The 72,089-nt window shown below is 45.6% G+C and overlaps 2 protein-coding genes across 2 annotated transcripts; one reads left to right on the plus strand and one right to left on the minus strand.

The window, feature by feature from the left end:
- Positions 1 to 3,898: 3,898 nt before the first annotated feature.
- Positions 3,899 to 6,547, minus strand: LOC123395229 (pentatricopeptide repeat-containing protein At4g02750-like). The gene has a single exon (XM_045090184.1). The coding sequence runs from the start codon at positions 6,495 to 6,497 to the stop codon at positions 4,395 to 4,397; it is 2,103 nt and encodes a 700-aa protein (XP_044946119.1). The 5' UTR covers positions 6,498 to 6,547; the 3' UTR covers positions 3,899 to 4,394.
- Positions 6,548 to 28,151: 21,604 nt separating this feature from the next.
- On the plus strand, positions 28,152 to 28,854 carry LOC123396530. The gene has a single exon (XM_045091444.1). It carries the CDS (start codon positions 28,243 to 28,245, stop codon positions 28,642 to 28,644), a length of 402 nt encoding a protein of 133 aa, XP_044947379.1. The 5' UTR covers positions 28,152 to 28,242; the 3' UTR covers positions 28,645 to 28,854.
- The last annotated feature ends 43,235 nt before the right edge of the window (positions 28,855 to 72,089 follow it).

Genomic DNA, 72,089 nt, shown 5'->3' on the forward strand with positions numbered 1-72,089 from the left:
TCATGCCGCCGTGCACCCGGAATAGCTCTGTCTAGCGTGAGTGGAAGGCACTGCGACCTGGGGCAAGCGTCGACCTGGGATGAAAATGACCCTTGGTTGGATGATGCGTTTCTGTCGTCAGACAACACCATCAAGGAGAGCGAGAAGTACTTTTATCTAGTTTGTCATCGAGGTGTTTTATCTACTATATTTGCATTGTACTATCATTTTCATTTGTATCGTATGGACTACATGCGATGTTGGGTTTAAGCTATACTATAAATGAAAATAAAAATATATGCATTACTCATATTTTTTTATAAATGTTGCTTCGTAGTACTAACCGTTCTCTTAACTGAAATTTGCAGCGTGTGATGAAAATACCGTGGCGCTTCATATGTTGGAGCGTTTGTTGAAGCAAAGACCTTTGCTAAATGACGCTATTTTGATGTTGTATACTTTTTTAATGCGTGTGTTAGAGATACTGTAGTACGGACAGAGATCAGGTGACATGTACGTTTGCATGTCACCGTGTGCCTTGCGGTCTAAATTCAAATTTAAACATTGCGAAAAAATTTAAAAAAAATCATGCATGTTCACAGCACATATTAAGATAATCCCTAAAAAATTCAGATCAAAATTCGAAACATACATCGAGAAACAAAAAAGAGAAACTTAGATATGAATAGTCTACAGAGAACCATTTTTATAATGTTTAAATTTAAATTTAAGCCGTCAGTCACACGGTGACATTTATAACACGGAAGTGGCGCTGTACGGAGGTAGAACTCTCCACGTAAATCCATAAGCTGATTGTGATGTGCATGCTTGTCCTCACTTGAGGTGTTAAAAATATCAACACGCAATCTTCCTTTCCGTGCATGAATAGTGGCTATCCTAATTGGTCACTGTTCTAGATTTCTAGTAGCTAGTAGGCTTTTTTTGTGTGTGCTCAAAAAGAAAACTAGTAGACTTTTTTTGGCAAATGCTAGTAGCTACTAGACTAACTTAATGTTCAAGTAGGAGAGCTTTATGCATGGGCAGGGGCAGCGCTTTAGGCTGTTCATAGTGGAAAGTAATACTCTCTCCGTTCCTAAATATAAGTCTTTTAAGAGATTTCATTAGAAGTCTACATATGGAGCAAAAATGAATGAATCTACACTCTAAAGTATGTCTATATACATCTGTATGTAGTCTATTAGTGGAATCTATAGAAAGACTTATATTTAGGAACGGAGGGAGTATATAGTAGTATCATGCATATGTTACTATTGTATGATACTATCTTCATAGTACATAGTATCATAGGTGATCTCATTTATTGACATGCATGACATATAGTAGCATAGCATTTAACATGTTACGGTTTCTACCTATGTTACTCTAATCCTCTCTCTCTTCTTTAATTACTTGCCACATCACCATGTTTGCTAGTCCCAAGACTATGTTACTAGCTATGATACCCCCACTATGGCCAGCCTTACGCGGTCACAGCGGCCGAAAATTTCGGCCGGTCTTGCCGGCCATTCGTGTTGTCGCGCTCGTTCAGATCCCCAAAACGGTTAGGACGACGGGTATTATGCAAATTAGATCTATCACGGTGATTAATGTGCTCGAGTGCATATTCTCTAAAGTATGCGCGACACGGTTGTCCCTTGTGGTGGAGAGGCTTGACCACCCCCTTCAGACTACTTTTCTAAAGGGCCGCCCGATCCATGACGGGATCCTGGCCCTCCACGAGATTGCACATAAGGTTCACTTGCGTAACCATAAGGGTGTGTTTCCCAAGTTGGATTTCCAGAAGGCCTATGATCGTCTAGATTGATCCTTCTTGAGGATGGTGCTAATACACCGGGGCTTTGACAACAGATGGTGCTCCTAGATTATGCAGATGGTTTAGTCTAGCAAGAAGACCATTAACATTAACGGCAAGGTGGGACCTTATTTCTCCTCCTCGGTTGGAGTGAAACAGGGGCTGATTTTGCCCCTTCTCTTCAAACTTGTTGTTGATGCCTTGGCCAGTATTCTAGACAAAGCACGGATGGCCGGTCATCTTACAGGGGTGGTCGGTCACTTGTTTCCTGGAGGAGGGGTCACCCATCTCCAATATGCGAAGGATACCATGATCATGGTTGAGGGGTCGAACCTTGACATAGTTAATATGAAATACCTCCTCATGTGCTTCGAAACGATGTTTGGCTTGGAGATCAATTTTGAAAAAAAAAACGAGGTTTTAATCCTCGGATACTCACTAGAGGACCAACTCCAGATTGCTGATAACCTAAATTGCAAGCTATTGGCATTCCTCACAACTTATCTCGGGATGCCTTTGGCGAAGTCGAAGATCATGGCGACTGCATTTGACCCCCTAGTTGCTCGGGTTGCTTCGCAGGCCGAGCCGTGGCGAGGCTTGTTTACCTCCAAGGGGGGTAAAACGGTTCTTTTTAGTGATAACCTGGCGAGTCTCCCCATGTTTATGATGGGGATGTATATCCTCCCGAAGAGCGTTCATAGATCGTTCGATAAGGAGCTCGCCAGGTTCTTCTCGAAGGCATCTGAAGGTCGCCAGAAGTACCACATGGTCAAGTGGGAAGAGATCTACTTGCCCAAGGACCATGGCGGGTTGGGGATCACGGCCTCCTGTTCTACAAATACCGTCCTCATGCTACGGCGGGTATGGCGGATCCTTTGAAACGACGGTGGATTGTGGCTAAAACTCCTTCAGGCAAGTACCTAAGGGGTGAACTGTTCCTCGTGTGCTTCCGCACGGCAAATCCTAATTCTGGAGCGCTATCCAAAAGATCAAGGAGGAAATCCTCCTAGGAATCTCCTTTAATATAGGCAATGGAGAAGGGACCCAATTCTGCCTGGACCCATGGGTTAGGGATGAGCCACTCGAGTGGGGTTCCATGTCCTGTTTTCAATATGTGCAAACCCTTCCCTTCTCATTTGTACGATTGTTCGCCAAGGGCAATAGGATATTAGGTTCAGGCGATCATTCAGCCAGATAGAAACGGTCGAGTGGATTCGCCTGCTAGACGCCTTGCCTCAGGCGCTGCTGGATTATCCAAACACGGTAGCCTGGCGTCCATCCCCATCTAGGGAATTTCTGGTTAGTTCAGCATATGAGGCCCTCTGCCGCTCCCCATCATCCCTTGGCTTTGCCTTTATGGAAGGCTCCCCTTCCCTTGAAGATTAATTTTTTTGTGTGGAAGCTGCTCCGTGATCACATACCTTCGGAGATGAAGGTGCTTAAGCGGCACGGCCCTGGAGACAGCATGTGCCCCTTGTGCGCGGTCCCGGAGATGGCAACACACATAATTTTCACTTGCATGGCGGTGAGGGCCATGTGGGAATTCATACGCGAGGTTCTTGGGTTCGACTGGGAGGCCCAGCACATCGTGGAATCTCCAAACCAGGGCCACCCATCCTGGACGGCGCCACCGCTTATTTTGGCTGATCTTTGGCGCTATGTTGTGGACCCTCTGGAAAACCCACAATAAAATGATGATTTAGCGGATCTTCCCGAGGCAGGCGTTTGACTCCTTGAAATTCCATGCTTCTATGAAGCACTGACACCCGCTTTCTAGGCCGTGAGACCGAAATTGTCTTGATGGCATGCTGGATGCGCTTCAGGCTACGTCGCGACGACTTGCCTCCTTCTAGGACCAATGCTCTCCCGTCACTAGGTGGTTGCCTCACTCTAGGACCAATGCCCTTCCTTCACTAGGTGGTTTTTTTCTTATTTCTTTTATTTTCTTTGGGTTAGAGTATACCGTTGCCCAGGCTGCTATATGTCGTTGAATTTGTATGATAGTTGTATGTGGATCGTTGTTTTATCTATAAAGCGAGGCGAAAGCCTTTCGCCTATTTCGTGGGTGTTGCGATCGGTCATCCTATGCTTTTGCAGGAGATGACAGATTTAAACACGGTGTCAACCCTGCATCGCCAGAATGGAATACGGGTGTGAGTCTGTATGGCTACAATTGTGAACTCGGTGATGATATCCCGGAATCGCCAGCTGGCACTGAACCATGCAACCCATTCTGCATTTCTGGTGAAATTGGGTACCAACTGCTGCCTACTAAGCAGACTGGTATAGAGCTCAAGACTTCTCTACTCCGACAGAAGCATCGTAATCGCGGCCGTCGAGTAGTAACACAGAGCTTTGGCGGGAATTCAGTAGAGAAGAAGAATCAAGCTCAGAGTTAAATTGTGCAAAACCCTACTGTCCTCACTCCACAGTTGTGCTACATTACTGCCTCAAGCACATGCGTTGCATTAACGCTGTAATGCCAAATCTTGGCGTTCGACCAGGATTTAGCAGGCAAGAGTCTGACTCGGGTAACATCCGCTTCAGCACGTCCGCACTCATTTATGCAATTCATGACAAGAGACGGTGCCGGCCTTATTCTCTACGTCGATCCAGATAAACCAGGCGGCTTACGCACTCCTCTTTCTTTAATCAAGGTCCTCATGTTTTCAGCTGCATCCCACTTGCCTGCCTCCGCGCTGATGTTAGACAGCAGAACAAAGTTCGAAGTCTTGCGAGGTTCCAGTTCAAATAACTTATCGGCTGCAAACTGCGCGAGCTCGTCATTCTTGTGTACCCGACATGCTCCAAGCAATGCACCCCATACACCAGCATTAGGCTGGATCTGCATTCCCTGAATAAGTTTAAAGGCTTCACTCAATCTCCCAGCCCTTCCAAGTAGATCCACCATGCAAGCATAGTGTTCTGCCACAGGCTGTAATGAGTATTCTTTTGTCATCGAGTTGAAGAAACCCAGCCCTTCGTCAATCAATCCTGCATGACTACAGGCTGATAAGACACCCACAAATGTGACCTCGTCGGGTCGGACATCATTGGCTTCCATTTCTCGGAAAACGGAGATCGCCTCGGTCCCACGGCCATTAGAAGCATAGCCATCAATGAGCGCATTCCATGAAACAATGTCCTGACCTGCCATCTCATCAAATATTTGTCTTGCTTCTAAGATCCGTCCACACTTGGCATATGCAGAAATCAGGGAATTTCCAGCACAGGAATCACTGATGTACCCACTCCTGACAAGTAGACTGTGGAATTGCCTCCCGACTTGCAAAGCAGCCAAGTCCGCGCATGCGCTGAGACAACACGCATATGTGGACCAGTCAGCCATCTTTGCGTCCCTTCTCATGAGCACGAAATATTGGAGTGCTTCGAAACAGAGCCCATTCTGAACAAACCCGGAGATAACTGAATTCCACGATACTGCATTCCTCTGATTCATCTTCCTGAATATACTTACTGCCTTGCGCATTTGACCATCATGGGCATAGCCAGAAATCATGGTGTTCCAAGAAACCATATCCTTGTTTGGCATTTGCTGGAACAACACCATGGCCTCGTCAAGCATTCCACAATGGACATAGCCAGATATCATCGTATTCCAGCACACAGCATCTCGGACTTCAAGTGCATCAAAGATGTGGCGTGCGTCATCGATCATCTTGCTCTGCAGATAGCCATGCATCAGTGCAGTCTTTGCTGCAAAACTGTCGAAAGGCATCTTGTTCAGCACATCCTTTGCTTCTTGGAGCTTACCAGCACGCACTAATGCACTTATCATTGTCGTCCATGAAATTGAGTTCTTATCTGGCATCTCTGCAAACAATCTATAGGCCTCATCCATGCGCGAAAGCCGCAAATACCCACCAAGCATCACATTCCAAGACACCACATTCCGTTCAGGCATTCCGTCGAACAATTCTCTCGCCTCACCTATCCTCCCTGCCCGGCAATAACCATTGAGCAAGGTGACCCAAGAAACGACATTAGGTGACGGAACTCTCTCAAAGAAGACAGCAGCCGCATTGAGATCTCCAGCGCGCACATAACCCTCCAGCATCAAGTTCCAGGACACCATGTCCCTTTGCGGCATCTCGTCAAAGAACTGGACCGCCCGAACTATTTTCTCATTGCGGGTCAACCCGACCAGCACCGAGTTCCAAGAAACTATGTCAGGGGATGGCATTTCCCGCAGCAACGTCACCGCGTCATCAAACCTGCCATTCTTCGCGTATCCAGAGATCATGGCATTGTAGCACGCCGTGCACTTCTTCCCAGGTATTCGATCGATCGTCTCCCTAGCAAGCTTGAGCTCCCCTGCGCGTGCATAACAGGAGACCATGAGCGTCCAGGAGAAGTCGTCCCGGACGGGCATTGCGTCAAACAGCTCCCGGGCGTCCGCGACACGGCCGTGGTCAGAGCAGGCCGCGATCATAGCGTTCCAGGAGACGAGATTGCGGCGGGGCATCTCGTTGAACAGGCGCCGCGCGTCGGCGAGGTGGCCGTGGCGCGCGAGCGCGGAGAGCATGGCGTTGTAGGAGACGGTGTTGCGGTGGGGCATCTCATCGAACAAGCGGCGTGCCTCGGCCAGCTGTCCCGAACGCGCCAGTCGTGTGAGCTCCTGGTTGCTACGGAACACTGCGGAGGTCGCCGCCGCGGCGAAGCCGGTGGCCTTCGCCGCGGCCATGAGGTGGCTAGCCAGCGGTGGCGGGCGAAGGTGTGCGACTGACTGCACTGAGGAAGGGAGCAGCGGGTTCAGACTTCAGACTTGGAACATAAACTGGGCCGGCAAGCCGAATAGAAACGTAAACTATTGAAGCCCAACCGATCTGACGTTAATAGGCCTGTGCAAATTTTCTTTTAAAGAAATCGATTGTACAGCCCAAGTTAAACTCTTAGAGTCATAGGAGGAAAATCAAGATTATGCCTAGAAATCGAATAACCAACAAAATTCCAAGGTTTCTACCTTAGAAAATGATTTACTCCATGTAATCTTCAAAGAACAAAGACACCACATGCATGATAATCCTAGAATTATGTATATTAGATCACAGAATTACATAGGCGACCAAATAGTTCCAATCCATAGTTATTTTTTTGGACTAGGTTAGGAAGGACAATACTCACTATAGGATTCCTTGCAAATGGCTAGTCCTCACAATACTTTCATCTTCCTTTATTTGTCTCACATGCACCTTCTATTTATTCAAATTTGATGAGTAGCTGCGTTTGTACTATGTTAAGGAAAATCAAATTCATGTACAAAATTATGTGAAGCGTCCAAATGGACATGTATGTAAATCCATGCGTTCATGTTTCCTGTAGGATTCATTAAGTACTGATATCCAATCTTATCTTACTTGTATTTATGTGTAGCAGCCGCTTTGGCGTCTATGAATTATAAGCACAAAAAATGAGAATGGGGAAGAAACTACCGTTGAAAATAAAGAAAAATAAATGAATATATGTTTGGTTAGAATGTGGGGTAAAAGCTAAAACACGAAAAGATGACTCGAGTAAAAAGGTGGTTTGTTCAAATTTTCAAAAAGTACTACTATTTTAAAACTTTCTTTATAAATTACGTAAGTTGTTCAGAAATTCCAAAAAATTATAAATCAAAAAATTGTTCGCTTCTTTTCAAGGTTTTGAATTTATAAAAATAGAATTTCAAATAAAATCAAAGTATTTCCTGGAATTAAAAAATTCGTAAAAAAATATTCAGAAATTCAAAAAAATAATGTTTTCATATTTTCAAAAAAAAAATGTTTAGTAAACATTAAAAAATGTTCATGTTTAGTTATTTCAAAAATGTTTTTTTATTCCACTACTGCTTTCCAAAAACAACTGTTTACAAATTCAAAAAATATTCATGTATTCAATTTTATTCCCCTTTTTTCCAAAAATGTTTGAGATTAGCCAAACAAAATCGCGTTACAAAAAATATCACGGCTTATAGTTCATATTGACCCGGAGGCCTATTTAGACACAATGATGTAGGTAGTACAGTGGCTAGGGGCGTCGTTAGGTCCTTGGTTCGATCCCCCACGCGTACTTCAGTTTTTTGGATTTTTTGCATTTGTTCCGTCGTAGTTCGCTCTCATCTGGCCGACCCAGTCGGGGTCCCCCCCCCCCCCGGCACGATGCGCCTCGCATATGAGGTCCCGACATATCCTATCAATGTGTTATGGTATTTTTGCATTTTGTTCGGTCGCGCTTCATCCTCAATTGGACCGACCCAATGAGGTGCACCCCCTACGCGATAGAACGATATAAAAGCATCTACAACGAGACTTGACAAATTTATTCCCTTAAACATTCACGAACCACATGACCACATTTCTCATATCAAAACACTCAAATACATGCCTATCCATGCATGTCGATCATATAGCACAAATTCATCATCAATTTAATAATTCAAAGGTGCAATGATAAAATATAAATCACAAGTCAACAAGTCAACACATGCCAAAATGAAATTCAATGTCCGGATCACATTTGACCAACTTGATGAATCACTTGCGTCCCGTGTTGCGTACAGTCGTCCAGAATTCCTCCCCATTCAATCGGCGGAACATTGTTGACCGATGACGAGGGGGTGGTGGGTACCTTGTCACCGTTGTTGAAAATATGCCCTAGAGGCAACAATAAAATAGTTATTATTATATTTCCTATTTCAAGATAATCGTTTATTATCCATGCTATAGTTGTATTGAATGGAAACATAGATGCATGTGTGGATATATAGACAAAACAATGTCTCTAAATGAGCCTCTAGTTGACTAGCTCGTTGATCAAAGGTGGTTAAGGTTTCATAGCCATAGACAAGTGTTGTCATTTGATGACGGGATCACATCATTAGTAGAATAATGTGATTGACAAGACCCAAACTATAAACGTAGCATATGATCATATTATTTTGTTGCTATTGTTTTCTGCATGTCAAGTATAGATTCCTATGAACATGAGATCATGTAACTCACTTACACCGGAGGAATACCTTGTGTGTATCAAACATCGCAATGTTACTGCGTGACTATAAAGGTGCTCTACAGGTATCTTCGAAGGTGTTCTTGAGTTAGCATGGATCAAGACTAGGATTTGTCACTCCGTGTGACTGAGAGGTATCTCGGGGCCCACTCGGTAATACAACATCACAAACAAGCCTTGCAAGCAATGTGACTAAAGAGTTAGCCACGGGATCTTGTATTACGAACACGTAAAGAGATTTGTCGGTAATGAGATTGAAATAGGATGTCAATACCGACGATCGAATCTCGGGCAAGTAACATACCGAAGGACAAAGGGAATGGTATACGGGATTGTGTGAATCCTTGACATAGAGGTTCAACCGATAAGATCTTCGTAGAATATGTAGAATCCAATATGGACGTCTAGGTCCCGCTATTGGATATTGACCGGAGAGTGTCTTGGTCATGTCTGCATAGTTCTCGGACCCGTAGGGTCTGCACACTTAAGGTTCGATGATGTTTCAGTATAGTTGAGTTATTGGTGTTGGTGACCGAAGGTTGTTCGGAGTCCCGGATGAGATCCTGGACATCACGAGGAGCTCCGGAGTGGTCCGGAGGTAAAGATTGATATATAAGAAATCCTGTTTTGGTCACGGAAAAAGTTTCGGGCTCGTCGGTAGTGTAGCGCGAGTGCCGGGAAGGTGCCGGGGGACCACCGGGAGGGGTGTGATGACCCAAGAGCCTTGTGGGCTGTGACAAGAGGTGGACCAACCCCTGGTGGGCTGGCCAAAGCCTTTCTCAAAGGCCCATGCACCTAGGATAAGAGATAAAAGGGTAAAGGACTTTTAAAAGGAAGGGAAGGAGGAGTCCTCACAAAGTAGTCCACCTTCCCACAAGGGAAGATGGACTCTTCCTTGGTTCGGCCGACCCCTCTCCTTGGAGGAGGGGCCAAGGCTGCCTCCTCTCCTCTCCTCCTATATATACTAGAGGTTTTGAGGGGTTTTGAGACACAACAATCACCCACGTGCTACCCTCTCTCTAGATCTGTTTCTCCTCTAGTCTAGTTTTCAGCGGTGCTTAGGCGAAGCCCTATTGGACTAGCTCCACCACCATCGCCGGCACACCATCGCGCTGTCAGAGAACTCATCTACCTCTCCGCCCCTTCTTGCTAGATCAAGAAGGCGGAGATCATCGTCGAGCTGTACGTGTACTGAACGCGGAGGTGCCATCCGTTCGGCGCTAGATCGGGACGGATCATGGGACGGCGGTGATTTGGATCGCGAAGACATTCCACTAAATCAGCTGCGTTTCTTAACACTTCACGCTTAGCGATCTACAAGGGTATGTGGATCCGATCTTCCTCTCGTAGATGATCATCACCATGATAGGTCTTCGTGTGCGTAGGAATTTTTTTTGTATCCCATGCAACGTTCCCCTAAAACCACAGCACAGATGTAGTGAAGGGACACATTCACGTTGACATCGACCACCTCCTTGGATGCAAATTCCTTCGCTGCCACTTACCGCTCATGCTGGTGGACGCACCGCTCCTCCGGGACAACGTTCTCCGTCTTGCAACTCATTGCCACGGACGGTATGAAAACTTTCTCCACCGAGGAACCATCCATGCTTGTTGTGACAGACATGGGTACTCGGCGATGACATCTAAGGCGACAGACGAGGATGGCGGTGAGGGTGGGGGAGCAAGGGTGGAGGACGGCAATGGCTCAGACGAGGAAAACGAAGGAGGCACGTGGGAGGACAGGAGTCGATTTGGTGGACTTGATCAAATTGGTGGAATTTGGGGTGGGTCTGGTTTGTGTGGTCCGATGTGACGGATGCGTTCGGGCCTCCCCGTATCCAACCTAAGTACGTGTTGGATATTTTTTCGAAAAGGTGGATGACCCTCGGCCTCTGAATTAGTCCATGCAGACATGCATCTTTATTATTATTCAACACTCTCACAACATGAATAAACTAACCGCATTAACGCGCACAATCTAATCCGGTGGCCTCACACATTTGCTCCACATCGGTCCGAAAGCCTCACCTGGTCTGGCCGACCGGCAATGCGCACCGCATGCGCATGCTCTGGATCTATCGCCACCATCTTCCATCGTCCCATCTTCATGAGTGCTCAATGCATTCAACTTTCTAGTCCATAGTGTCGTCGATGCCACCTCGATGCCATACATCACCACCGCATTGCACTCGCCCATCAAGATGCATCCATCACTGAGACTTTGTTGCACCATGCCGCCAAGACCCGTCGCCGTCGACGTTGTAGACACGGTGCCGCACCACCTCCAGATCCGGATCACCGCCAACACCAACCCAATGGTATTCACCATCAACACGGCTCCCAAGACGACACCTTCAAGGAGGGAATGACACAAAGGCGTCGTCGCCGCTCACTACGGTTAGGGCTTTCACCTGGGAAACAAATGGTGTGGTAGAAGTAGAAGCAGATCTGACTAGCGTCTCCATGAAGAAAAAAACGGCGCCCACGGGCGTCGCTGCCGTGGCGGCCATAAGGCCAGTTAGGGATTTCTCCTGATCTAAATCCTCACCTCCAGCTCAAATCGAATCTCAAATCGACAAGTCTTGTGACCTAGATCCGCACGGAGAGGCACACCGAGCATGGGACGTAGGCTACCCGATCAACCTCCGAGTGAACCTGACCGCGAGGCCAGATACTAGTTGTTATTTATTCTTGTGGGTAGTTCCGAGTGATGTGACTGAGTTCGAGGGTCCTGGCGAGAACGTTTCCAAAGAGCGAGAGTATTATGCCACTAAAGAACCTCCACGCTACATGATCTTTGACCTTGATATCATTTCTAATTTTGTTATGCTTAATTGTCTCATTTCTGTCGTTAAATATCACTGCCTATGTGACATCTCTGGATTATGCTACAGTAATCATTGTAATTAAGGTACAACGATGGCCAAGATTAAGCTAATGTTTTTGCTAATCCAGTTATGATTACGGTTGGAATCAAACTCTCATCCAAATTCTTTTACAATTCAAATTCATTTTTAACAAGTGGATATAAAAGTTTTGCAAACTTAAAATTAAAAATCATGCTTAGGTTGCAAATATTGCCTAAGCTTTTATAAAATATAAACCAACATTTTTGTAAGTATTTAAAAGCTCTAAAACAACTAAAACAGAAGCCAAAAGAATAAATAGGAGGCCTTTTGACTTATGGACATATCCAAACCTATTTCAGTTGCCCCAAACTTTTTGGTGGCATTACCTAATATACAACATGAATAATGAACCAAGTTACAAAAATTACAAAGGTATTGTTATATTAAAAATAAAACAGAAAAGTTTTATAAAAGAAGAAGGGAATTTTTTTTTTAAAAAGAGAAAGGAAAACCCAACCTCCCCCTTGGCCGGCCCATTCAGCCACCTAAAGGGCAGCCCCCCTCCCACCTCCGAGACGAACTGGCCCACCCCCACCACGGGTATAAAACCCCTGCCTTAACCTAATCTACTCCACCCACCCTCACTTCTCCCACCTCCCCCCACCGAGCCACCATGTGGCGGCTGGCTCCCCTCCTCCCCCATGCCGACCAATCCGGTGCCCCGCCGGACCACCTCGTCGTTGGCCACCTCCCTTCCCCGCCGGACTGTCCCGCCGGCCTCCTCGCCTCCTCCCCAAGACGTTGTTCCCACTACAGCCGCGGTGAGCCCCCGGGCTCCTCCCCTCCTCCCTCTTCCTCCCCCTCCGACGAGCTCTGGCTGCCTCACACCGCCCTCGCGCCGACCACCCCGGCGAGCCGTCGGCCCCCGTCGGCCCCGTCGATCAGGCACCCCTCTCTCCCCTCACACCAACACAATCGTGTGCCCTGCCCCGTCGTGTTGTGCCTACGCGCCGCCCTGACCGTGCGCTCACATGCCCACAACCGCATACGCCACTCCCTAGGTGCCTACCACAACCATCATTGCCGCGCACCTTGCCCTCACCCCCGACCGTGCCCACACGCATGGCCTGACGTTCCGACCACCGCATTTACCCTGCATCGGCGCTTGCCTCGTCGGGGGCTGCTGGCCACAGTTCGACCTGAGGTCCCCGTGGCGAACGGGATTGTTGACTGCTGATGTCAGCATGACATCATGCTAATGTCATAACTAATTAGTGAACTTAACTAAATCTCTTTAATTCTTAAATAATAAATAAAACTTTAAAATTAATAGAAATTAATTCGTAACCCGGATGAAAATAATTTTTGCATGAAAGTTGATTAGAAAAACGAGACGAACCCGGGTGCGCTGTTCGTTCGTTTGTCACGCATCCCTATCATAGCGAACATGGAACTTTTTCATTGTTTTAGCTTGTCCGGTAGTAGCGAGAGAACCGGGAAATATCGTTAGATATTTTCCCGATCCGTCCACAACATATAATACTGCGTTAGTGCATGCCTAGCCCTGCATATTGCCATGTCATGCGTCGTGTTGCATATGTGCTTTATATTTATTATTTCTTCCCTCTCTTCTCTCTGGTAGACCCGGAGACTGAGACTGTTGCCGGGTACGACTACCCTCCTGACAACCAGCCCTTTTCCGCAGAGCAATAAGGCAAGCAAACCCACCCTTGATCATTCCTATATTGCCTATTCTTTCTCCCTCATGCTTGCATTAGATTTTGCTACCGTTTTAGACAGCTCCTATTCTGAGGCATAGCCTTTTTTGATGAACTGCTACTTTACTCTACCACACTTTAAATTACTTAGTATAGGTGGTGCAATGATCTCCTTTGACCCACCCCCCTTAGTCCAGCTGCCCCTCCTTTTTGATCAAGTCTCGATCATCTGATCGACAAGCCATGATCTGTCATAGCACTCACACCTCCTTAGTTGTACGATGATGTAGAGATACTTGACCTTGTTATTGGGAACTTGATGAATGGTGTGTTGCGGGTGGATTCCCGCGACAATGTGACGAAGCGTGTCCGGGCATTCTGGCCCTTGCCACACATCCTCGAGATTAATTAAAATGCTAATGGATTTGGGTATTTGATCTGAGCTGGTCGGGAGACCTTTTCGCACTAACCTTCGCATGGGAGAAGTTATGGGTACTCGACATCATGGTATGAGCTGAAGCTCTTTAGACGTCAGCAATGGAGCGGTGCACGCCCGAGTGGCCCGCATAAGCATTGTTCTTGTATAAGAGGGGCCAGGACTGTCATCGGCCACCCTTGCATCGTGCAGGAGAGCAAAGGGTGATGGGCCCATGACCCCTATGCGCTTAGGATTTAGATCGCCGGGTTGGGCTCTCTGTTGAGCTTAGGTAGGGCCGCAACGTGTTGATGTTCCGAGGCCGGGCATGTCCGAGGAAAGTGTGCCTAGCCAGAATTTATCAAGCGTGTTGGGTACTGTGGTGCACCCTGATATGTCTCTGTCGTATCTATAATTTTTGATTATTTCATGCCAATATTCTACAACTTTCATATACTTTTGGCAACTTTTTATACTATTTTTGGGACTAACATATTGATCCAGTGCCCAGTGTCAGTTCTTGTTTGTTGCATGTTTTTTGTTTCGCGGATTATCCATACCAAACGAAGTCCAAACGCAATAAAAAACCTACCGGGATTTTTTTTTGGAATATCTATGATTTTTGGGAAGAAGAATCAATGCGAAACGATGCCCGAGGGGGTCACAAGCCCCCTAGCTGCGACCTGGGGGTGGGGTCGCGCCTGGCAGGCTTGTGACCAATACCTAAAGCAGTTGGGGCCCTTATTTCGCCGCAAGAAAGATAATATTCGGAAGAAAATCGTGTTAAAATTTCAGCCCAATCGGAGTTATGGATCTCCGGAAATTTAAGAAACGCTGAAAGGCTAGAATTTGGGAGCGCAAAAATAGAAGGACACACAGAGAGAGAGAGAGAGAGATCCAATCTCGGAGGGGCTCTCGCCTCTCCGCCGCCATGGAGACCATGGACCAGAGGGGAAACCCTTCTCCCATCTAGGCAGGAGGTCAAGGAAGAAGAAGAATAAGAAGGGGGGGTCTCTCCCCCTCTCTCCCGGCGGCGCCGGTACGTCGCCCGGGACATCATCGTGTGACGGCGATCTACATCAACACCTCCGTCATCTTCACCAACACCTGCATCACCTTCCCCCATCTATATTCAGCGGTCCACTCTCCCGCAACCCGCTGTACCCTCTACTTGAACATGGTTCTTTATGCTTCATATTATTATCCAATGATGTGTTGCCATCCTATGATGTCTGAGTAGATTTTCGTTGTCCTATCGGTGATTGATGAATTGCTATGATTGGTTTAATTTGCTTGTGGTTATGTTGCTGTCCTTTGGTGCCCATCATATGAGCGCGCGCATGGATCACACCATAGGGTTAGTAGTATGTTGATAGGACTATGTATTGGAGGGCAAGGGTGACAGAAGCTTCAACCTAGCATAGAAATTGAAAAATTGATGCATATGGGATTGAAGGGAGACCAATATATCCTATTGCTATGGTTGGGTTTTACCTTAATGAACGTTAGTAGTTGCGGATGCTTGCTAAAAGTTCCAATCATAAGTGCATATAATTCCAAGTAAGGGATGACATGCTAGCAGTGGCCTCTCCCACATAAAACTTGCTATCGGTCTAGTAACGTAGTCAATTGCTTAGGGACAATTCTGCAACTCCTACCACCACTTTTCCACACTCGCTAAACTAACGTAATTGTTTCTTTATCTAACCAGCCCCTAGTTTTTATTTACGTGTTCTTTATTTTCTCGCAAACCTATTCTATCACACCTACAAAGTACTTCTAGTTTCATACTTGTTCTAGGTAAAGCGAACGTAAAGTGTGCGTAGAGTTGTATCGGTGGTCGATAGAACTTGAGGGAATATTTGTCCTACCTTTAGCTCCTCGTTGGGTTCGACACTCTTACTTATCGAGAAAGGCTACAATTGATCCCTTATACTTGTGGGTTATCAAGACCTTTTTCTCGCTCCGTTGCTGGGGAGAGATAGCGTGGGGTGAACATTCTCGTGTGTGCTTGTTTGCTTTATCACTAAGTAGATTTATTTGTTGTTCTAAGTTGTTCTCTGCTACAGCAACAAAAGACCTTCCAATGGTGCCAGAAATAGGTGTGTCGACGGCACCAGGAATCCTTCTGCTACGGCTACGCCTTAAGGGACTTCCTAGGCAAATATGCAAAGGATTTCCCCCGTGGCCTTGGAGCCTTGCGTTGGTGTTCCCTCGAAGCGGAAAGGGTGATGTAGCGTAGCGGTGGTAAGTATTTCCCTCAGTTTGAGAACCAAGGTATCGATCCAGTGAAGGAGTATCACAAGAGCCTGCACAAACACAAAAAGCTTGCTCCCAACGCTATGAAGGGGTTGTCAATCCCTTATAGATTGTTTCCCAAGTGAGAACTGAAAGCAACAAAGTAACAAAGCAAAGTAAAAGCGAAAGTGGAAATGATAGATGTGAATAGACCCGGGGGTCGTAGTGTTTACTAGTGGCTTCTCTCATGAAAGCAAGTAGACGGTGGGTGAACAAATTACTGTCGAGCAATTGATAGAACCGCGCAAAGTCGTGACATCATCTATGGCAATGATTATGTCTATAGGCATCACGTCCAAAACAAGTAGACCGATACTTTCTCCATCTACTACTATTACTCCACACGTCGACTGCTATCCGGCATGCATCTAGTGTATTAAGTCCAAAAGAACAGAGTAACGCCTTAAGCACGATGACATGATGTAGATGGACAATCTCATATCTACGACAGAGCCCACCTTGTTACCCTTGATGGAAACTACACAATGTGTGCCTTGCTGCCCCTACTGTCACTGGGAAAGGTCACCACACGGTAAGAACCCAAAAACAAGCACTTCTCCCATTGCAAGAATCATATATCTAGTTGGCCAAACAAAACCCAAGACTCAGAGAGACTTACAAGGATATAAAATCATGCATATAAGAAATCAGCAAAGACTCAAATATATATCATAGATAATCTGATCACAAATCCACAATTCATTGGATCTCCACAAACACACCGCCAAAGAAGATTAAATCAGATAGATCTCCATGAAGATCATAGAGAACTTTGTATTGAAGATCCAAGAGAGAGAAGAAGCCATCTAGCTACTAACTACGGACCCGTAGGTCTGAAGTGAACTACTCACGAGTCATTGGATGGGCGATGATGATGATGAAGAAGCCCTCCAACTCCAAAGTCCCCTCCGGCAGGGCACCGGGAAGGGTCTCCAGATGAGATCTCGCGGACACGGAAGCTTGCGGCGGCGGAAAAGTATTTTCGTGGATCCCTTGTTTTTTTCCTGATTTTTAGGGAATACATAGGCGCAAGATCTAGGTCAGGGGGGCGCCAGGGAGGCCACTAGCCTGCCCACCGCCGCCCCCTGGTGGCGGAGTGGGGGCTTGTGGGCTCCCTGGAGCCCTCCTGGCTTGGCCCACAAGCCCCCCGATCTTCTTTCGTTCGGGAAAAAATCATTTCGGGGATTTTATTCCGTTTGGACTCCGTTCCAAAATCAGATCTGAAAAGAGCCAAAAATACAGAAAAAATAGGAACTGGCACTTGGCACTGAATTAATAAGTTAGTCCCAAAAAAAGATATAAAAGGTACATAAAACACCCAAAGATGACAAGATAACAACATGAAACCATCAAAAATTATATGTACGTTTGAGACGTATCAAGCATCCCCAAGCTTAACTCCTGCTCGTCCTCGAGTAGGGAAGTGATAAAGAATGAATTTTTGATGCTTTCATGCTACCTAGCATAGATGTCCTTTGTAACTCCTCTTATGTGACGTGAATGTTCAGATCCATTAGATTCAAAACAATAGTTTTCTATTGACGTGGAAACAATAATAACTCAAGCAAACTAGCAAGGTAATCATGAACTTTCAAAATAACAAGGCCAAAAGAAAGTTATCCCTACAAAAGCATATAGTTTGGCTATGCTCTATCATCATTGCACAACGAATTTAAATCATGCACAACCTCGGTATTGGCCAAGTAATTGTTTCACACCTTTACTTTCTCAAACCTTTTCAACTCTCACGCAATACATGAGCGTGAGCCATGGTTATAACACTATAGATGGTGTGGAGTGTGGTGGAGGTTGCAAGACAAAAAAGGAGAAGATGGTCACATTAACTAGGCATATCAATGAGCTGTGGAGATGCTCATCAATAGATATCAATGTGAATGAGTAGGGATTGCCATACAAATGATGCACTAGAGCTAAGAGTATGTGAAAGCTCTTAAAGAAAACTAGTGGGTGTGCATCCAACTTGCTTGCCCACGAAGACCTAAGGCAATTTTGAGGAAGTCTATCATTGGAATATACAAGCCAAGTTATATAATGAAAATTTCCCACTAGCTATATGGTGGTGACAAAATGAGAGACTCTCAATCATTAAGATCATGGTGCTTAATATCCACAAGTGTGGAAAAAGTGGTAGCATTGTCCCTTCTCTCTTTTTCTATCATTTTTTTGGTGGGCTCTTTGGCCTCTTTTTTTATTTTTTTCTATTTTGGTGGGCTTCTTTGGCCTCTTTTATTTCCTCACATGGGACAATGCTCCATTAATGATGATCATCACACTTTCAACTCAAAACTTAGAGCAACTATGACTCTATATGGAATGCCTTAGGTAGTGTACCGTGGCAATGATCTAGCATGGCATAGACATTTAATGGAAACATCATGCTAGCTAGCTTACGATCATGCAATGGCAATGTAGACGTGATGGCACATGTCATGGTGGTGGTTGCATGGCAATATATCTCAGAATGACTTTGAAAAAAGCCATAGTAGGTAGGTATGGTGGCTGTTTTGAGGGAGGTAATGGTGGGTTTTGTGCACCGGCGAAAGTTGCACGACACTAATAAGATAGTGATGGTGGAAGGTGAAAGTGCATCTAAACCATGGACTCAACATTAGTCATGAAGAACTCATATACTTGTTGCAAAAGTTTTATTAGTAATCGAAACAAAGCATTCAACGCATACTCCTAGGGGAAGGGTTGGTAGGTATAAACCATCGCGCGATCCCAACCGCCACGCAAAGGATGACAATCAATAGACTAATCATGCTCAGATTTCATCACATAGCGGTTCACCATACGTGCATGCTACGGGAATCACTAACTTCAACACAAGTATTTTTAGATCCACAACACCTTACTAGCATAACTTCAATACTACCATAACCACAACTCAAAACTAATTGAGATGAATCAAACTTCTCTAACTATTCAATGCACATGCAGGTGGAAGTTTTCATATCCCTTTGGATAACTACCCCTTTTGTTACTACTTTCAAAGCATAGATCAACTACCAAGCCACGCACCGCTGCGCTCTAAAAGATATAAGTGAAGCACATAGAGCAAAAGTATCTAGCTCAAAAGATATAAGTGAAGCACATGTGAGCTGAATTGTCTACCAAAAGATATAAGTGAAGCTTGACAAAATCACGGTGAGTGCATGTCTCTTTCTATAGGTGTGAAGCAAGGATGATTGTGACACAACAAAAATAAAAGACTCCTACGATACAAGACGCTCCAAGCAAAAACACATAACATGTGGTGAATAAAAATATAGCCCCAAGTAACGTTACCGATGGATTGAAGACGAGAGAGGGGATGCCTTCCCAGGGGAGCCCCAAGCTTAGGCTTTTACGGCATCCTTGAATCTCTTGGGGTGCCTTGGGCATCCCCAAGCTTGAGCTCTTGCCACTCTTTATCTCTTTGTCCATAAGAACTTCACCCAAAACTTGAAAACTTCACAACACGAAACTTAAACAGAAACTCATGATAACATTAGTATGAGAAAGCAAACCACCACTTCCTTAGGTACTGTAGAAAACTTAAATTCTACTTATGCTGATGTTGGGTTACTGTATTTTTAATCTTCCATGGCTAATACCCCCCGAAACTATCCATAGTTTCATCAAAATAAGCAACCAACACAACAAAAACAGAATCTATTAACATCAGACCAGTGTGTAGAAATCTGTATATTTCGTATACTTCTGGTACTCCAAAAATTCTGAAACATTATGACATTCTGAAGAATTTGCGTAGAAATCAGCAGCAAAAAGAATAAACTCAAAATCTCTTACAGAAAAAATGAAAATTCTTTTCGTGAGCAGAAAGTTTCTGTCATTTCCAGCATGACCAAACGATCATCCCCAAGACTAATCATAACGGTTTTTCTTGGCACAAACGCAAAAAGAAACACAAAAGACACAATCATAACAGAATTATGAAAGTGTGGAAAACACAAAACAGAAAGAAAAAGGATAGATTCGTTGGGTTGCCTCCCAACAAGCGCTATTGTTTAAAGCCCTTAGCTAGGCATAGATTTCAATGATGCTCACATAAAAGGTAAGGATTGAAACACAACGAGAGCATCATGGAGCATATGGATAGCACATTTAAGTCTAACCCACTTCCTATGCATAGGGATTTTGTGAACAAACAACTTGTTGGAGAAAGACTCAACTAGCATAGGAAGGCAAAACAAGCATAGCTTCAAAAAATTCAACGCATGGGGAGGAAGGTTGATACTATTGCAATAAGTAGAAGCATATGATCCTCTCTCATAGTAATTTTCAGTAGCATCATGAATGAATTCAACAATGTAACTATCACATAGGATATTCTTTTCATGATCCACATGCATGCAAAGTTGACGCTCTTCAAAAATAGTGGGATTATCATCAACCAAAGTCATGACTTCTCCAACCCACTTTCAGTATTATTGCAAATATCATATTCATCATGAGGTTTAAACAAATTTTCAATATCATAAGAAAGATCATCACCCCAATCATGATTATTGCAATAAGTAGTGGACATAGCAGAACTAGCATCCCCACGCTTAGGGTTTTGCATATTTTTAGCATGATTGTCACTAATAGGATTTATAGTGAAACCATTGCAATCATGCTATTCATCCAAGGAGCCCTCGTGAATCACTTCATGAATTTCTTCATCACGATTTTTAGATTCACGCATCTGAAGCAAAAATCCATAAAGAGAGTCAAGTGCCCTCAACTCACTAGCAATTCGTTCCACATAAGTGGGTCTCTTAAAGAGATTAGCTAGTGGATGAGGATCCATATCACTAGATTTTCAGCAAGCGAAGATGCAAGCATATTGAAGGCACATGGCACACAAGCGAACAGAAAGCAAGAAAACCGGCAAACGGAAACGACAAAGGCAAAAGAAAACGGCAAAGGAGAAAGGCAAATGAAAACGACAAATGTGAAGTGGGGGAGAGGAAAACGAGAGGCAACTGGCAAAAAAGTAAATGCAGGAGATGAGTTCGTGAGACCTACTTGGATAGATCTGTCCTTCCCCGGCAACGGCACCAGAAATACTTCTGCTACTGCAACAAAAGACCTTCCAATGGCGCCCGAAATAGGTGTGTCGACGGCATCAGGAATCCTTCTGCTACGGCTACGCCTTAAGGGACTTCCTAGGCAAATATGCAAAGGATTTCCCCCGTGGCCTTGGAGCCTTACGTTGGTGTTCCCTCGAAGCGGAAAGGGTGATGTAGCATAGCGGTGGTAAGTATTTCCCTCAGTTTGAGAACCAAGGTATCGATCCAGTGAAGGAGTATCACAAGAGCCTGCACAAACACAAAAAGCTTGCTCCCAACGCTATGAAGGGGTTGTCAATCCCTTATAGATTGTTTCCCAAGTGAGAACTGAAAGCAACAAAGTAACAAAGCAAAGTAAAAGCAAAAGTGGAAACGATAGATGTGAATAGACCCGGGGGCCGTAGTCTTTACTAGTGGCTTCTCTCATGAAAGCAACTAGACGGTGGGTGAACAAATTACTGTCGAGCAATTGATAGAACTGCGCAAAGTCGTGACATCATCTATGGCAATGATTATATCTATAGGCATCATGTCCAAAACAAGTAGACGGATACTTTCTGCATCTACTACTATTACTCCACACGTCGACCGCTATCCAGCATGCATCTAGTGTAAAGTCCAAAAGAACAGAGTAACGCCTTAAGCAAGATGACGTGATGTAGATGGACAATCTCATATCTACGACAGAGCCCACCTTGTTACCCTTGATGGCAACTACACAATGTGTGCCTTGCTGCCCCTACTGTCACTGGGAAAGGTCACCACACGGTAAGAACCCAAAACCAGGCACTTCTCCCATTGCAAGAATCATATATCTAGTTGGCCAAACAAAACCCAAGACTCGGAGAGACTTACAAGGATATCAAATCATGCATATAAGAAATCAGCAAAGACTCAAATATATATCATAGATAATCTAATCACAAATCCACAATTCATCGGATCTCGACAAACACACCGCCAAAGAATATTACATCGGATAGATCTCCTTGAAGATCATGGAGAACTTTGTATTGAAGGTCCAAGAGAGAGAAGAAGCCATCTAGCTACTAACTACGGACCCGTAGGTCTGAAGTGAACTACTCACGAGTCATTGGAGGGCGATGATGATGATGAAGAAGCCCTCCAACTCCAAAGTCCCCTGCGGCAGGGCACCGGGAAGGGTCTCCAGATGAGATCTCACGGAAACGGAAGCTTGCGGCGGCGGAAAAGTATTTTCGTCAAGAACCCTTCCTTGGACTATTCCATTTTGAACTTCTTCAAAACTTTATCAAGGTATGTGCTCTATGAAAGTCCTATTAAGCGTCTTGATTTATCTCTATAGATCTTGATGCCTAATATGTAAGCAGCTTCTCCTAGGTCCTTCATTGAAAAACTTTTATTCAAATAATATTTTACGCTTCCCAAAGTTTCTATATCATTTCCAATCAGCAATATGTCATCCACATATAATATTAGAAATCCTATAGAGCTTTCACTCACTTTCTTGTAAATACAAGCTTCTCCATAAACTTGTATAAACCCAAACGTCTTGATTACCTCATCAAAGCGTTGATTCCAACTCTGACATGCTTGCACCAGTCCATAAATGGATCGCTGGAGTTTGCATACTTTGTCAGCATTCTCTGGATCGACAAAACCTTCGGGTTGCATCATATACAAATCTTCCTTAAGGAAACCGTTAAGGAACGCTGTTTTGACATCCATCTGCCAAATTTCATAATCAAAAAATGTAGCTATTTCTAACATGATTCTAGCGGATTTAAGCATCGCTACGGGTGAGAACGTCTCATTGTAGTCAACTCCTTGAACTTGTGAAAAACCCTTCTGCCACAACTCAAGCTTTATAGGCGGTAATATTATCGTCCGCGTCCGCCTTCTTCTTAAAGATCCATTTATTCTGAATGGACTTTTGCCCTTCAGGTAATACTTCCAAAGTCCACACTTTATTTTCATACATGGATACTATCTCGGATTTCATGGCCTCTAACCATTTGTTGGAATCCTGGCCCACCATCGCTTCTCCATAGCTCGTAGGTTCATCGTTGTCCAACAACATGACTGATAAGACAGGGTTATCGTACCACTGAGGAGCAGTACGTGCCCTTGTCGACCTATGAGGTTCGATAGCAACTTGATCTGAAGCTATATGATCATTATCAACAACTTCCTCTTCAACTGATGCAGGCTCCACAGAAACCTCTTTCTGCGCTGCGCTACTTTCTGGTTGAAGTAAAGGTTCTATAACCTCATCAAGTTCTATCTTCCCCCCACTCAATTCTTTCGAGAGAAACTCTTTCTCAATAAAAGTTCCATTTTTAGCAACAAACACTTTGCCTTCGGATCTGAGATAGAAGGTATATATAACTGCCTCTTTTGGGTATCCTATGAAGACACATTTCTCCGCTTTGGGTTCCAGCTTTTCAGGCTGAAGCTTTTTGACATAAGCATCGCATCCCCAAACTTTAAGAAACGACAACTTTGGTTTATTGCCAAACCACAGTTCATATGGCGTCGTCTCAACGGATTTTGATGGTGCCCTATTTAAAGTGAATGCAGCTGTCTCTAATGCATAACCCCAAAACAATAATCGCAAATTGGTAAGAGACATCATAGAACGCACCATATCCAACAAAGTACGATTACGATGTTCGGACACACCATTACACTATGGCGTTCCAGGCGGAGTGAACTTTGAAACAATTCCACATTGTCTTAAGTGAGTGCCAAACTCATAACTCAGATATACTCATCCTCGATTAGATCGTAGGAAATTAATCTTCTTGTTGCGATGATTCTCAACTTCACTCTGAAATTGCTTGAACTTTTCAAACATTTCAGACTTGTGTTTCATTAAGTAAATATATCCATATCTACTTAAGTCATCTGTAAAAGTGAGAAAATAACGATAACCACCGCGCGCCTCTATGCTCATTGGTCCGCACACATCAGTATGTATGATCTCCAATAAGTCACTTGCGCGCTTCATTGTTCCAGAGAACGGAGTCTTAGTCATCTTGCCCATGAGGCATGGTTCACATGTGTCAAGTGATTCAAAATCAAGTGACTCCAAAATTCCATCAGCATGGAATTTTTTCATGCGTTTTCTACCAATATGACCTAAGCGGCAGTGCCACAAGAAATTGGCACTATCATCATCAGCTCTACATCTTTTGGCATCAATGTTATGAATGTTTGTGTCATCACTATCGAGATTCAATAAGAACAAACCCCTCACATTGGGTGCACGACCATAAACGATATTACTCATATAAATAGAACAACCATTATTCTCTCATTTAAATGAGTAACCGTCTCACAATAAACAAGATCCAGATATAATGTTCATGTTTAACGGAAGCACTAAATAACAATTATTCAGGTTCATCACTAATCCCGGTGGTAATTGAAGTGAGAGCGTGCCGATGGCGATCGCATCAACCTTGGAACCATTTCCCACGCGCATTGTCACTTTGTCCTTCGCCAACCTCCATCTATTCCATAGTTCCTGCTTTGAGTTGTAAATGTGAGCAATCCAACCGGTATCAAACACCCAAGCACTACTACGAGAGTTGGTGAGGTACACATCAATAACATCTATATCATATATACCTTGTTTGGCGTTGGCCGTCTTCTTGTCTGTGAGGTACTTAGGGCAGTTCCGCTTCCAGTGGCCACTCCCCTTGCAATGATAGCACTCAGTTTCTCGTTTGGGCCCAACCTTGGGTTTCTTCACAGGAGGGGCTGATACGTCCATTTTGCATCATGCTTTTATGTTGATATTTATCGCTTTATGGGCTGTTATTACACTTCATGGTACAATACTTATGCCTTTTCTCTCTTATTTTGCAAGGTTTACATGAAGAGGGAGAATGTCGGCAGCTGGAATTCTGGCCTGAAAAAGGAGCAAGTTTGAGATACCTATTCTGCGCAACTCCAAAATCCATGAAAATCAACGAGGATTTATTTTGAAATTTATAAAAAATACCGGGCGTAAGAAGTACCAGAGGGGAGCCACCAGGAGGCCACAAGCCTCCTAGGCGCGACCTACCCCCTGGCCGCGCCTAGGGGGCTTGTGGGCTCCCAGTTGGCCCTCTGGCCCTCCTCTTTTGCGATAAGGAGGGTTTCATTCCAGAAAAAATCAGGAGGAGGCTTTTGGGAGGAATCGCCGCCATCACGAGGCGGAACTTCAACAGAACCAATCTAGAGCTCCGGCAGGGCCGTCCTGCCGGGGAAACTTCCCTCCCGGAGAGGGAAATGGTCGCCATCGTCATCACCAACACTCCTCTCATCGGAGGGGACTCATCACCATCAACATATTCATCAGCACTATCTCATCTCCAAACCCTAGTTCATCTCTTGTAACCAATCTCCATCTCACGACTCCGATTGGTACTTGTAAGGTTGCTAGTAGTGTTAATTACTCTTTGTAGTTGATGCTAGTTGGATTACTCGGTGGAAGATTATATGTTCAGGTCCTTTATGCTATTCAATACCTCTCTGGTCATGAATATTATTATGCTTTGTGAGTAGTCACTTTTGTTCATGAGGACATGGGATAAGTCTTGCTATAAGTAGTCATGTGAATTTGGTATTCGTTCGATATTTTGATGTGATGTATGTTGTTTTTCCTCTAGTGGTGTTATGTGAACGTCGACTACATAACACTTCACCATTATTTGGGCCTAGAGGAAGGCATTGGGAAGTAGTAAGTAGATATGGGTTGCTAGAGTGACAGAAGCTTAAACCCTAGTTTATGATTTGGATCCACTAGGTTAATGCTATGGTTAGACTTTGTCTTAATTCTTCTTTCACAGTTGCAGATGCTTGCGAGATGGGTTAATCATAAGTGGGAGGTTTGTCCAAGTAAGGGAAACACCCGAGCACCGGTCCACCCACATATCAAACTATCAAAGTAGAGAACGCGAATCATATGAACATGATGAAAACTAGCTTGACAGAAATTCCCGTGTGTCCTCGGGAGCGCTTTACCTCCTATAAGAGTTTGTCCAGGCTTGTCCCTTTCTACAAAAGGGATTGGGCCACTTTGCTGCACCTTTGTTACTATTGCTACTTGCTACGAATCATCTTACCACACAACTATCTGTTACCGATAATTTCAGTGCTTGCAGAGAATGCCTTGTTGAAAACCAATTGTCAGATCCTTCTGCTCCTCGTTGGGTTCGGCACTCTTACTTATCGAAAGGACTATGATAGACCCCCTACACTTGTGGGTCATCAGGGGCAACTATTTTTTCACTCTTCTTGGAGTTACCCTTCTTGCCCTTGCCATTTTTCTTGAAACTGGTGGTTTTATTAACCATCAACACTTGATGTTCTTTCTGTATTTCTCACTCAGCGACTTTCAGCATCACAAACAGCTCGGCGTCTGATTTGTTCATCCCTTGCATGTTGTAGTTCAACACAAAGCTTTTATAGCTAGATGGAAGTGATTGAAGAACTCTGTCAGTGATCACCTTTTGCGGGAGAACAATTCCCAATTCAGCCAGACGGTTTGAGTATCCAGACATTCTGAGTACATGCTCACTGACAGATCCGTTCTCCTCCATTTTGCAAGCATAGAACTTATCGGAGGTTTCATACCTCTTGATCCGGGCATTCTTTTCAAAGATAAACTTCAACTCCTTGAACATCTCATATGCTCCATGACGTTCAAAACGTCTTTGTAGTCCCGGTTCTAAGCCACACAAAATTGCACATTGAACTACTGAGTAGTCATCCAGACGTGATTGCCAGATGTTCATACCATCTTGGGTCGCCTGTTGGGGTCGCATGTCACCTAGTGGTGCATCAAGGACATAAGTCTTTTGGAAAACTGTGAGAATAATTCTCAGATTTCGAGCCCAGTCTACAAACTGACTTACATCATCTTTCAACTTGGCTTTCTCTAGGAACGCATTAAAATTCAAGGATGCTATTGTGCGAGCCATTGATCTACAACATAAATTTGCAAAGATTACTTAGACTATTGTTCAAGATAATGAGTTTAGTTAATCATATTACTAAAAACTCCCACTAAAATTGACATCCCTCTAGTCATTCGAGTGACACATGATCCAAATTTACCAACCCACGTCCGATCATCACGTGAGATGAGTTGGTTTCAATGGTGAACATCTCTTTGTTGATCATATCTACTATATGACTCATGTTCAACATTTCGGTCTCTTGTGTTCCGAGGCCATGTCTGTTGGATCGCAGGACGGATCATGATTGGATCGTGAAGACGTTCGACTACGTCAACCACGTATCTCAACGCTTTCGCTTAGCGATTTACAAGGGTATGTAAATGCACTCCCCCTCTCGTAGTTATTGATCTTCATAGATAGATCTTGGTGAGCGTACGGAATTTTTTGTTTCCCTGCGACGTTCTTCAACAAGTACTCCAATCGTCCGAAAGGATCAGATCCATGCCCCTCCGCCAGTGGAGGAGCACATGCGCCCCGCTACCATAATCCCAGGTGGTGCCACAGGCTTTCCCGACGACGCCACGGGCTTTCCCGGGGACGGCCTCATGCAATGGCGAGGTGGAGGGGAGCAGATGGGGGCTCCAACGGCGGTACGGGCAGATCGCCCCCGAGTTGCCCTAGACGGGCGATGCGGGATAAGGGGGGAGGGGCGGTATAACACATGTGACAAGTTCTAAAATAACTGTTTATTAATATGGATTGAATATGAGGGGTGTTTGCTAACATAGCTGATTTGAGAGGGTCCCAATTTTATAACCGGTCACTCACCGGACCGTCGTCTATGTAGTGGACATTTGAGGAGCCCTTATCTTTTCTAGTAATATTTTAACTTAACTGGGTATGACCCGGCGAATTTGCATATGGACCGTGGGGGGAGAATCTCCAACCCTTCACCGCTAAGGAGCATCTTCCTTTACAACCAACCTTCCCTGCAGCTCATATTCCCTTTGAGCTTGAGCTACAAGCTCGGCGCTCGTACACAGCTGCAGACTGGGTTGGCTCTGCCTATATACCACCCACCTCTGCGCAAGTGCTAAAGAGATATCTCACTCACAGATAAACGCATCGCGTTGTATGTCTCCACGGTAGCAATGGAGATGGAAAGGTCACTATGGCTTGCGCTGCTGATCCCTGCGATCATGGTGTCCTTCTACGGCGAGGCTGCCACGGCCGACGGCCAGGTACCGACGGCGGGAGGCTCGCCGCCAGACACAAACGTGCTATGCGTCAGCAAGTGCGGGACGTGCCCGACGGTATGTACCACGCCGCCGCCGCCGGCGGCAGGCAGCGACGGCACTGGCTACTCCTCGCCGTCGCCTCCGCTCTCTACGGCTCAGCCATCTCCACCGGCCGGGCAGCAGACGCAGGCGAAGGGAGGGAAGCCCAGCGGCTACTACTACTTCTTCACCGCTGGGAGCGGCCGGACCTGCGCCGCCTCGAGCGTTCGTTACACGCTCCTGCTCCTGGCGCTTCTTCCCATCGTCGCTGTTTAGAACTTTACAGATTGCTAAATCTTGGTGTGGCGCTCGCTCGATCGGCTCCTGCGTGTGGTCCGTTAGTGACTAATTTATCTGGTTAAGTTTCCGATGTACTCCGTACTTCGCTTCGATCAATACGATTTTCTCCAGTCACTGGTGTAAGCTGGAACTTTTGGTGCCAACCTGAATTTGGCTGATCATCATCCCTGTGTTTTCTCTGCTTATTTATTTTTTTATTCAGAAAGGTACCAGAAGCACACCCGCGTTTTGCTGAGCCGTATACCTTCAATGTCAAGTGTGCAATAAAGTGATGTAAACAAGTTATAAAGTTTGAATATTACGGTTTCAAAGAGAAAAGAAGAGAGTGAAAGCAGGTTGTAAGAGCATCTATAACCGGACCCTTCAAACCCTCATCAAACGTCCGAGCAGGCCGTCCGGTCACTGTTCGATCATAAAAATTCGACCCAGACGGGTCTCTCAACCTACCTCAAACGCCCGGGCTGACATGCACCATCCATTTCCAGCATAAATATAGAAAGGATATGGGAGAGCCCGAGCGTGCCCGGGCACGCCGGCCGTGCCGGACCCGACAACCCGACCTTACCGCAAATTGCGTCAAATTCATCCCAGCGAACTGCCGGATCCATTTCCTGTTTTCCTCTCTTCTTCCTCCACGCGTCGTCCGTCTTGTAGCTCCGCAGCCGCGTGCCCTCCGTTGCCTAGTAGTCTCTGCCATCCCGACCGCTCGGTCAAAGGGATCAGCTCCCCTGACCTCTCCACGCAGGACGTCGTCACTGGTCGGGAAGACCCCGCGGTACGTCAGACAACTCTCTGGATGTGTCTTGCGCCGAATGTGTTCGACAGAATGTCTGACCGGATCTGTTGGTCAATTTTTTAGGGGAAATGATGGATTCTGATGCTTCGTCCGGCGAGGAGTATGGACAAACGGAGCTTGATCAACTGATTCAAGATGAGTTCTTCGATTCATCGGATTCGGACGAAGAAGTGGACATGATGATGCTCGTGAGCATGAAAGAGGAAATGGACCCGGAAATGAAGGACATTCTCAATTTCAAGGGCTCAATCAAAGGGAGAAGATTCATCAATCGGGATAGGGTATTCAGAGCAAAGCTATTGCAGAAGGATTGCTTTGATCCGGAACCAACTTTCGCGGATCATACTTTTTTTCATCATCGTTTTTCGCATGCAAAAACCATTATTTTTGCGCATGAGGAGGGAGTGGAGGCACACGATGACTACTTCAAGCTCACAAGGGATTGTTGCGGTCAACTCTCTTTCTCTGGCAAACAGAAGTGCACGGCTGCTATGAGGATGCTTGCACTTGGTACTGCGGCAGATGCCATTGGTGAGATGGTCAGGATCGGGGAGAGCACATGCCTATAAACTACTGTCAAGTTTGCACGTGCTGTGGTGGAGGTGTTTGGAGCAGAGTATGTGAGAGAGCCAAATGCACAGGACACGAAGAAGTTGTTGGCTATTGGAGAGGCCAGAGGGTTTTCAGGAATGCTTGGATCAATAGATTGCATGCATTAGCAATGGAAGAACTGCCCCAAATGTTTGCGAGAAATGTACCAAGGTCACACAAAAGAGGACATCATCATACTAGAGGCGGTGGCATCACATGACTTATGAATTTGGCATGCTTTCTTTGGAATGTCAGGTTCTCACAATGACATCAACGTGTTTCAACGATCTCTGGTTTTCAAGAGGCTTTGCAACGGGGAATCACCTCCGTGCAACTACACTGTTAACGATCAAGACTGCAACATGGGATACTATCTTGCCGATAGCATATATCCTCAGTGAGCTGCATTTGTGAAGACCATATCCGAACCACATGACAAAAAACAAAAGCACTTCACAACAATGCAGGAAGCAGCTTTAAGGATGTGGACAGGGCTTTTGGAGTGTTGCAAGCGCATTGGGGGATTATTCGTGGGGCTGCAATGATGTGGGAACAAGAAACTTTGTGGCAGTTGATGACATGTTGTGTTATTTTGCACAATATGATCATCGAGGATGAGGGTGAAGGTGTAGCCCAAATCAATAATTTTGAAGCACGTGGAGAACAAGTTGATATCCCTAAAGATCAACATGCAATGCAGCTTATGAAATTTCTGCAGATGCATCAGAATCTCCGAGATCATCACGTGCACATGCAACTACTCAGTGATGTAGTGCATCATATCTGGATCCACAATGGAAAACAAAGAGCAGATGATTGATTGTGCACTTCAAATTAAATTGATGTAAACACTTTTATGTTCGGTACCAACATTTCTTTTATGTGTGATGTTTATTATCGGACGATCAACGTGCATGGCTTTGTATGGATTTGAGAGTCCGGATATGAGGTATGTGGATGCACGGAGCGAAATATGAAGGATTGTTCGGATGCGTCCGCGGGCATGCCCGGACTCGTCCGCGAGCGTATAGGGGGTCGGATTTTCTGAATCCGGGTGTAGATGCTCTAACTCTCCAAGATTCTATGTGAGATGGCTCATATATGTTGAAAACGAATCTTAGAGTAACTACAATCACACACCCCAAACCGGCCGACCCGTCGAGTCAATAACTGGTCATGAAAATATAACTCAAACGGACGCCTCAAACGGGATTCAAACACCCAAACTGACCGGGACCCCTCATATCTAGCCCACATATGGGGCGGATATGGGCGCCCGGGCACGCCCGCCACGTAGGACTGGTGATGGAATCCCACGCGAAATGGCCCGGGAACCCGACGGTCCGACGGGCGCCTTTTCCGTCACCATGGTGTAAACGTTGTGAGGCGCCACTCCAGCTCGCTGCCCGAGGTCAAATCCGGTTGTTTAAGACGGCCATCATTCCCCAGCCCTAGCCCATTCACCTCCTCTCTCTCTGCGCCACCACCCAAGCCCGTCCGCCTCCTCTCCCTCTCTCTTCACGCTCTTCCATGCTCTCCGGCATCGCCATGGTTCGACGAAAGGTTACCACCTACGCGATGCTCACGTCGGAGCGTCGGGGGCAGATCGAGGAGCGGATCTAAGGTAGGTGTGCCGCCCGCAGCGCTATCGGGCTACCTCCGGACTCGCCGGAGGAGGAGGACGAGTGGCAGCCGAAGGAGGAGAATGAAGAGCAACTGCCGGAGCCAATGGATGTGGTGGATCAGGAGGAGGACGAGGCGGAGCAGCCTGCTCCGGGGTTCAATATGGCAGAGGCGGAGGCGGAGTTTGTCGTTGCCCAAGCCGAGAAGATGGCGGAGCAGCACACCATCGTGAAGTCCATCTATGATGAGGGCTATGTTACCCCTCACTATCGCTTCGTCGCTCCGTTACCGCATTGAGAAGCATGCAGTTGAATGCACAATGGCAGTTCCTCTTGCAGATGTAGGCGGAGTCTAATGGGCTCTTCGCCGAATTCGAGGTGGACATAGAGAAGGAGGAGGCCGGAGCGGAGCAGCTGTAGAAGCCGAAGCTGCAGCTGCCACCCATGTACCCGGAGCCGGGCACAAAGATATTACACATTAATATTTATCAAGATGTATCCAGAGTATATCAAACTTACTGGAGAGATATCTTCTTTAAGCTTGCTATGCCCAAAATCATAATAAAGTTTCAGAAATTAAGAAAAGGTGGGTAGATTTCCTCATATGGTCAGTAAATAATGTAAACAATACCAATTGATAATTTTAGTATCCCTGGTTACTTCCAAACACTAAATTAACAACTATGACACCTAATGACCAAGAATTTGCATGGAACGTCAATAATTATTTCATCATATAGTGAAGTAGCAATGAAGACAGCACCTAATGAGTAATGGTCAAGGGTCTTTTCAGAACACATTGTATCCAAACAACATTTTTTGTATCAAACTGTATTAGAGAGATCAAAGATAAACATTGAATTACAAACTTATCCGCTACATATTGTAAAAAAAACTTATTCACTATTCGTCAAATTGTTCTCAAAGACAGTATGTCATAAAGTCAACGGAACATTAGCATGTGGGCACAGGCCAAAAGCTGCAATAATTTTGTACACTAATATCCATAAAAAGAAATTCAACATCACAAGAACTTACAGCATACTATCTAGTATTATGTGTTAGAAGGGCAAACCATGAATCTGAAGGGAAGAATACAAATTGTGAAACTCGGAACTAAAAGTTTCAGATTAATAGTTTTGATAGGCCACCAGCGCATAATTATTTGGAGGCTCCTACGCGTCCATCGACGGATGTTTAGTAAACATCCGCCACCTCAACGACCGTTGGATGTATCGGTGCAGCCGTCCGATCTACGTTCCCGCATCCAATAGTTCCTTAAACAGAGGTCGAGTTGCACAAACAATAGCCGCGTTGCGAGAACAATAGATGCGGGGACAGATTTCGCGATGTCTCGTCCTCCTCGCGCTGGCGGGGCTGCTGCTGCTGGCGTTCCTCCCGCCTCCGGCCGCTGCCGTCGACGTCCAGGCGGTCCTTGCTCACGTTGCTCGCCGTGCTCAACACCGACCTTCCGCAGTCGCCCTCGGTGTTTGCGGCAGCCACGGGTCCGACCTCGCCGACGTGCTCCGCTACCACGTCCTCCTCGAGTACCTCTCCCCCGCCCACATCCGTCGCCTCCCGGCCTCTGGGAAGCTGTTCACCACGTTGTTCTAGATTCTGAAACAATTGTCCAGTTTCTAAAACAACGATCCAGTTTCAGGAAACAGTTCGCGATTAGACGTTGTTCCAGTTTCTGAAACAACTGCCTAGTTTCTGAAACAACGGTCCAATTTCAGGAAACGGTTATTAGATCGAGGTGAGATCCAACGGACGAGCGGCCGACTGATGGATCGCGCGGATCAGCCGGTGGAAGGTAAGACTTTCCCTAATTATTTGTTATATTCACGGGAAAAGATTGCGTTCAACCGGCCGATCGCACTGGCTCGTCCGCCGGCTCGGTGACCGTCCGATTTGTCCTTTATCAGACGGACCAGACCGGACCAGCTTCCGCGTGAGTTGTGACCGTTTTCCTGAAACGATGTCATTGTTTCAGAAACCGTTTCCTGCAGCTGAGTGTCCGCGAGAGGTGCTGCTCCTGCCGGACGACAACGGGGGAGCTGACCCGCGCCATGGATGTGGAGCTGGACCTGTCGGACATGCCGGTGGGGCTCGGCCTGCCTGCCGCCCTGCTTGCGGCCCGTCGCCCCTGCTCGCCCGCAGCCCCGCGCGCCCTCCGCCGCCGCGCCCGCCCACGGCCCCATCGGCCTGCCCGTCGCCCTGGCTGCCATGGTTGTGCGTCCTCCACAGCTCCATACCTTCTCTGTTTTTCTTCCGAAGGAAGAAGATGGAGGAGACGTGCCCTCCGGCTAGCTGCCCGTGGAGAAAGGGCGGGTTCGTGTGAGCAAGATCCGCAGGTGAGTTTCTGCAACATGAACTTTATTGCAAAAATTTCTTTCGCAGCAGTATTTATGTTGCAGAAAGACGAAGAATTTTTTTTTTCAACAAAGCGATTGTTTCAGAAACTCAAGCGTTGTTTCGGGAATTACCGGGTGTCCAACCGAAACGTGCGCGAAGAAAAAAACTGCAATAAAACGATTGTTTCAGAAACTCGAGCGTTGTCTCAGCAATTACCGGGTGCCCAGCCGAAACGCGCGTGAAGAAAGAAAAACTGCAACAAAGCGATTGTTTCAGAAACTCGAGTGTTGTCTCAGGAATTACCGCATGCCCAGCCGAAAGCGCCGCGCAGATCAGACGGCTATGCATGTATATCAAACGGCTATCGAGGTGGATGATGTTTTGTAAACATCATCCGACAAGATGCGTAGCAGCTCCCCCATATAACAGCATTATCCATGCCGAATCTGATTCGCCAACAATGCATGCCGAGTTCTCTTCCTCTCCTGAATTTGACAGTACCTCCTCAACAAAGCAAGCCGTGGCACGCACAGCCTGCCGGCAGCCGCATGCACGTACCTCACACACGTCGGCAAGCTGGGCGCGCCTCTGCCGCACAACACTAATGCACAACACGTCGACAGCATCACGCACGCAACATGTCGGGCGGCTGGGGCGCTGCCCCAAATCCTTCGGTCGCCGAGCGGCCTAGCTGGCTCTGGCCCTTCACGCCCTGGTTGGCCTCGCCGTTGAGCGCCCTAGTTGTCGCTCCCGCACGGCCCTGCGCTACAACTAGCCAACCACAATGCGAACGCCTAGCTACCGCACGCCTCTTTGAGCCTGTTGTCGATGCTCTGGTTGTCGCGCGCATGGCATTCCATGCTGCCACCATGAGGCGAACGCCCAGGCCGTCGCACGCATCATATGGCCACCCGTCGACGCATTGGCTGGATGTGACCGCCGATGCGCCGGGGAGGAGTCAATGCATTTGTTTTGTTTTTTGTTTTGGCTGGCATATATTAAAACGAAGCATGTAGAAAGCGGGAATACAACCAGGTGGTGGCGATCCATAACGGATCAAAGGAAAAAAATCAGAAGAAGAAAGAAAAAAGAAAAAAAGGATAAGATACATCCGTCCCCGTAGGGAAAAAACCCACTATGTGACTACTCCCGTTGGCTCCCCGAAGGGGTGCACGAGGCAGGCCACTCCTGCCTGCCTCCAAAGCTCCATGGTATCCTGTATGGAATTTGTTATGTTTCTGACGGCGGGGGTCTTCAGTCTGAAGGTGCAGTCGTTCCTTTCCTTCCAGATTTGTGATAAAATAAGCAGAATCATAGTCCTAATCCCTTTCTTGTGCTCTGGCCTGGCTTTGCTTATCATGTCCATTATGATATCGTGTGGTGTGGTCCTGTCTTTCCATACCGCTGGGTTAAGCGAGACACATCCGTGTCTGGCCGACGATAGTGTCCATACCTCAAGCGCCTTCGTACATTGCCAGAACAAGTGATCTGTCGTTTCCAGATTTCGGAGGCAGAGCTGGCAAAAGTACCCGTTTGGCCATCCCCTCCTCTGCAGGCGGTCGTTGCACCATAGCCTGTTTCGCAATAGCAGCCAGTAAAAGATTTTTAGTCTAGCCGATGCCCAAAAAGCCCAGATCAGCTTTCTAAAGGGGGATCTTGTGTGCCCCTGGAACTGGGCCTTGTACGCTGAGCTAGCGGAGTATAGCCCTGACGCCTCGTGAATCCAAGAGATGCTGTCCCTGGAGTTTTCCTCGAGGTGAGGCCCTGAAGTTTGTAACCATGTATTCAGCCGAAGCGTCTCTACCCAAATGTGAGCATTGTCGCCGTGGGCAAGGTCCTTTATCCATGTGTCGTTATGGAGAGCCTCTCTCGCTGAACGGTTCTTCTTTCTAGAGTGTTGGTGCAGCGTTGGGAATTCCGATCTAAGGTTTCCCGCTCCCGTCCAGGAGTAGTGCCAGAAAGAGGCCGTTGCCCCGTCTCCTAGTGAAACCGCCGTAGAGGCATAGAAAAGGTTCCTATCGCCGTTATTGCATGGTAGTTGCGAGCCAATCCATGGTCTGTCTGGGCTAGTCCAAGACAGCCAAAGCCATCTCAGCCTGAGAGCCCTGCAGAATCTATGTAACTCTAAAATCCCCAGGCCTCCGTTGTCGATTGGCGAGCAAACCATAGGTCGGTTGACCTTGCATTTACCCCCGGTGATTGGGTCATCTTGTGCCCAAAGGAAGCGCCTTCTCGCCTTATCTATGTCGTCTAGGAATTTCTTCGGTCCTCGGAGCACAGCGAGGGCAAAAGTTGGCAGAGCGGTGAGGACGCTGCGAACTAGGACCCGTCTGCCTGCGATGCTCATAAGCTTCCCCTTCCAGCCAGCGAGTCTGGCCCTAATCCTATCAAGGATGTATTGTATGTGCACTAAGAGGAGTCTAGCTATCGTCAAGGGCAGACCTAGGTACCGCACTAGGAAGCCTACTGTCTGTCCCCCGAAGTTTGCAAGGACGTCACCGAGGTTGATGTCGCTGTAGCGAATGGCGGATATTGTCGACTTGGCGGGGTTTACGTGCAGGCCCGTGGCATGACCGAAGTCCCGCAGTAACTGTAACAGGGCGTCGATCTCCCCCTTGTCAGGGTTGACGAAGATGACCGCGTCATCCGCATAGAACCTAACTCTCAACGTGATATCTCTTCCTGGCAGCGGCGCTAGGATCTCTAGCTGCGTTGCTGCCTGCAGTAGCCTATGCAGTGTGTCGATGGCTATGATAAATAGTAGGGGCGATAGAGGATCCCCCTGCCTGAGCCCTCTTTTATGTCTGTCAATGCATTTGTGTCCTGCCTTGATCTGGTGCGCCCTTTGCTCATCCTCGAACTCCCTCATCTCTGCGTGCCATGGCCAGCGGTCTCTCTCCGACAAGCCGTCGCATCCGAGAGAACCACCACGCCCTCTTTGATCCTCCATGCCGAACGAATCGAGTATCTCAAGTTGGCACGCCCTGCACAGAGAACACGGACGCCGTCTTCTCCGATACCATCCATAAGCCGTCGTCGTCGATTCATCGTGCTCCGGCCGTCTCCGGTCCTACCGACAGCACGAACCTCCTCGTGGTTATCCATGCCTCATTTCCCCTCTCTCTTAGTCCTCATCCTCGACCTGTAGCCGCCGCCCTGCAAGCTCCGGCTCTGTTTGCCGCCATGTCCGACGAACTCGGTTATGTCAAGCCTCCCCTGCCCCTTGCTTTAGCATAACATGTTCCTGGGGCTAGGTAGACACCGGCTATCCACTCCATGAGCTCGCTCGTGGCTCGTATCGACGCCTCCTCCCTCATGTCTGACAGAGCTATCATGCGGGACCGCAGAGGTGCGACAGACGATGACTCGTGATAAACAGCCAACGGCTGGAGGTGTGTGGCGACGTCGTGTAGGAGGAGCGGCTGGGCAGTGGGGATGGCATGCGTCAGATGGGGAGGCGGTAGCGTCGGGTTGTGCAGCGTTCGCGAGAGGTGCGGGCTACATGCCCGTAGTACTTCTTTTTGAATAATGCTACACCTACAAAGGCTTACGTAAAGATTTTACGTACAAACTGATGTGTAAGATTGTGATTGGTAATTGAGAAATGAGGGGCCCCACCCCCACTGAAAATCAGGGGGGAGAGAAGAGTTAGTTTGGAAGGTTAAGTAAGGCCCTGTTTGGAACCACAATAGATTATGATAATCTGGATTATGAAGATAGATTATATAATCTCGTTTATAAAAATTAATCTACGTGGGCATGTTTGGAGACCAAATTATATAAACTATAATCCAGGTTTTACATTGCATAATGACATGTCCGCCCTCTGTTTCTTTTTTAAAAGAGGAGGGTGGCGGTGGTAGGAATGTAATTATCTCCAACTTTACAAGGGTAATGGATCATTAGCAATCCATAATCTGATTTTAGCTGGGGTAAATTAGATTATGAGTTTTTAATAATCTGTCCATCTAGTTTTTATAATCTACAACATAAACTGTTCTGTTTGGAGACATAATAAATTATAAAAACTGAATTATATAATCTGAATGGTTCCAAACAGGGCCTAAAACTTTGTAAGTTTTTATAGGTCTAGCATTTTTGCTTTTTTTTTTCCGGGAGAAGGAGGTGGGGAGAAGGCCCGTAATTTTAGCCATGAATGAACACGGTCTGAGGACGTCGGATGACAGAGTTTTCCGTCCGCGGAAACAAAATGCTAAACACACTTTGGACGGACGTGAGTTGGTGTAATATCGATGGTTGGATTAAATCAACTTGCCTGATAATTCATCTATGTTGTTATGTGTAACTTAGGCTGCGCTTGATTGGGCTGTGGATTTGTGAAATCAGCTACGGAAAATCTGCTGTGAAAAAAAAGTTGTGGAAAATCTCTTGTGAGAAAGTTGGAGGCCATTTGGAAAACTAATTCTATAAGCTGTGGTTGTGGAGATAAATATCTGAAATACCCCTGACGACTAAAAGATTGGTTGCATCTCACCCCAATAATAATAAAGCACGGAGTGCTTCTGTCATCCGCCGTGGTTGTTTTGCAGAAAATCCCTTAGAGTTTTTTGAAATCAACCCGCAGTCCGGATTTAAGTTAAAAACGAATCGTTTTTTGTATTTTTACTGGAAAACCCCCAGTGATTTCCCAAAATCAACCCGCAGTACATAATTTAGTGAGAGAACGAATCGTTTTTTAGAATTTTTGTAAAATCTCCTTCAGTTTTTATAAAATAAACCCGCAGTACATACTTGAGTAAAAAAAACAATCGTTTTCCGTATATTTTCCAAAACACCCCTACAGTTTTTAATTAATTAATCTGTAGTTCAATTATAAATGCAAAATACTTCAAAAATCATATCTTTTAAACGATCACTTCAATTTTACATTATTATATATGAACTTTTATTAGAAAAATATGTAGAATCTGAATATAATGTTAGTTTATCTATTTAATTTTCAAAATTCTGTTTATAATGTAGTTTTAATCAATAGTGATGCGCATAATCTAAATATAATGTTATTTTATCTATTTAACAATTTTAAAATTATATTTATGTTGTAATTTTAATCAATAGCGTATAATCCATTTTTTCATAACGAGGCCGATCCATGTTGTTAATTAATCCATCGTTCAATTATAATTAACAAATACTTTAAAAATATATATCTTTTAAACTGTAACTCTAATTTAAATTACATATAAACTTTCATTCAAAAATGTGTTGAATCAAAATATAATGTATCTTACCTATTTATTTTTTTAAATTTCTAATTATAATGTAATTTGAATCTACAGTGATGCGTACAATCTAAATATGATGTTATTTTACTTATTTAACAATTTTTAAATTTTATTTATGCAGTAAGTTTAAATAAAGGTCTTAAGTCATAATTATTAGGTTAAGACATGTTGTATGGTTTGCTCCCGTTGCAACGCACGGGCTCTTTTATTAGTGTTGTTTAAAGATAACTAGCAAAATGGTTCGTGTGTTGCCACGGAAGAAAAATAACATAATCTCCAATCATGGTGACCATATAATGTTCACATATCATCGCTTGATTTAGAAATTTTGTACACAAATGTAAGAAAATGTTTCTTCTTTTAAATTTATTCACAAGTTAAAGCAATCTTTACATTTTCAAAAAATATAGATCATGGTTGTCAAAAATCTTGGTAACTCAAAGATTTATTCTGAATTTTTAAAAAAAAATAGAAAACATACAATAATAGTCCGATCCATCCAACAGTTAATTCTTTAAAATTCACACTGGTATATTGTCACAAAGACTTAGAAGCATTAATGTTTAACTACATACATTAGATCTTTCGTGAATAATTTTACAAATATGGGAATAATTTTAAAATCAAGAACATTTTTTACAATTTACAAACATTTACTAAAAAAGGTGAATATTTTTTATATTTCGAACGGGTTTAAATATTTTCTTTTGAATTGGCGACCAATTCAAGAAAAGACGAACATAATTTTTTATGTTGGAGGATTTTATTTTAAATTCTCAAACATTTGTTGAAACGCATGAAGTTTTTATGAATAAACAAACATTTTTATAAATCGGTAATATATTTATTAAATTCATGGACGTTGTTTTGGAGTTTGCAAAAAAAATATAAAAATCCGGCGCTTTTTTTAATCCTATTTTTATGTCAAAATAAAAATTCGTCAGCATTTTAATTCAAAATTACTATTTTTTGATATGCAAAAGTTTTTGTAATTCTAAATTATTTAAAATATAAATAAACAAAATGGAACGGAAAATTTTAAATAAAAAAAACTATCAAAACAAGCATTAGCTATGTTAAAATTTTAGGACATTTTTTTAAATGCATTAACATATTTTAAATTAGAAAGCATTTTGTTAAATGGCTTTAATAATTTTTAATACATGGAATTATATTTGAGATGATGGACTATTCTTATTGTACAAACATTTTTTCTAAAACTGGAAACATTTTATTGTATATGCGAGCATTTTTTACAAACCTCCGAGCAGTTTTTGAAGTCACAAACATTTTAATTTTTTAAGTATGTTGGTTTATAACTTTCAGTTTATGAAAATTTTAAAGATTATTTGAAGTTCTAAATTATTTAAAATAAAAAAGTACTCCCTCTGTTCCTAAATATAAGTCTTTTAAGCAATTTTCTTAAGGGTCTACATACGAAACAAAATGATTGAATATACACTCTAAAGTATGTCTACATACATCCGTATGTAGTCTATTAGTAAAACCTCTAAAAAGACTTATATTTGGGAACGGAGGGAGTAAAACGGAACTGAAAATAAATAAATAAACGGAACTAAAAGCAGGCGCCTGTGCATGGGCCGGCCCATACGGTGTGCTGGATATTCTTCCAGCATGCACAGCGTAATATAGGAGGTTTTTACATGGGCCGGCCCAGTCTAAAAAAATTCGCTTTGTAAAATGTTTTCTATTACTTACCGGTGGCATGGTGGGTAATTTATGCAAACTTTAGAGGTAATTTCTAAGACGGACAACCAGAAACCTTATTTGCTTTATTATTAGGGAGAGATAAAACGGAACTGAAAATAAATAAATAAACGGAACTAAAAGCAGGCGCCTGTGCATGGGCCGACCCATACGGTGTGCTAGATATTCTCCCAGCATGCACAGCATAATATAGGAGGTTTTTACATGGGCCGGCCTAGTCCAAAAAAATTCGCTTTGTGAAACGTTTTCTATTACTTACCGGTGGCATGGTGGGTAATTTATGCAAACTTTAGAGGTAATTTCCAAGACGGACAACCAGAAACCTTATTTGCTTTATTATTATTAGTGAGAGATTTCCAAGACGGACGACCAGAAACCTTATTTGCTTCATTGTTAGGGAGAGATAACATCAGTGGCATGCCGACCGGGACGACGGACCACGCCGGTGGTCAACCCCTCGCGGCGGAGTGGAGAACCTGTTCTGGCGGATTGGGGGGCGAAGGAGTATGAGGATGAAGGCGTCTAGCGGCACGCCGATCGGGGCGACGGACCACGCCCCTTGCGGGCGGGGGCGTGGGGGCAATCCATCCAGTGGCAAAGATCGGGGCGACGGACCACGCCGATCGCGAGAGAGAAGAAGACGAGCGGCGAGATGAGTTCTTTCATGGTCTCCCAAACGAAGCCAAAAGCGCCATTGCTGGAAGTCCAAGCCACGACCACCGATTCACTACGAACTCCCTCCACCTTGCGTGAGCGAGAGCCAGCCCACCCCTCCACCCGCGCCGCGGGCCACTCCGGCCGCGACGGACACCGCCCCTCCATTCATGGCAAGCTCCGGCAGATCCACCAGTCCCTCGCGGGGGTCGCCTCCTGTTGACCGGCGCGGCTGCTTGCCCCGCGGACTGACCAGAGGCGCGCGGTCACCATCCCCCCTCGGTCTGCGTCAGATCCAGACCCGACGCCGCGAATCCTGCGGCACGGCGGGTGCTCGGCATCCCCTGCCGGACCGTCGGTGGAGCTCGCGCCATTACTACAGCTGCGGGATCCACGACACTTGATTTCATCGTCAGGTTCGGAGGAGACTGCGCGCGTCCTGTCGTCGACCGCTGAGGGGACAGTGGCAACACCCCAACCTGCACCGCGCATCAAATCGATAGTCGTCGCGCCTTCCCCGGTGGAGAGGCTTTCCTCTTCGGGGACGGACCCAGGCTGGACCGAGGTCAGCGCGCGGAAGGGAGGCCGTCCACCCTTCGACCCCTCGGTCCGTCGGGAGCGTCGGGCGCTGCAGCGGCCCGTCCGCCTATAGGCTTTGAATGCCGGTACGTCACCGCCCCTATATCTTTTTCCGCGGCCATTGCTTCCGATGCCTGAGCAAGCGCCATCGTCTTGTCGACTGCCGAGATCCGATACATTGCATCACTTGTAGGAGGGCCGGCCACATAGCGAAGCGCTGCCCTCAGAACCACCCTGTCCGAGGTCGAGGAGGCCCTGTGAGAGATAGGCTAGGTCCGCCCCCCGGCTCAATCTCTGCATCACCACATACGCTTCCCACCACCGGCGACCTCCACTATGTCGCAGCTCTCCCCGGCCATGCTTCGCCACCTTGACCACGCGCGCCGGCCCAGGGCCACCCACTCCGTCACCATCCCCTCCCCGGCCATTGAACAGGCGGTCTTCTTCCTCCGTAGCCACGCTGTCACACTCACGGCGGCAGGCGGGGTCAACGCTACATCGCCGATGGCAGTAGACAGAGCACTCGAGGGGATCCTGTCGGTGCCAGTGCATTCTCTTCGCGTCACAGCACACCACCCAGAGCATTTCTTGGTCCTCTTCACACAGCCTGCGCACCAAGTCAAAGCGGTGCGCCGCGGCTCCATCCGTGTCGAGGGTGCCTCCTTCAACATCGCATCCTGGCATGAGCATGACCACGCCGTCTTCGACTCCCTGGTCTTGCATGTCCGCGTCGTCGTGGAGATGATGCCAATGCAGTTTTGGTCAGTTGAGGGGGCGGAGGAGATTCTGGGGAAGAGAGTTCGAGTGGATCGGCTCGACAGCCGGACCCTCGAACGCGGCATCGCAAATATCCCTACCTCGCATACCTTGGCGGTGCTACCGCGCGGTGCGGGTAAGGTCGAAGAGATGGAGGGGTTCTCCCCTCCCGACAGGCGCGTCGTGCCACCGCCAGCCACGGCGGACTACACCATGTTGATCCATGTCGATAGGATCGAAGATTTGACGCCGTCGTCTCCACGTTCATCTCACTCGGGCCAGAGCGGCCTCCCTTCGTCAGGCAGCGACGATGAATCCACCTCTTTCCCGGTGGTGGCCCCTGCATCCTGGAAGATGGGGGTTGAGGATGGGCATGCGTCGGGACGCAGCCAGCGCCCGGCTCGTGCGCCGGTGGCAGACTTGGGCTGCTGCGGCAGGCCGTCGGGTGGCCGCATCAGAGATCAAGACGGGGAAGGGGCTCGGGGGGAGGTGGACACAGGTCCTGGAGAGATGTCCTCCTCCGCCGTGGACGCTCCCAGGCCCCTCCCAGGGCTGCCCCTGCACCGCACCACCGTAGCCGCTCCCCGCAGTCCCGTCGCAGGTCCAAGGACGTGACTGGGAGGCGACAGGGGGCAGGGAGGGACCGCTCGAGGGCACGGCTGCAGCCTCAACAGCAGCGGCCGCGTCCCCCTCCTCCGCCTCCCTCTGTCGGGAGGGACGCCCACGAGACCCTTGGCAGCAGGGGAGTGACTGCCGCCGACCTGGGGTGCACAGCAGAGGACCCTGTCGAAGATTTTTTCAAGTCGGCGTCGAAACCATCCATCGCCTCAGCTGCCGTTGACAGCATGGAGGCCGACGTCCATGCGGCTGCAGAGGCAGCGATCAGCTCGCCGCTGGAGTTCGACGCGGCATTGCTGCTCAACGACCCCAATGAGGTGGTGCAGCTGGACGCTTTCAGCCCCACGCTGTCCGCCGCTGCGTCAGACATGGGCCAGTACAATAGGACGACACCAACGCCGGCATGTACGATGCAGCTGCAGCTGGGAGCAGTCACAGGTAGAGTCAGCAAGCTGCAGCTGGGTGCATCCGCCGCCGATCGGCAGGATACGCAAGGCCTGTTCCACGCGAGCAAACAACCTCTCATCGCGGCTGCCCCGGCACCGGCACCCGCTAGACGCCCAGCTGCACCACCAAAGACTAGAGCTTCCTCGACACCGACTAGACACAGCGCCAGACAGGCGGCAAGCGGCTCGACGGTGCCGGTAGCACAGCGCGCCTCACTGCGTCTCGTGAAGGAGCTGGGACTGCTGGGCCCCCGTGACAAGATGACTGACGAGGTGGCGAGAGCACTCCTGCAGCGTTTCGACGAACCGCTGTCTGACAGTGATTTAGCGGTGATAGCCAAGCTGACTCGCCTCGATAGCGACGCACTACGGGTCATGGCTAGTATGATTGGGCCCGAAGGAGCTGCCGAGGAGGCCATGGTCTGATCATGTTAGTCTACCTTTCGTTTCCACTCCGGAGGCAACCGAGCGTACCTCGGTTTAAGTTTAAGTTTAAGTTTAAGTTAGGATTGTGTAAGGTTCTTTCGGGTAGAGGGATGACAGCTATTAGCCGGCGCGTCTTGGGGCCTGTTGGTGGACGCCGGTTCTCCAGTAGTAAGATGGCAGTGTGTGTCATGGGCCTGAGGCCGTTTAGTTTTCTGCCTTCGGAGTTTAACAAGTGTTCCAAATGAGTGTCAACTTCCCACCTATTATGTGCTGGAATGTCCGCGGTTTAAATTGCCCGGCTAAGAGGGTAGCTGTTCGGGGAGATGGCAAACGCACACCGAGCTGCCATTCTTTGTCTTCAAGGGACCAAGATCTCAGCATGGTCGCCAGAGCTAGTTAGAGAGATTGGGGGAGCGAACCTCAGCGGATGCATAGCGCTACCGACAATCGGCACTTGTGGGGGGGGGGCATCTATCCTATGGGATAAAGAACTCGCCACCGTCACCTCCCACGCAATAGGAATTTTTGCCATCACGGCCAAGGTCACCTTAGCTGGGCAGAACCATAGTTTTTGGCTATCTTCTGTCTACGGCCCGACGGATGATGCTATAAAGGAAGATTTCCTACGGGAAATTACCTCCTCTACACCGCCGATGTCTGAACCATGGCTCATCAACGGGGATTTTAATCTCATCTACGAAGCACGAGACAAGAACAATCTAATCCTCAATCGCAGGCTGATGGGTAGGTTTAGATCGGCAATCGACTCGGCGAGACTGAAAGAGATTAGATGCACAAATCGCAGATACACTTGGAGTAATGAACGCCGGGATCCCACCTTAGATAGTATTGACAAGTTCTTCTGCAACATCCCCTGGGAAAGCTGCTTCCCCTTGGTATCCCTGCATGCCGCATCAACGGCAACGTCGGACCACTGCCCGCTAGTTCTGCTGGATACCACAGCTGCTCATCGCCCGGCTAGTTTCAAATTTGAAAATTTCTGGCCGAGTTTCCCACGCTTCCACGTCACGGTACAGAGAGCCTAGAATAGACCAGTACAATCCACTTGTGCTTTCCATAGACTTAGTATAAAGCTGTTAAGGACGGCACGCGATTTGAAGACATGGAGTAAGGGTTTTTTCAGCCAGGCAAAACTGCAATTTCATCTGGCAGCGGAAGTAGTGCTCCTCCTAGATGTAGCACAGGAGAATCGCACACTCTCAGACGCAGAATTCCGCCTGCGCAAACTACTCAAGCTACGGCTACTAGGGCTGGCAGCACTAGAACGAGCGCGCCAACGACATGCATCACACCTTATTTGGATCAGACTAGGAGATGCGGGGACGAAGTTCTTTCATGCCAAGGCGTCAGCTAGAAAACAAAAAAATTTCATCCACTGCCTGCAAGTAGGTACTGAAGTAGCATCCTCACACGAACAAAAGGAAGAAGCCATTTTTAGCCACTTCCAGCAGAATTGGGGTACTAGAGTGAATAGACCACTATCGATTGACTGGACGAGTCTCGAGCTTCCATCAGTACATAATAGGGGTTTAGATAACCCTTTCTCAGAGGAGGAGGTGTGGGAAGCGATAAAGGAAACACCGGCAGAAAAAGCACTAGGACCAGACGGCTTCACAGGGACCTTCCTCAGGTCTTGCTGGTCGATAATAAAAGAGGACATCATGAATGTTTTCAGTAGTTGCTACAACTTAGCAAGGGGAGATTTTGGCACGCTCAACACAGCTAGGGTAATCCTTCTTCCAAAAAAAGATGGCGCCACAAGGGTAGAGGATTTCCGACCGATCAGCCTAATCCACTCAGTAGCGAAACTGATCACCAAGGTTCTTTCCAGACGTCTAGCCATGCAGATTAGCACCATCATCTCCCCGGCTCAATCATCTTTCTTGCGCTCCAAGTCTACTCAATACAGCTTCCTCTATGTGCAAAATGTAGTAAGATCACTTCACAAGAAGAAAATTCCGGCTCTGCTACTTAAACTAGATATAGCGAGGGCTTTCGACAATGGCTCATGGGAATATTTGTTAAAAGTGCTGCAAAAACTAGGGTTCCCAGCACGTTGGCGCGACTGGATGGCACTCCTCTTTAGCACGGCATCGTCCTCAATAATGTTGAATGGCTCCGTCGGCCGCTCTTTCAGCCATCAAAGAGGACTCAGACAAGGGGACTCCCTTTCACCGCTACTTTTCATCATCGCAATAGATACGCTCCACCGCCTGCTCGAGAAAGCAACGGAAATGCGCCTGCTAGCCCCGCTGCTGGGAAGGAACATCCCCCTCTGGATCAGCCTATATGCCGACGACGCCATAATTTTCGCTAACCCAAGCAAAACAGAGATCGACACCTTGATGATGATCCTCCGAGATTTTGGACACGCCTCGGGCCTTCGCATCAACCTGGCAAAGTCAACCGCCTCGGCCATCCGCTGCGACGGATTTAACCTACAAGAGATCCTGGTCAACTTCGGGGGGGGGGGGGAAACTAAGGGTTTCCCGTTAAAATATTTAGGGTTGCCGATCACCCTAGCAAGACATCGTCTAGTCCACATACAATTCATTCTGGACAGAATTAGGGCTAGACTAGCAGGATGGAAGGGTAGACTCCTAACCATCGCCGGCAGACGCGTCCTCATCCGCAGCGTCCTAACCGCCCTACCATCATTCGCGTTATTAGTCCTTAGGATGCCAAAAAAATTCCTTGCCGAGGTAGACAAAGTTAGGCGTCACTTCCTATGGGCGCAGGATGATGAACCTAATGGAGGAAAATGCAAAGTAAACTGGCCGACAATTTGCTCCCCTGTGGAAAACGGAGGTTTAGGAATCCTCGAGTTAAATCGCTTCAGTAGAGCTCTTAGGCTACGATGGCTATGGCTATCCTGGACTAGCCAAGAGAGACCATGGCATGACATGGTTCTACCATGCGACGAGGCCGATAGGGCCCTCTTCCATGCATCTACGACGGTCACCCTAGGAGACGGCACAACGACATCATTCTAGCATTGCTCCTGGACGGGCTCCGGAAACCTAAAGACGTCCTTTCCAAACCTCTTTGCACACTCCAGGCGTAAGAACAGATCAGTTCGCGATGCACTTGCTAACAACACTTGGATAGCAGACCTCGCCCATGGGAACACGGTGCAGCTGTGGGAAGAGGCAATTAGGTTACACAGATGGATCCGAGACAGGCAAGTTCATTTGCAAGAAGGGAGACATGACACAATCAATTGGAATCTCGAAGCTTCAGGGGTATATTCCGCCAGTTCGGCATACAAGTCCCAGTTCCAAGGCCACCTCACATCGGAGTACAAAAAGATGATTTGGGCAACCTGGGCACCGGGACGCCTAAAGTTCTTCCTCTGGCTGCTCCTAAAGAACAAACTTTGGTGCAACGACCGACTTCAACGCAGAGGGTGGCCAAACGGCTACTTTTGCCAACTTTGTCATCGGAACCTCGAATCAGCGAAGCACCTGTTCTGGCAATGCCCGATGTCCCTACAAATATGGACACACGCGGCATCGCACCATGGCTATGTGACACTGCACCCGGGAGCATGGGAGGACAAAGAAAAATCATCCGACATCTTAGCCACGATGAGCAACTCTGCTTTACCAAAACACAAGAAAGCAGTGAAGACAATCAGCATCTTGATCCTGTCAGAAATTTGAAAAGATAGGAATGCCTGCACCTTCAGAAACAAAGCTGCGGACCTCCATGACATGAAATATGCTATCAATAGCACCGTAGAGCTATGGAGGCAAGCCGGAGCCACTGTGTTGGAGCACCCGTTCTGGGATCCTCCGTGAAACATATCCCCCCCCCCCCCCCCCCCCCCGCGTGTAATCTTGCTTTGTTTTTTTCCTTTCTTTTTCTTTTTTCCTTGATCACTCGGATCATATCCTCCCGCGACATTTGTTTTCATCATGGTACCTCCTTTGAATCAATATAAGCCAACGTGGCTGGATCTTTAAAAAAAAAGTTCTTTCGTGGTTCCTGCGCTCGATCATGACCTCTGAGTCAACCCATCCAGTGGCAAAGGTGGGTAATTTGCCCAAGCATCAGGGATAGGTTCGAAGAGGCCCGCAGCTGAAGTCAGGAAAGCACGTCGTGAGCAGCTGCCGCTCGTGCATGTATATTTTTGGCTGCGCTGCGCTGGAATCTAGTCTGATGGGCTCGCTCTTTGGTTAAGATTTGACTGCCAGGCTGCAAAATCAGTCTATAAAAAGCTAAAACAAACGGGGCCTATAGATGCACGTAGCGATGAATATGTTTGCTTGTTTAATAATAGTATATATAAAAAGGTTGGACAACGGTTTTCCTCTTTTTTTAACGATAGTGTTTAAAAAATGTTCATGAATTCGTTCATAATAAACTTTCATGAGTCTTGGAACTATTCTGGAGTTTTTAAAATGAGCTTCTTAAATGTTCATTAAATTAAAAATGATGACAAATTACAAAAGAATGTTTACAAATTTTAAAAACATCATGATTTAAAAAATGCTCCTCGCAATCAGCTGAAAATAACCAACGATTGCGACTGCACCTTACAAAAATGCAATTTTGACCCCATCTTAAAACATGCAGTTACGACCCGTCTTAAAAACATGAAGTTAATTGCAACCCTCCATAAAACATACCATGTGATAGGCTTTGAAACCATGCAGTTCCGATCCCATTTAAAAATTTAGAATTACAAGTCCTCTAGAAAAAATGCGGTTATGGCCCCATCTTAGAAACATGGAGTTGCAGTTCCATTTTAAAATACATACAATTGCGACCCCACCTGGAAAACACGCGGTTATGACTCACTTAAAAAATATGGAGTTGCGACCCCATTAAAAATATGCAGTCATGATCCCATGGAAAACATGCAGTCGCGACCCGGTAAAAACATGCAATTGCAACCCTCTTGAAAACATAATGTGTGGCATCCCTTGAAAGTATGCAGCCATGTCCCCATTTAAAAATCTACGGTTACAACCCATTTTGAAACACATGCAGTTGTGACCGCACATTAAAAACATATAATTGCAACCTGTTTTAAATAACATGCAGTTGCGACCCTATCTTAAAAACACAGGGTTACAACCCCACATTAAAAACATGCAATTGCGACCTGCTTTAAAAACATGAGTTGCGACCCCATTTAAAATTTTACAGTTACAATACCTCTTAAAAATATGCGGTTGTGATCCTAAATTAAGAACATGCAATCAGCTTTAAAAAATATGCATTTGCGACCCTATTTAAAAATTAACAGCTACAACACCTCTTGAAGACATGTAGTTGCTATCCCACATTAAAACATGCAATTGCAACCCATTTGAAAAAACATGCAGTTGCGATGCCACATAAAAACATGCAGTTGTGACCGACATTAAAAACATGCAGTTGCGACGACACATTAAAAACATGCAGTTGTGATGCTACATTAAAAACATGCAATCGCAACCCGGTTTAAAAAAATGCAATTGTGACCCAGTTTAAAAAACATGTAGTTGCAACCCCATTGAGAAGCATGCTGTTATGGCAACCTTAAAAACATGCAGTCGCGGCCCATTGGAAATATGCAAATTGCTACCCTCACTCGAAAGCATGCAGTTGCACTAAGTTATGACTCCATTTGAAAACCTACGGTTACTAGCGCTTTGAAAACATACAAGCCCCTTTCCCTTTATAAAATTAACAATTTTAACCCCTTTAAAAACCATACAATCATGCAATTGCGCTAAGTTATGATGTGTGTAGTTGCGGGATTTCCGTTTAATAGTTCGTTTTCGTGCAGTGAAAACAAACACAAAATAATAAAAATATGGACAAAAAGTGCATGATCATTTTTTTATGCAAAAAACTAAAAAAACTATACACATCCAAGAAACGAGAAAGCACCTCCAAAAAAACTACCCAAGAAAGAAGCATAAGAAAACCAAGAAAATAACGAGGCCTAATGTTTTGAACAACAACAATAAGACTAGCCTAACAACAAGAAAAGAAGTGGTAGCAATAACAAGTCTAGCTTAAGAAGGTCACGTGCTTCTTCGAAAAACAATATTATGGCTAGCCTAATAACAAGGAAAAAATGGTGGCAATAACAAGTGTAGGTTTTTTTTTAGGCAAAGCCTAGCTTGAATATATTAGAAAAAGAAAAAGAAAAGGCCACCAAACCAGGGTTGGCCCCATAGAGGAAAGCACATGTCTCACGCTCTCAGCCGGCGAGATAGAAAGGCCAAACACAGCCACAACTTGTAAATCCAATAGCGTTTTCCCTCTCGTTAGGGTTTCCTTCTCCCGAGGCGACTCTGTTGCCATCGTCGAGTTCTTACCCCTCCCGCCCCCGATCTGTCTTACTGGAGGTTGATTTGGGCTGATTATGGGGGGATCCTATATCCCTGCCCGACCTTGATCGGGATCGGTAGAGGCGAGGGGAGTTCTGGGTCATCTTCAACAAGCCCGTTCGATTTCCAACTCGGGCTAGGGTTCACGATGGCAGCGCTGGGAAAGAACATGCGGAGGCATCTGGATCTTTGTCCGCCGCGGAGGTAGAGCAACTAATGACAGAACTAGGGCTTCAAGAAGAAGACCTAGATGGCGTTGTGTTTTATCAGAAGGAAGCTCCACCTGAGGCGGCAAGATGGATGGCAGTCTGTAGGGTTCATATCACTAAATCCTATAGCCAATACTGGTTTTTCAAGAACATGCAATCAGCTTGGGATCTTGCGCATGATGTGAAGTTCCGCCCCTTGGAGGAAAATCGTTGCACTCTGCAGTTTTTCTGCCTTGGCGATTTGTGAACGGACGATGAACGATGGACCCTGGACTACATCAATATTTGGGTGCAGATCCATGATGTGCGAGATCTATATGCCCATCGTGTACCTGCGCTAGCTGCGAAGGTTGGTGAAGTTGTGTTTACCGAACCCTTGACACAAGACTTTGCCAGAAACTTCTACAGAGTCTGGGTGAGAATCAATGTGCATAAACCTCTGAAGAACGCGGTGTCTATGATCCGTGACTCTAAGAGGCAGATTTATCAGGTAAGGTATGAACATTTACCAGATTGGTGTGCTGTCTGTGGCCACCTCGGGAATGTCTACAAGGAGCACGACGATGGGGTGCATCCCCCTCTGCTCTATACTTCAAGGATCTCCGCGCAAGCTCGCAGATGAGGGCAGAGACAGGCCCAGGAGGAGGGCGTGGACGTGGCAAAAGGGGTGGCCGTCGCGGCGGTGGCAAGGCCGGACGGACACATGTGCCAACAAGCAATGCGGCTGAGGAACACATAGACCCTGATGCAGTGATGGAAGAGGCTGATGACAACATGAAAAGGTTGTCCGATCAGCGAACTCCTTCGGGTGGACTGGCTCTACCTACGGCCCAGAAAGCTTTGTTGGCGCTCCCTCCCACTACGATAGTTCCGGAGAGCCCATCCTCTAAGCAAGATCGGAAGGGGCTGCGAACCAATACAGAAAAGAGTAGAGAGAAGAAGGGATCTGCTCCCGAAAAACCCAATGACGCAAAATCGGCGACCTCCTGCGTGGAGGATCGTCTGGCACAATGAATCTACTATGTTGGAATTGTCGCGGTGCGGGCAAAGCTTCGAAAATTCGAGAGCTTTGTGACTTAGAGAAGCAATTTTCCCCGACAGTGCTATGCATAGTGGAAACACAAATCTTAAAAGCACGTGTCGAAAGTCTTGCTGGGACTTTAGGTTTTAATCATGCTTATGCAGTTAGTAGTGTTGGCCGCAATGGCGGTATTGGTTTGTTCTGGAATGATGGAATAAAACTTGATGTGTTTGGTTACTTAGATTACCATGTTGATGCAACAGTGTCTGTCCCGAATCAGGAAGAATGGCGCCTCACTTGCGTATACGATGAAGCACAAGTGGCAGACAGATATAAGACTTGGGACCTCCTCAAGTCGCTTGTGGCTGCGAGCTCTCTACCATGACTACGCATTGGAGACTTCAATGAAGTTCTTCATCCGCATGAGAGTAGGAGCAGGACAACAGAGACGATCGCAAAGACAAGGGTTTCGGGATGTCGTTGATGTTTTGCACTTACTGATCTCGTATACCACGGGAAAACATGGACGTTTGAGAAGAAGACGGCGGGTGGCAGTTACTGTCGGGTACGTATGGATCGAGCCTTAGCCAATACAGATTGGACCACAATTTTCCCACATGCGATACTAAGCCATGAAACCGGGGCATCGTCGAATCACTGCCCGATCTTGCTGCAACTGGAGCCTACCACCCCGGCGCAAGCATCATCGAAAATGTTCCATTATGAGGTATACTGGGAGAGGCATGAGGACTTAGGTTCTTCTCTCGAGGCTATGTGGAGTGGGGCACCCGATGGCTAGACAGTCGAGCAAATGAGAAGGAAACTCAACGACATGTCGGCTTGATTAAAACAGTGGAGCGGGGCAACTATTGGCTTTTTGGCGAAGGAGATGAAAAAGCTGAAGGAGTTAGATGTTTTGCAGAATGAACCCCAAAGAGTCTCGCCATCACATGCAGAGATAAAAGCTACTGATCGCCTCGTCGAGCTCTACCACATGAAGGAGATGATGCAGCAGCAGCGATCCCGGGTGGACTGGCTCAAGGATGGGGATAAGAATACTGAATTTTTCCCGAGACGAGCTAGCATGCGCCGGCGCAAGAATACCATCAAGTCCCTCGAGCGCTCGGACGGGTCAGTAACAAACGACCAAGCTGAGATGGCTGCACTCACTAATGAGTTTTACAAAAAAAATGTTCAGGTCGGAGGGCACAACAGGTGTGGATACAGTGCTTAATTATGTCCCGGTGAAGGTTACACATGCTATGAACGCTGGTCTTACAACTCCTTGTACGGGAGAAGAGGTGAAAACAGCTCTCTTCCAGATGTAAACCCCTAAGGCCCCGGGTCTTGATGGATACCCGACGCATTTTTTCCAAAGGCATTGGGAGCTATGTGGAACACAAGTAACCAATGGTGTGCTTTGTATTCTTCGAGGAGAGGAGAGTCCTGAGGTGATTAACGAGACCGTCCTCGTTTTAATTCCAAAGGTGAAGGACCCCACTAACCTCGCTCAATTCAGACCTATTAGCTTGTGCAATGTACTTTACAAAATTGATTCCAAGGTTTTATCTAATAGGCTGAAACATATCCTTCTTAACATTATCTCCGAAGAGCAGTTTGTCTTTGTCCCTGGGCGCTTGATTACTGACAACATCATTACTGCTTATGAATGTTTGCATTTTATGAAGAGAAACAAGGCTCAGTGGAACAGATTATGTGCTGTTAAACTGGACATGATGAAGGCGTATGATCGTGTTGAGTGGAATTATTTGGAAGATATTATGACCAAGATGGGGTTTGCAGCATCCTGGGTTGCTTTGTTATGAGGATGGTAACATCGGTGAATTTTTCTGTTATGTTTAATGGTTCTAAGCTTGAGCAATTTTCACCCACAAGAGGAATCCGTCAAGGAGACCCGATTTCTCCATACCTGTTTTTTCTTGCAGCGGAGGGCCTTTTGTGCCTCTTAAAAACCCAAGATGAATCATCGCACCTCACTGGAATTCGAGTAGCACCGACGGTTCCTCCGGTAAGCCACTTGTTATTTCCTGATGATAGCCTGTGGTTTGTCAAAGCCAGTTCTGTTGGAGCAAATGAGTTGTTTGCCTTAACGGAAAAGTATTGCAATGCTTCGGGTCAAAGGATAAATCTTGCAAAATCCTTGGTTTTCTTCAGTAAGGGTTTCCCATCCTCTTTAAAAACTGAGGTAAAGAATGCTTTGAATATTGCAAATGAGTCTCTTTCTGATAGATATCTAGGAATGCCATCTGATGTGGGAAACTGTAAGAATGGTGCTTTCAAGTTTCTAAAGGACTGCGTATGGAACAAGGTCAAGGGATGGATGGAAAAACTTCTGACAGTGGGAGGAAAGGAAGTTCTCATAAAGTCGGTGGCACATGCAATTCCAGTCTGCTCCATGTCATGTTTCAGACTATCCCGTGGTCTCTGCGAACACATTAAGTCGTTGATTAGAAAGTTCTGGTGGAGTAGTAAGGAGGGAAAAAGGAAGCCTAGTTGGGTCTCTTGGAGCATGATGACACAACCAAAATATTGTGGAGGCTTGGGGTTCCGAGATATTGAACTGTTTAATCTTGCTCTCCTGGCAAGACATGCATGGCAGATCCTCATGGACCCAGAGTCACTTAGTGCACGCACACTGAAGGCCAAGTATTACCCTACGGAGGAATTTTTGCATGCCGAACTAGGCTTAGCCCCTTCCCAGATATGGCGAGCCATCATTGATTGCCACGAGGTGCTCACGCAGGGGCTGATCCGACGGATAGGTAATGGCCAAACGACGAGCATCTGGCAACACAACTGGTTGCCGAGGCCCTTGAACATGAGGCCAATTGTGAGTAGAGTGGTGATTCCTCCTCAGATGGTGAGCGAGCTAATTTTCCTAGTGCAGAAATGGAACCGGGTCTTGATCGACAAAGTATTCCCGCCAACAAATGCCGCCACAATATATTATATCCCTCTGTGTACACGGAATATTGAGGATTTCGGGTCATGGATACATGAAAAAGGAGGTGTGTTCTCAGTTCGGTGTGCTTACGCGTGCTAGTAGAAACTAAGATGAGGAGAGAGGCTTGGTTGGAAGGGAGAGCTAATGCTTCGAATATGGACAGAGAAAAATAGTCATGGGAGCTGTTGTGGAAGGTGGATGTCCCCTCAAAGCTGAAAATATTTTTATGGAGATTAGCTCATCAACCTACCCCAACAGCGGACGTGTTGCATCATCGAAACATGTCTACTACTACATGATGTGGCCTATGTGGAGCCAAGGATTCTTGGCAACATTCTTTGCTTCACTGCGCAGTCGCCAGATGTGTATGGGCACTTCACGACCAGGATCTTGTGGAGGCGTTGAACACCATTACGGAACCGGATGCAAAACGATGGTTATTCACGATTCAGGACATGCTTTCTTCACAAGAATTCATCTTGGTAATTGTAACCCTATGTGCACTTTGGTATGCGAGACGCCAGGCGCTCCATGAACATATTTTTCAGAGCCCTCTATCTACATACAATTTCATCTTGAAGTACATCCGGAGCTCGAGGAGTGCAATCCGAAGAAAGCTACGAGGGGGTCTCCAATGGTAGCACCAATGTAGCCAAGATGGATACCTCCACCAGAAGGAATTGCAAAAATTCGAGTCAATGGGGCTGTCTCTAGAGATGGTAATTTTGGTTCTTTCAGTGCAGTTTATAGAAACTCTTCAGAAACATACTTGAGCGCTTCAGTTATCAAGATCAATGGAGTTACAGATCGGGTGACGCTGGAAGCGTTGGCGTGTCGCGAGGCACTTGCTCTCGCTACTGACCTCGACCTTGCTTGTATCCTCGTCGCGAGTGACAACCAAGGAGTAGTTAATGACATCAAGAACCGCACTGGGGGTGCCTACACCAGTACCGCCAAGGAGATTGTGGAGACAACGGATAGTTTTGATATTTGCACCTTCATCTTTGAAGATAGGGCCACCAATGTTGAGGCACATAGCCTCGCTAAGCATGCTTTCGATTTGGATTATGGGCATCATGTGTGGCTGTTAAACCCTTCAAAAGTTTCTTGTATCCCTATAAACATTATTGAGCAATAAATGAAGCGTGTTTAGACTAAAAAAACTTGTAAATCCAATAGCCGTGTGGAAAAAGAAACATACCCTGTACGTCTCCGTCTAAGTTAATCACTCAACACCAACACAAATCTGCACGTAAATTAATCGGACGGCGGCGGACGTGAACGAGGCCAAACTCAAATCTCAGTTAGTTGACTTGTAGCAATCCCGATTAAATAATTAAAGTGTTCCTTCTCGTTCTTTCTGTTATGCCCAGCTATAAAAACTCTTGTACCAATCTACTGTTCCTTCAAAATATCGTTTCAATATTCAGGAATAGAGGAAATACTCGGTAAATACGTATATGCATCTTATGTCTTTTCCACTCCATATTGCACTTTTTAGTCCAAACACCAAGGATCAATACACAGGGCGTCTCAAATCAATTCTCCATACCACATGGCCCTAAAAAAATGATGATACGTATTTCTCCTATATCTAGCCGTGTACCCTCAGTGTTTTCCCGAGAAAAAGTTGTTCATCACACTCATAGGATTTTCAACGCTAGCGGTCTACCAAACTCAAGGACATTTTTTTAAGTTCTACTCCCTCCTTTCCCAAAATATAAATCTTTCTAGAGATTTCATTAGTAGACTACATACGGATGTATATAAATAAATTTTAGAGTGTAGATTCACTCATTTTGCTTCGTATGTAGACTTTTAGTGAAATTTCTTAAAAGGCTTATGTTTAGAAACGGAGGGAGCATTAATCATTCTTTTACGGTACCACGGTTGAGCCTTAAGTAGGCCGTGCGATGGACGTACTCACCGACTTAATATTGACGGTGACCATTGAGACCATCATTGATGAGGGCGGAAACTAGAATAGAAAATGACACGAATCTAATGGATTTTATAGGATGAGGTGTTGAAATATAAGACATGGACTGGCTAGAGGGGTTCTTGATCCATGCTTATTGATTAAAAAAATTCACCCATTGCAATGTACGGACATGTTTGTTGGTTATGTATCATACCTGATCAACCATTGACGCATCTCAGGTCGGGTGCATGAGAGCGAAAACACAATGCTGGTTACGTATCACATTTTCTATGAAGCTTTTTTTTATAGAAACGCAATTTCAATAAAAACAAAACAAAACAATCTGAGCTAGGTTATCGCTGAAAACCTCAAATACATTCAGATATTTCAAGCACCAGTATCAACCTGACAAAAACAAAACAATCTGAGCTAGGCTATGCTGCATTTCTGATTATATTTTCTTTTTGTAGGTTATTGGGTTAAAGATCGCTAACCGGTCATGCCACACGATCATGTAGCCAGGAGCTAGCCCTAGCCAGCTGCAGCAACGCCTGCACGTTGCTTTGATAGCTGCTGCTTGAACGAAGACAGATCTCCCACATGCTACGCATGATGGTCAGTCAAGCTCGTCCGTCGCGGCGTGGGCCCACTGGAGCGGGAGCACGCTACTGTGATCCCGCAATCCTTGGCGCAAGACATGGTGTGCCGAATCATTTGCTCGTATAATAGGCAACATGAGTTGGTTATGCATCCCTGTCTGCTCCCCGTGCCTGCACGCGATGCACCGCAGCTGGAGTTCAGGAATTGGACCAGAACATTATGCCCACAGGCCACAGCGTAGGAGGCGCTGGGACGGGAAGAAGTTAGGTCAACTCCAATGCATTAACTCAAATGGACGTATATGTAGAGGAAGTTGTTATGAATAAATTGACGTCATTAGCACTAATCATCGTCGTTAGTGTCTAAAGTGCCGTACAGACATCAACGTCCGTACGGGCGTCTTCTCTCGCCCTAGATGCGTCTATTGTAAACGGACGCTTCTCCGAAGGCGTCTTAAATCCTTGTATAAATAAGACCTTATCCACAATCAATGTAAAAAATGTTCTCTTACAAATACTTACACGTTATCACCACTTGTTCTACCAACAGTGCATCGAGACACAGCTTTGAGACACACGAAAAGGTAAGATGACATGGATGAACCTGCATAGAATCGCCTCTGCTCTTGTTCGATTCATTGGACGGGAGATACGTCGATCTGCCAGACGCCACAGTGCCGGAGTTCCTTGCCATTGGGGCCCTCGCTACGGCCGTCGTGGTTGCCGTGGTCGTCGTGGTGGTCAGGATTACCCTGGCCCTGCCGCGACAGATTAGGCGGGACCAAGCAAACCGTCTGAGGCCGTCCACCACGCCTATCACACTAGTAGAAAATGAGGCTTTCGGCCGCAGCGCCAAATTACATTAGCCCCGGGTCAAAATAAAACCGAGACCAATGCCAGGCATTGGTCCCGGTTCGAGCTGCCAGGGCCTCGTGGGGGCAACAGTCTCGGTTCAGTTCGACGCATTAGTCCCGGTTCGTGCCAAAAACCGGGACTAAAGATCCAGCGACTGACACGTGGCGTGCCGCGGAGCATTAGTCCCGGTTGGGGGCTGGAACCGGAACTAATGGTTAGTCTTCTTTCTCGGTTTTGTCCATTAACCGGCACCAAAGAGATGCCTATATATACCTGCACACCCTCTCCTCTGTTTTTTGGCTGTGTGAGGTGTGCGTGCCATGCTCTTGCCATCCTTATATGCATGCACATGAGGTGTTCGATGAAATGTCCGAGTCACACTTAAGCTTTCTCCTCTTCAAGCTCGACATCTCCAAGCTTCATTTTTCTCAAGATTTGTCTAGGTTTGACGGCGTACCAACTACGCAAGTGTTCTAAAGGTTAGCTACTTCATCCTTTCATCTCTCACTGCTAGTTTAGCTCATTTCAAATGCTCTAGAAGCAGAGTGGTTTGTGGATTTTAGTGTAGGAGTGTATGTGGGAGTTCTTTTGATTTAGATGCAAATTTGGAGCTCAAATTAACTTCTTAGAGTCTGCACATGTGTAGGGTGCCGTCCCATGCACGTCCTTACCGTTGTCGATCGCCTATGCCGATCTCATCGCCAGCACCACCGTGGTGAGCCTCTTGTTCTTATCTTCTTTTTAAAAGAAAAAAAGTTCTTGTATGATTTAGATAGATACCTGTATAAATTACTTATTTTTTTTATTTTTCTTTATTATATAGTGCGATGGTTTTGGTATCCGCCCCCGTCGGTCCTCGTCCTCTCTATGCTTCGGATGTGGTATATACTATCTTTTATAACTATTTGTTTTATTTAGTGTTTATGACAATTATTCCGACCAACGTGACATAGATTTCTTAATCTAGGATGTATGTGAACCGGAAATTCCAACTGACATAGAAATTTTTGTCGAGAATTTAAATTTGGTTGGAAAAGAAAACAATTACTTGAAGAAAAAAATTGAAAAAAATTGAGGAAAATAATATGGAATGGGAGTTGCATGTTGCTGATGTCGTCGATGATCACAAGATGAAGATGGATGCAATGGGGTTGAAGATGGATGCAATGCGCTTGAAGATGAATGCAATGCGCATGAAGATTAGGAAATATTAGAAAATATGCCATTGATAAAGAGGCTTGGTATCATTATGCTGTTGGGTCAATTGTTACCTTAGTTGCGATTTTGATCGCATTTGGTGTTGCATTTAAATGTTTTACGTAGTTGTATGTTGTTTTATGAGAGAACTTTATATAATTATTTTTGCACTATTATAGTATTGTTTTAATGTGATGGTGAACTTGTATTAATTTGGTCATTTCTCTATTCATGATGTTCTACAATGTTTTTTGATATACTTAATTTCATAATACAGATGAATCGCCAATGCATGTACGGTGACCTACGCACTTCGGAGTACATTACGAACCGGGACCAATGCCCGAGTCACACTTAAGTTCATACAAAATGGTATCCTCGACCGAGGTTAGAAACCTTATCCTTTTCATCTGTAATTGATACAAAAATATTGCATGTGTCCATGTACGGTGGTCATTTCACTATTCATGTATGATGCAGATCGATGCACGAAAACGATGGATGTACGACGAACGAAGCGGTTCCAGATTTATTGCAGTCCTGCATAAATTTATCGATGTGACTCATGCAAACAAAGTGGATACTTTTATGCCTTGTCCATGTGTTGACTGTCGAACGTGAAGGAGTACTCTAGCTTGAAAACCATTCAAGGCCACGTGCTTCAGAGAGGTTTCATGCCCACATTTTATTGTTGGACCATGCACGGAGAAAGAGGGGTTAGGATGGAAGACAATGAAGAAGAATATGATGATGATGACTATCCTATGTTCACTTAAGAATACGGTGATACTGCAATGGAATACAATGAAGAAGAAGGAGGTGAAGAACAACCGGTATCAGATGAGCCCGCTGATGGTCTTGGTCGGGTCATTTCTGATGCAAAGAGAGAATGCGATACAGACAAGGAGAAGCTAAAGTTGGAGGCTGATGACCCACAAGTATAGGGGATCTATCGTAGTCCTTTCGATAAGTAAGAATGTCGAACCCAACGAGGAGCAGCAGGATCTGACAAGTGGTTTTCAGCAAGATAATATCTGCAAGCACTGAAATTATCGGTAACAAGTAGTTGTGTGGTGAGATGATTCATAGCAAGTAGCAATTAACAAAAGTAACAACGGCGTAGCAAAGTGGCCCAATCCCTTTTGTAGCAAGAGACAAGCCTGGACAAAGTCTTATAGGAGGTAAAACGCTCCCGAGGACACATGGGAATTTCTGTCAAGATAGTTTTCATCATGTTCATATGATTCACGTTCGTTACTTTGATAGTTTGATATGTGGGTGGACCGGCGCTTGGGTACTGCCCTTACTTGGACAAGCATCCCACTTATGATTAACCCCTCTCGCAAGCATCCACAACTACGAAAGAAGAATTAAGACAAAGTCTAACCATAGAATTAAATTAGTGGATCCAAATCAGCCCCTTACGAAGCAACGCATAAACTAGGGTTTAAGCTTCTGTCACTCTAGCAACCCATCATCTACTTACTACTTCCCAATGCCTTCCTCTAGGCCCAAATAATGGTGAAGTGTTATGTAGTCGACGTTCACATAACACCACTAGAGGAAAAACAACATACAACACATCAAAATATCGAACGAATACCAAATTCACATGACTACTTATAGCATGACTTATCCCATGTCCTCAGGAACAAAAGTAACTACTCACAAAGAATAATCATATTCATGACCAGAGAGGTAATGAGTAGCATCAAAGATCTGAACATATAATCTTCCACCAATTAATCCAACTAGCATCAACTACAAAGAGTAATTAACACTACTAGCAACCTTACAAGTACCAATCGGAGTCGCGAGACGGAGATTGGTTACAAGAGATGAACTAGGGTTTGAAGATGAGATGGTGCTGATGAAGATGTTGATGGTGATGAGTCCCCTCTGATGAGAGGAGTGTTGATGACGACGATGGCGACGATTTCCCCCTCCGGGAGGAAAGTTTCCCCGACAGGATCGTCCTATCGGAGCTCTAGATTGGTTCTGCTCAAGTTCCGCCTCGTGGTGGCGGCGAATCCTCCGAAAAGCCTCCTCCTGATTTTTTTTCGGGACGAAACCCTTCTTGTAGCAAAAGGGGGGAGCCAGAGGGCCAAGTGGGAGCCCACAAGCCCCCTAGGCGCGGCCAGGGGGCGCGCCTAGCAGGCTTGTGGCCTCCTGCTAGCGCCCCTCTGGTACTTCTTCGGACCAGTGTTTTTTATAAATCCGAAAAAAAATCCTCGTTGATTTTCACGGCTTTTGGAGTTGCGCAGAATAGGTATATAAAACTTGCTCCTTTTTCAGGCCAGAATTCCAGCTGCCGGCATTCTCCCTCTTCATGTAAACCTTGCAAAAGACGAGAGAAAAGGCATAAGTATTGTACCGTGAAGTGTAATAACAGCCCAAAAAGCGATAAATATCAACATGAACGCATGATGCAAAATGGACGTATCGGAGGCCATGCTAAAGGATCATAAAAAGTTGATGTACCCAAATTGCGAAGATGGCAGCACAAAGCTCAGTACCACACTGGAACTGTTGAAATGGAAGGCAGAAACTGATTGGGCGAACATGCAGGAATGCCTCCAGAGGTAATTTCAATCATTATGGCACTATATCGATAACTTTTCGTTCATTTCCTGATAGCAAGTAATTAATATAGAACTCCTTTATTCATTTTATTTTCTTGGCAGGGCTTGAAAACGGTTCACCGTCAAGTGTCGGGGTGTTTGTATGCTAGAGGTTACATTTAGACAAAGGATGTAAGTAACTACTCCCTCCGGTCCTTTTTACTCCGCGTATTAGATTTCGGTCAAGTCAAACTTTGCAAAGTTTGACCAAATTTATATTTAAAAATATCAATATCTACAACACCAAATATATACACTATGAAACTACATTTCATAAAGAATCTAACAATATTGATTTGGCATGGTGAATGTTGATATTTTTTCCTATAAGTTTGGTCAAAGTAGAGATGCTTTGACTTTGGACGAAACTTATATGTAAACTAAAAAGGACCGGAGGGAGTACTAGCTAGATCCGTGCATCTCTTTATTCTAATTTCAATACCATTATCATTCCTGATTATGTTTTTGATTGAACTCTGTTCTCGTAAAGTGCTTGAGGCAGGAACATGGGAACAATTTATGTGGATACTATGTTTGTGAGTTCATTCGCGAGACGACCCATGAGACGGGCAAAAACCGGGACATAAAAAAATTGAAGTACGATAAACAATACTCACAACTTTATTTTATTACTGTCAATTCTGTTCGGTTTCATTGATATATATTGACCCCTTCTTTAAATTAGATCAAACGGTTGCGGGACGGTCTTCTACCACATGAACGTGTATGAGCAATTCAAGAGGAAATTGTCGGATTCTTAGATGCGGAGGTCCTAGATGTGAAGGGAGAATACTTTTGCCCGTCGATGCAATTCAGATGAAATGTTAAAGTGTAAAAAAGATTCATATGTGCATGTAATTCGTGTCTACATTTTGTAATATGTTTGACAAAGCACGACGGATGAGATGGTGTAATATATTCGTGATGATGATGCGCAATATAATTGTTCCTTTATTGTTGTGTATGTACCTTCCAATTTATTGCAAAAAAAGAATTAAAAAGTGCCCAAAACAAATGAATGGGAAAATAGGTGGCAGCAAAATAGCCCCATCCAATTTAGTGCAAAACCCTAAACCCTAAAAAGTGCTCAAAAAGATAGCTAAGCAATAAACCCGGTTCGTAATAAGAACCGGGGCTAATACCCCTCCCCCCTCGCCCCCAGCCCACCACGTGGAGGACCATTAGCCCCGGTTCGGGGCCGAATCGGGGCTAGCATTAGTCCCACTTTGTTAGTCCCGGTTCGTGAAACGGGGCTAATGGCTTGTGACGTCCCGGACACACCCGTCGGTGATTGTTACCTCTGGCGGGATCTAGACTGGCCCCACATATCAATACTAGTCTTTTCTGTGCACTTTGTCCTCACTCATGCGCACCCGGGATCAACCTCCCGGTCGGTCACCCATCCTAGAATTACTCCAACCCGAGCATAGTCTATCATCCCTCATAAGCCACGCCGAGCATAGTCTATCATCCCTCATAAGCCACGCTATCACATACACCACCACTCAGAGGAACCGACGTCCTCGTTGGGCCACAGGAGCGTTCCCGCTTGGCACAAACGTGTGTGCATCCAGTCCAGTACATGTGCCACGACGGGTCACAAACGTCATGAACAACATGACTACACACCTGTCCGCAAACATCCGTGTAACCGCCGCCGGTGGTCGTTACCTGTGGCAGGATCTAGACTGGCCCCACATATCAATACTAGTCTTTTCTGCGCACTTTGTTCTCACTCATGCGCACCCGGGATCAACTTCCCGGTCGGTCACCCATTCTAGAACTACTCCAAGCCAAGCACGCTTAACCTGGGAGTTCTGTTTGAATGGGCTCACGGAAAAAGAAGGAATTCCTTATTGATATGAGTAGTCTATCATCCCTAATAAGCCACGCTATCACATGGCCCAAACGAACCGGGGCTATAGCCCCGTTTTCTACTAGTGTCAGGCACCCCCAATGACGGCCTTCGTCGCTCCGCTGATGGACTGGCCTCTTGTCGACCCAGGAGCACCGTTCCTGGGCGAGGACGACTACTTCAACGCTGCTCAGGCCCCGCCACCGTCGGGGATCTTCTTCCACAATGGCATGGATGTAGGTGTGGCCTTTTGTTTGGTGCATGGATATGAACCTTGCCCTGCCCGAGACTTCTAGCATGTGCACAAGTACGGCTCGTGCCTTACACCCCCGGCCACTCTACCACCGGAACCGGAGGTCATCGACGAGCCATTCGCCTACCCGGACCTCCCAATGTCGACGCCCCCCGACGAAGACGAGGAGCACTTTTCCCCTCCAGGCTATGGCCCTGTGCCTGCCATGATGGAGTGGGAGGTGACGCCGAATAAAGAGGGAGGAGCAGTGGCTCAACTCCGTTGTGAAGGAGGAGCCCACCACACCGTCGGAGATCGACCAACCCCGCGCCCCCATCCCCGACCTCAACACAGCCACCGACATGAAGATTGAGGACGAGGCGTCGTCTTCCACGACCCCTGTATCTCTACTTCCCCCGCCCCCGGCAAGCCCACGAACGCCTCCACCGACGGCTCACCGGATCCTTCCCCATTTTGCGTCGGCCTGTAGCAGAACCGCCCCAGCCTCCGCTCCAGCTCTTGGGCCGCTACATGCCTCCACCTCCCTAGCTACTCTGCGGGGGTGGGGGCTCCCTCCTCCTGAAACTTTTTGGCACTGGGCGCCATCGGCGACGGTCGACGGGATCCGGTGGGGTGGCAATGGAATGGGGGGAATTGACCCCAACCGCTCCACCCCCAAGTCCCCTTACCAGCTCCAACAGCGGTGCCGCCATGGGCTGGGCCGAAAGGCCTCGTGGGATGTGGCCCACGTTGAATTAGCCGGCAGAGAAAAAAAACGGACTATAGACTAGTTTGCAGAAAGCCCTCATATTATCACGATTTCAAGCATTAGTCCAACTACTAGTACTAATTTAGTGCTTGTCATGTTTTAGCCCCGTAAATTTGGGAATTCGCACATAGGTTCAAGTATTAGTGCTGTAATCAAGTACTTGACATGTTTTATACCATGTATCTTGGTGTGATTATATATTGTACTCAATTAAATTGTGTATTGATGTTTAGACCATATTATGTCCATAAATGATTATATGTTCAATGTGTTTGCAAGTTGAAATCCCTATAACATGTACAAATGGTAAAATAAAATCATTTTGCAATTGAAAATCATTCATTTTGCAACTCAAATATTAATTCACCATCAGTTAAGTCCAAAAATGCATATGAAGCATACAAAATAGACTTAATTCGAATAGAATTAATACACAAAATTATAAGTGACTATCTTAAATTTATATATGAGATCATAAGGTAATGTGGCATCTACTGCATAATGTGCAAATTATCCACAATTATTGTGAGGTCCACATTTTGTCGAGAATTGACGTTATGACTACCTTCAATGTGCTTTCTCATATATTTAAATCAAATCATAATATAAGGTACTAAGATCGACACATCTACTAACCTTGGTTAGATTATGCTTCTTAGTGCTGTGAGATATACTCCATAATGGTTATTATCTCCAAAGTGTTATGATAGATAATTTAAGGTCCACACTAAACAAAGTTCAAGTCTTTACTTGAATTTACAACAATTGCAAAACTTATTACAACATGACCATGATGATTTTAATTTACATACAAGTAAATTGAACAAATATATGGTTCTTAATTTGTAGGACAAAATGGCCATCAGAGAATTTGAAGAGCTCGCGCTCGACGGACACAACTATCCTACATGGGCTATGGATGTTAAAATCAGTCTTTCATCCCCTGGAATTGCAGCTTCACTCATACCTCTGCGGATCCTCCTCAAGAGGGAATGTCACAATTAGTAGAGCAGCAACAATATGGTGCTTTATACATAATAAGACACCATATCAATCCAGATCTAAAATCTGAATATTTGATGGAGGAATCTCCAAGCAATATGTGGCAATCACTTAAGACTAGATATGAACAGCAAAAGACAATTATACTACTGCTGCCTCTTGAGCTTGCGTTAGTTTTCCCTTGAAGAGAAAAGGGTGATGCAGCAAAGTAGATAACTATTTCCCTCGGTTTGTTGAGAACCAAGGTATCAATCGAGTAGGAGGAACAAGCAAGGCTCCAATAGTAGTACCTGCACAAATAATCAAACACTTAAACCCAACGCTATAAAGGGATTGTCAATCCCTCCATGCTTATTTGCAAGGATGAGATCTGATAGAGATAGATATAAAATATTGATAAATCTAAAAGTAAAACAAAAGTAAAAAATTTACAGCAAAGTATTATTGGTTTATAGATATGATAATATAATATGGAAAATAGACCCGGGGCCATAGGTTTCACTAGAGGCTTTTCTCATAAAGGAAAATAATACGGTGGGTGAACAAATTACTGTCGAACAATTGATAGAAAAGCGAATAATTATGAAGATATCCAAGGAATGATTATGCATATAGGCATCACGTCCGTGTTAAGTAGACCGAAACGATTCTACATCTACTACTATTACTCCACACATCGACCGACTCCTGCCTGCATCTAGAGTATTAAGTTCATGAAGAACAGAGTAACGCATTAAATAAGATGACATGATGTAGAGGGATAAACTCAAGCAATATGATGAAAACCCCATCTTTTTATCCTCAATGGCAACAATACAATACGTGCCTTAATACCCCTACTATGTCACTAGGTGAGGACCTGTAAGATTGAACCCAAAACTAAGCACTTCTCCCATTGCAAGAATTCCCAATCTAGTTGGCCAAACCAGACAAATAATTCGAAGAGACTTGCAAAGATATAAAATCATGCATATAAGAATTCATAAGAGACTCAAATAATATTCTTGGATAATCTGAACATAAACTCATAATTCATCGGATCTCGACAAACACACTGCAAAAGAGTATTCCATCGGATAGATCTCCGTGAAGATCATGAAGAACATGGTATTGAAGATCAAAGATCGAGAAGAAGTCATCTAGCTACTAGCTATGGACCCGTAGGTCTATGGTAAACTACTCACAAATCATCGGAGGGGCAATGGAGTTGATGTATATGCCCTCGTTGATCAATTCCCTCTCTAAGAGATTACCGAAAAAGGCTCCCAGATTGGATCTCTCGAGAACACAGGCTCCTGGTGGCGTAAAAGTATTTCCGTGGCTCTTTTTGGCGATACGGGAATATTTGGGAATTTATAGGCCAAGAATTAGGGTTAGGAGACCTGCAGGGGGAGCACAAGCCAGGGGGCACGACCACCCCCTAGGACGTGCCCTGCAGGCTTATGGCCTCCAGGCACCTACCTTGCCCCCAACTCCAAGTCTGTTGCGTGTCTTCTAGTCCAAGAAAAATCTTTTCGAAGATTTTATTCCGTTTGGACTCAGTTTAATATTCCTTATCTGCAATACTCAGAAATGTGGAAAAAACAGAAATTGGCACTAGGCTCTAGGTTAATAGGTTAGTCCCAAAAATAATATAAAACAACAGATAAATGCATATAAAACATCCAAACATATTTTATAATAGCATGGAACAATAAAAAATTATGGATACGTTGGAGACGTATCAACTACTTGAAGCTAGTCATGAGTGGACTCATTTGAGACTCCAAGATTTCAAATCCATCGAAGCTTATAATCATGAGGTTCATAAAGTTTCTTCAATGTTGTGGTTTTGCGAGAAGGAACCTACATAAGCAGAGAAGACAGAAAAAAACTCCTTCAACTATGCTCCCGGCTGACAGGATCCTATAGCAACAATATCGTGCCCGGAATTATACAGTTTATTCTGAACTTATACATGTGCTCCTCCAGGATGTGAAACACGATGAACTTCTACTAAACAATAGTAATCAACGACCAGTTGGGGTTGCTCCTCTGCGTGAAGTACTTGCAAATTTTCAGAAAAATACTAAGTTCAATGGTTCTTTGAAAGGCCAAAACAAGAACTTTAAGTGTCAGAGCAACCACAACAGGAAGAACAAGCCATAAAATTTAGAGAAGGGGAAGGCCATAACAAAGAATAAGTTTGATAAAGCTAAACTTTTCCAGAAATGTGGATGCTACAAGCATGTCACCAAAAATGCCGCACCCCAAGACATGTGGTAAACCTCTACCTGCAATCCATGGGACGTAACAGACCTGCCCAAGGAGCAAGATATGAAGCTCACTTCAATCTTCAACCTGATAACAACAAGGAAGCTGGTTGTTTGCAAGATGTTCAAGAAGCACCAAGTAACAACAAGGAATTCCATCTATCACAGGACTCCAGGACACGGAGAATATGATGACCGAATACGCCGCCGACATGTTCGGGGACTTGACTAGTCAATTGACTCCATTTAGATATTTTATTTGTTTACATCCACCGGATTGTTGTAATAAAAACATATTATTGTTGTTGTTGTCGTCATTCTATATTCTAATAATACAATATATATTGTATCAGCACTTTGATATCAATAAAATTTGTATGTATTCTACATATCCAATAAAGTGTTTTCATTAAGTGAAGATTCCACATTTTAATATATAGATTTCTACGGGAGTCAATCTAATGGAGGAGGAAATGTGCCTTGTGGACAGTGGCATCACAAACTGTAGTACGACTACGAAACAGGATTCAGCTCCTTACAAGCAACAAAGGAAATAGAGAAAGATACGCTCTAAACCAGTAAATGTAAACCAACCTAGTGTTGATAATCATTAAATGGGTAATATACACCCATTGGTAGAACAACCTCCACAACCCAGCTCAGTTGTGCACTTAATGCTTGGACATTGGAAAACCCTGACTCAATCGTATTGGAAAATCACGACCAGTTAACAAGGGTAAATGAAATTTCCACAAACTATATAGATTCTGGAGAATCTTACAATTGTAAGTCTACAATTGCCGACATATATTTCTCAACTACAGTTGCAGACAACCTTCAAAATGATCATGATCGAAAGACCATGGCAGAGAGTAAGAAACTCTCTCACTAGCCTAAATGAAAGGATGCAATCCTAGTAGAGTTAGCCTCGCTCAGTAAACGAAAGATATTCACTGAAGCAATACCTGCACCTCCTAGAGTTTTCCCTGTGGGATTCAAATGGGTTTTTGTTCATAAAAGAAACAAGAACAACGAGGTGGTGAGAGAAAGCAAGTATTGTTTCCCAAGGTTTCACGCACAGACCAGGCATTGATTTTAATGAAACATACTCTCCAGTAATTAGTGGTATTACTTTCTAATACCGTATTTCTATGTCAGTACAAAATCGTCTATCTATGTAGTTGATGGATGTAGTGATTGCTTAACTTTATGGTTCACTTGGTTCAGACATATACATGAAGGTTCCTGATGGATTTCAAATCCCGAATCCAAATGCAAAACACAACACATATTGTGTAAAACTAAATAAGTCTTTATATGGCTTAAAATAGTCGGGTTGCATGTGGTACAACCGACTTAGTGAGTTCTTTTTGGAAAAAAAGATACTCCAATAATTATGATTCCCCATGTGTTTTCATATAAAAGTCCATAACTGGATTTTGCATTATTTCAATGTATGTCGATGATGTTAACATCACTGGAACCACACAAGATATTGATGAAACACACAATCACCAAAGACAGAATTTGAGATGAAGGATTTGGATAAAACCAAATTTTGCTTAGGCTTACAAGTTGAGCACCTTCCCTTGGGTATTTTTGTTCATCAAAGCGCCTATATCTAGAAAATATTGGAGAAATTAATATGGACAAATCCTATCCATCCAAAACTCTAATGGTAGTTCGATCCCTAGACGTACACAAAGATCAATTTAGACCAATGGATAATGAAGAAGAGATATTAGGAACTGAAGTGCCGTTGGAGCGCTCATGTATCTTGCAAATTGCACCAGGCCTAATATTGCATTTGCAGTGAATTTACTAGCTAGACATAGCGCAGCTCCTACTAAACACCATAAGATGGGAGTTAGGAATGTCTTTTGATATCTCCAAGGCACAAAGGATCTTGGCCTATTATTTCAATTTCAGATAAATTTGGACATTGATATTATTTGATATACTGATGCTGGTTACTTATCTCACCCCCACAATGTGAGGACACAAACCTGCTTCGTGTTCCTACATGGTGGGATAGCCATATCATGGAAGTCTTCCAAGCAGGCTCTAGTGGCTACATCCACCAATCATTCTGAAATAATCGCATTATATGAGGCAACACGTGAATGTGTGTGGCTTTGCATAAACCACATACAAAAATCATGTGATAAAGGTTCTATTGAATCTCCAACCATTATCTACGAAGATAATGCAGCTTGTGTTACTCAAATGCAAAGGGTTATAAAAAGAGCAATATCACTAAGCATATTTCTCCTAAGTTATTTCTGTTGGGGATCGTAGTAATTTCAAAATTTTCATACGCCATACAAGGATCTATCTGTGGAGAAACAAGCAACGAGTGAAGTAGTAGAGCATCTTAATACCTTTGTAGATCTCTAAGGAGGAGCGTTGCTAGAACACGGTTGATGGAGTCGTACTTGCACCCATTCAGATCGCGGTAGATTCCGGTCTATGCACCGAACGGCGGTGCCTCCGCGTTCAACACACGTACAACCAGGTGACGTCTCCTCCTTCTTGATACAACAAGGAGAGAGGAGAAGTTGAGGGAGAGCTCCGGCAGCATGACGGCGTGGTGGCGGTGGAGCTATGTGGTTCTCCGGCATGGCTTCCCCAAGCGCTGCGGAGGAGGAAGAAGCAAGAGGTAGGGCTGCGCCGTGGGAGAGAGATAATAATTGTGTCTCAAAAAACCCAAAACCTCAAGTATATATAGGAGGGGGGAGAGGGAGGGCTGCCTTAGCCCCTCCTCCAAGGAGGAGGGTTTCGGTCGAGCTAAGGGAAGAGTCCACCTCCCACAAGGGAGGTGGATCCCTTCCTTCTAAACCTCTTTTTGCCTTATCTCCTTATCCCTAGCCGCATGGGCCTTTAGGAAAGGCCTTGGCCAGCCCAATAAGGGCTGGTCCACCTCATCTAACAGCCCATTAACTCCTTTGGTCGTCACACCCCTTTCGGGGGTCATCCAGCACCCTCCCGGCACTCCCTTTACACTATCGATGAGCCCAAAGCTTCTCCGGTGACCAAAACAGGACTTCCTATATATCAATCTTTACCTCCAAACCATTCCGGAGCTCCTCATGACTTCTGGAAACTCATCCAGGACTCCGAACAATATTTGGTAACCACATACTATTCCCTTTACAACTCTAGCATCATCGAACCTTAAGTGTGTAGACCCTACGGGTTCGGGAACCATGCAGACATGACCGAGTCACCTCTCCGGCCAATAACCAACATCGGGGTCTAGATATCCATGTTGGTTTCCACATGTTCCACGATGGTCTCATCGGATGAACCACGATGTCAAGGATTCAATCAATCCCGTATGCAATTCCCTTTGTCTACCTGTATGATACTTGCCCGAGATTCGATCATCGGTATCCCCATACCTTGTTCAATATCATTACCGGCAAGTCTCTTTACTCATTCCTTAACACACCATCCCGTGGCTAACTCCTTAGTCACACTGAGCTCAATACGATGATGAATTACCGAGTGGGCCCAGAGATACCTCTCCGTCACACGGAGTGACAAATCCCAGTCTCGATTTGTACAACCGAATAGACACTTTCGGAGATACCCGTAGTGCACCTTTATAATCACACAGTTACGTTGTGACCTTTGGTACACCCAAAGCACTCCTACGGTATCCCGGAGTTGCACAATCTCATGTTCTAAGGAAATGATACTTGACATTAGAAAAGCTTTAGCAGACGAACAACACGATCTAGTGCTATGCTTACG

The sequence above is a fragment of the Hordeum vulgare genome, chromosome 5H (assembly GCF_904849725.1).
Source record: "Hordeum vulgare subsp. vulgare chromosome 5H, MorexV3_pseudomolecules_assembly, whole genome shotgun sequence".
Classification (NCBI taxonomy): domain Eukaryota; kingdom Viridiplantae; phylum Streptophyta; class Magnoliopsida; order Poales; family Poaceae; genus Hordeum; species Hordeum vulgare.

What these genes read in the sequence shown, in the direction of transcription:
- LOC123395229 (XM_045090184.1), bottom strand. Translation starts at nt 6,497, where the DNA reads ATGGCCGCGGCGAAGGCCACCGGCTTCGCCGCGGCGGCGACCTCCGCA.
- LOC123396530 (XM_045091444.1), top strand. Translation starts at nt 28,243, where the DNA reads ATGGAGATGGAAAGGTCACTATGGCTTGCGCTGCTGATCCCTGCGATC.